Source organism: Mesoplodon densirostris, chromosome 7 (genome assembly GCF_025265405.1).
Source record: "Mesoplodon densirostris isolate mMesDen1 chromosome 7, mMesDen1 primary haplotype, whole genome shotgun sequence".
In the NCBI taxonomy this organism is placed as follows: domain Eukaryota; kingdom Metazoa; phylum Chordata; class Mammalia; order Artiodactyla; family Ziphiidae; genus Mesoplodon; species Mesoplodon densirostris.
The window spans coordinates 35,545,034-35,617,122 of NC_082667.1; the positions used below are offsets into that span (position 1 = coordinate 35,545,034).

General features: G+C 37.6%; 1 protein-coding gene and 1 pseudogene across 1 annotated transcript; both read right to left on the minus strand.

Annotated features, from left to right (window-relative positions):
• Window positions 1-15,798: 15,798 nt before the first annotated feature.
• On the minus strand, window positions 15,799-52,768 carry SLC17A6 (solute carrier family 17 member 6). The gene is made up of 12 exons (XM_060104312.1): window positions 52,683-52,768; window positions 49,742-49,994; window positions 48,033-48,151; window positions 30,401-30,515; window positions 29,218-29,305; window positions 28,601-28,687; window positions 25,327-25,469; window positions 21,452-21,601; window positions 18,199-18,331; window positions 17,668-17,778; window positions 16,857-16,984; window positions 15,799-16,134 (listed from the first exon to the last, which is right to left on the minus strand). Exons 1-12 carry the CDS (start codon window positions 52,766-52,768, stop codon window positions 15,799-15,801), a joined length of 1,749 nt encoding a protein of 582 aa, XP_059960295.1.
• An 11,960-nt stretch (window positions 52,769-64,728) lies between these two features.
• Window positions 64,729-65,713, minus strand: LOC132493926 (small ribosomal subunit protein uS2-like; annotated as a pseudogene).
• Between the last annotated feature and the right edge of the window lie 6,376 nt (window positions 65,714-72,089).

The window sequence follows — 72,089 nt, forward strand, 5'->3', positions numbered from 1 at the left end:
CTTCCTCTTTTAATAAAGAGGCCCAACTGATAATAAATATAGAGACATGAGGAGTAGTTAAGTTCAAGGAGTTACGACTCCAAGAAAAGGAAACAAAGTGACATCTAGTAAATAACAGAACACATTAAAAAATGAAAAAAAACATACTTTTTTGCAAGAGAAGAACATTTGTTAACATCACTGACAATTTCCATGTTGCAAAATCTAAGCATTAATTTCTGTCCTCCTTTAAATTACTCTCAGCAGCATTTGACACTGTGGTAACCCCTTCCTTTTTGAATTACTCTTCTCTTCTGAATTATGCATCAACTAGAAGGCCTTGGATTGCAAGTTACTAAAGCTATAAAATCTGACTCAAAAAATAAAAGGGGGGCTTCCCTGGTGGCGTAGTGGTTGAGAGTCCGCCTGCCGATGCAGGGGACACGGGTTCGTGCCCCGGTCTGGAAAGATCCCACATGCCGCGGAGCGGCTGGGCTCGTGAGCCATGGCTGCTGAGCCTGCGCGTCCGGAGCCTGTGCTTCGCAACGGGAGAGGCCACAACAATGAGAGGCCCACATACCGCAAAAAAATAAAAAAAAATTAAAAAAAAATAAAAGGGATTTATTGGCTTATACAAGTATAAAACATTCAGAGATAGCATAGGATAGATTCAGGTAGAGTTTGGTCCAGGCTCTGACTCCATTTATACACAGTTCTTTCACCTCTACCTTTCTCCAAGAGTCAGCTTCATCCCCAGGTGTGCTTTTTATGGTTATAGATACTTCCAGACACATCTAGGATTAAGAGCTTCCTCATTTACAATCAGGAAGAAAAGTCAGCTTTTCTTTAACTATGAAAAAATTAAGATATCTGTTTCATATTGACTAGAACAGACTAGAATGGAATCCTGTAGTCAAGATAATGTCATGCACTACTTGACTTAAACCAGGGCAACAAACCCAATTAGGTACTGAGTCAAGGGGGATGAGATTATCCCAACATATTTACTTGGGACACATTTTATGGAGTGGAGTCAATCCCCCACAAATTTCGTGGCTGCCACACCATGAAGAAGGGATGAAATTGATGATCATTAGTCAAGGTTAGTCAAATACAACTTTGGTAAGATAGTCTCTTCTTGTTCCACACGTTTCCTTCTTATTGGCCATTACTGGCTCCCCTCCCCTATCCAAGCTGTAAATATTGCACAATCCAGAGCTTGGTCCTGGACCTCCTTCTCTTTTTTATACTGTTTCCCTGGCTGATCTCACTTTCTCCCATAACTTTATTATCTATTGGTTAGTGACTCTCAGATTTATATCTCTCACCCTGACTTCACCTTGAGCTTTAGACTCATTTATTCAACTTTTTATACAACATCTACACTTGAATGTTGAATAGGTATCTCATATTTAGGATGTCCAATATAGAATTATTCATCTCCCTACTCTAAACTTTCTTTTATCTACCATATTAACCTGAGTTAACTAATAATACCACCAACTATCCAAAGGCCAGAAATTCTAGAGGTCATTACTGACTCCTCTTTTTCCCTCACTTCAACATCTTATCCACCAGGACATCTGTCAGCTTTCCCTTCAGCATATCTTGCAACTCTAACAGCTTCTTTTCTTTTCTATGGCTACCTTCCTAGTCCAAGCCCCAGTGTCTGTCAACTAGACACTAAAGTAACCTAACTGTTCTCTTGCTTTCATTCATGCTTCCCCTACAAGTTATCCTCCACAAGGGAACCTCAGATCTTATTCTGAAATTTAAGTCAAATCATGTCACTACTCACTTAAAACTTTATAGTGAGTTTCCCATAGCACAAGAAAATACATACAAGTATTGTTTCCCCATCTACTTCTCCAGCTACATTTCATCCCATGACCCACATTTCACTGGGCCCCAAAAGCATTGGTCAAACTCATTCCCATGATGGAAAGGGCACTTGCCCTTTCTTCTGCCTGAAGTACTCTTCCTCCAGATATTTGCATGACTGGCTGTTTCTTACTTCCAGGGCCAAGATCAAATATCATTCCCCATAGTGAACATGGCTGGCACTTACCCATTGCTATGCCAGTGCACCCATTCTCAACTGTTGGGTATATTGCTTGTTAACAGCTCACAGCTGACACCTTTTACAAAGAACTGCCCTCAGTCCCCTAGCCTAAGAGGTTGTGCTCCCCTCACCAAGGGGCAGACTGAAGTCAATGACTGACTGACGCCAGCCCTCTTGATTCAAGATGGTACCAGTTGTGGTGCAGTTCATGTTCTAGAGCTCCTGGTGGGACCAGGATTATGGGACCCACAGCTGAAACCACATCCCTGATTTGCTTTCTTTTCCTACTCTCTTTTTTCCCTAGTTCCCCTTCTCCTCAGAGTATACTTTCAACAAATCACTCAGGAATCCCCATCGCAGGTTTTACTTCTAAAAACCTTAAGATTCCTCCTCAGAGGCTTTCTTGACAGCTGGATCTAAAGTAGAACTCCACCTTCCCACTATTCTTCTCTATCTCACTACCTTGTTTAATTTTTGCCCTAATACATACCATTCTGAAATTATCTTTTTAATTTATTTACCTAGAAAAATCTGTCTCCTAGACATGTAATAATCTCCATGACATACATACATATCTTTGGAACAATACCTGCCTATCGATGTGTGGCCACGTAGTCTATATTTGTTGGATAAATGGAATTCAGGCTTTAGACTTAGATAAGGAGGTAAATGCTTTCTCTCTCTGGACTTTGATCTCTGATCAAAACCTCTGATGTGGGTAGATGTTTTTGAGCATAGTTACAGGTAAAGGAAAAATGTGGTCTCTGCCACAGGAAGATAGGCTAAGAGGAAGGTAGGGAAGTATCCCTAGATATTGCTAGCAAATCAGGCCTGTAATGAGTGTGGGGTAACCTAAGAGATGACTGAGGAATTTCCAAGCCTCCAAAATTGTTAGCCCAGAAATCTCCAAGTGGAAACCTGCGGACCAAATTGTCCTGGAGAAATTTTGTAAGGTAACATAGATTGTTAAGTTGCCGATATGTTTGTCAACATTAAAAAAAAAATTGTGAGATGTCACATGGATTTTCAGTCTCTTGGAAAAAAAAGTGGCATTGTTCCTACATGGCCACAGTCTACTGGAACTGAGGAGCTGCTGCCCCCTTTCGGCTGGGCATGAGTTTTTCCTACCATCATATCCACACTAGCCTTCTTTCTTTTGCATAATATGCTTGGTACCTACTGAGTTTCTAATCCCGGTAGTGACCAGTTGAAAATCTCTCTATTGAAAACCTCGTCTATAATCCTGGATCCTTTCTTTAATAATTCTTTGTAAAATCTTCAGTTTGTCTTGATGTGTGCTGTGAATGACTATAGGGAAGATTGGAGTGGTAAAAAGGAGCTTGTAGAACCATCTCATAGCTTGGTGCAAGGCATAGCCCGCACAAAGGAGCCCGGCTGAGGGAGCCATCGAGGGCTGAAACCCAGCTAGAATCCTGTGTGCCAGGCAATATACCCTGACATCAGTCCACCTGAACTGGAAGGAACAATGTCCCTTTCAAATCTTATCTGCCCTTTTGTAATTCATTAGTCATAGGCCATATGTAGAAGATATGTCTGTGGGAGAACCATACCCCCTCAGGTCAGCATGGTGGTAGCAGGAAGAGTCCCTGATGAAACTTCCAGCAGTAGCACTGTCAGTGACCAGTGGGTGAATCAGTTCCCTGGTACCAAATACAACAGAGGTCCCGTCAGCCACTCAGATGCTTATGGCAGCCCAAGGGAAGCTCCCCCAAAAGAAAGTTGGACATTGAGACAGGAGAGAACTTCAAGTTTAACTGTTATGTGACCTCATTAGACCCCAGAAGCAGAATGACCTAGAATACTTTTAGGTTTTACTTGATTTTCAGGCAACTATTCAGTTTCATATACTCTGCATATCTCACATTGAGATATACACAATTGTTGATTCTTAAATAAACACTTACACCAAATAAATGCTCTACCTCCTGCAGTGACTGCTGTTGCCATTATATTGAATAGCTTTGCTGAATATTCTGAGTGACATTAAGCATAGTGTAAGACATGAACTGCCAAATGGAAGTAATCAGCCTCTTGAGTGATTTGAGATACCAGTCACACAGCCAAGTACACTTGTTTCATGCCCTTGTCTTCAGTGTTCATTTTATTTCTTGCCCTTTGATCTAGGACTTCTACCATCTGATCCTTGAGGGGATCGACAACATGTCTTGTCAGACGGACTCCTTGTCAGCAGAATGGCCGTGCAGTGTCTCTGTTATGTTTTTCTTGCTGTCCAGAATGCGTGTTCACTCTCCCATTTCTGGACATGTTAGTGGTAATATCAGATGGTCACATTCCTACATGTCTTAGAGAAAATGCTGGGAAACCAATGACCACAATAAGCCAAGTGTAGCAATATTTTGCAAGAGTCTTATTACCCCTAGTAAAGAGGAGTAATGGAGAGAGAGTATAAAAAATAGCTGCTTTGTTATCACTAACTGAACAAGCTCCGAAAAATGGAGAGCCTGGTAGGCTCTCTTAAGACCAGATGGAGGTTGTTATAGGTTGAATTCATATGTGGAATTCCTGACCTCCAGTACCTCAGAATGTGACCTTATTTGGAAATAGAGCCATTGCTGAGGTAACTAGTTGAGTTAAGATGAGGTCATACTGGGCTAGGGTGGGTCCCCTATCCAATGTGACCGGTACCTTTAGAAAACGAATTCCACATGAAGAGACAGACTTGCACACAGGAAGAAGAATGCCATGTGAAGATTGGAGTTATGCTGCCAATAAGCCAAGGAAACACCCAAAACTAGGAGAGAGGCCTGGAACAGCCATCATTCCATAGTGCCTTCAGGAAGAACATGGTCCTGTTGATTTCAGGAACACCTTGATTTCAGACCTCTGATCTCCAGAACAGTGAGACAATAAACTTCTGTTGTTTTGAGTCATCCAGTTTGTGGTACTTCATTACAACAGCCTGAAGAAACTTGTACAGAGGTATTCTGAGCTTCCCTCCTCTCAATTCTGTATTTATTAGGTGGGAGGCATAGTTTTTGGTAACATGGGAATATATGAAAAGAAAATAAGACATGATTCCTACTTTCAGTGAGTTCTCTGGGGCACACTAATTTAGGCACAAATAATGAGACAATGATAAATAAGGGCTACATGGAAATAAAAGTAACTTGCTGTCAGTGAGCAGAGGAAAGCATGACGTACCAGACCGATTCCCTTCCTTCTCAGTGCTCCCTTTCTCCTCATGCCACACAGGGGTCCTATGCAGTCACATGGCTTCTCTTGCCTACCCCTACCCGAGGTCTCCCTACCAAACCTACCCTTCCTAGAGAGCAGCTCTTCCCAACTACCACCCCTCTTGGGAGTTATTTCACTTGGGTCTCTCATCTAAGAATGAGTACTGTGGTGTATATGAATTAGCACTAGTCCTGGGTTTTAACCCCACGTTGGACAAATCAAATACTCTCTCTGAGTCTTAAGTTTTTTTTTTTTTGGAAAAAAAAACGGGGAATAATGATCCTTCTCCATTCTACCTCAGAGCATTGGAGTGAAGATCAAATATGAGAGAATGTCTAGAGGAACTTTGAAAACATATAACAGACCATAAAATATTCATAGTTATTAGTGGTCTAATATATTGGCATCCAGTTTATATTTCACTTTTACTGGGAGCCTCTGGGAGAGTATTACCTTCAACTAAATGGAAGAACTTGAAAACCCTGTATTTGTTTGACACCTTATAAAGAAAGATTTACAAAACATGTAAATCAAATCACCCCACTCAATTTTTACCATAGTTGGGTGAAATATGCATTGTTATTCTCATTTGCAAATGAGGATACTGAGCTCAAAGAAATGAAGTGGTTTGTTTATATATGATTAGAGGTGTTAAGTGGAGGCAAGTCCAATGCTCGTATCATTGCACTTAGCAACACCTAGTGAGGGGGATATTTTGGATCACCCAGCCCTTTCTATGTTGTTTTTTTTTTAAATAAATCCCAATACAGGCAACCATAATGTCCATCATTACTGATGAAAAAGTGTGATTTTGACCTTGAAAGCCCTCGTGATACATCAAGTTTTCATTTAGATTTCTAGACACATCATGAATAATTATGCTCTGTCAAGGAAAAAGGAATAAATACAACGTGGGGGGGGAAGCACAAAAAATGATGGGGATATGGCCAAAGTTTAATGTGAATCTACTATTAAGGCTATTGTTCCCTTGGTTGAATGCATCAATTTCCTTGAGAAAAGAGATTAACCTGGGGGTACTTCTGGAATAAATATGCCCCTTGACATGAGAGAGAAAACAAAGTCAAAATTGAGATACTTTTTCTTCTTCTTGTGTATAAACCTTGAGTTTTATACAGAATTTTGAAAAAGAAGAAAGTATTATCTCATAAATATTGTGCATGGTTCTATCTGTCTAGCATTGTAGAAGCCAGGGACAAGTGGATCATGCTGCCTTGGAATCATTATTCAAGGTGCGGAAAGCATGAATTGTATATTTGTTAATATATTTGCATTATCCACATCTTGCTCTGGGGTTTGAGTTGTCAGTGGGTAGATATGGAAATAAATATGCCAAGCTTTTGTCTTGATATCTGTAAATACACCATGGTCCCCAGGGTGTGCCACCCCCCACCCACCACCCCACCATGTCTTCCTTGACACTCTTGTCCAGAACCTGCTTCCAGTCTCTTCCCACTCCTGTGCAACATTCTACCAGACAGATCTTATCACTCAGGCCCCACTTAAAATTCCTTCAACTATAAGACAACATCTGGACACCTTAGCCTGGCATCTATGGCACTGCACAACTAGCTTAACCGTCCTATCTATCCTCATATCTTCTCCTAAGCACACATGATAGTCCAACCACACTCACTCCTCCAGACACACTATGGTAGATGCACCTGCATGATCTGCTACTGATGGAGCCTCTGCCTCTATGCCTGTTGTCCACTTATAAGGTAGACAAATAACTATTCCACTTTCAAATTCTAGTTCTATGTCTTCTTTCTTTCTCTGTCTTCCTTTCTAGAAAGAAGAATTAATTTAATGAGGATAATATCCTTCTGCCTATGTGTATAATTTTCTGTGCATATCAAATATGACCATACATTTTTCCCTTCATTAAGTATTAGCTGAGTTCTTAATCTATGTTAGACCTTGGATATAGTATAGAGAACAAAAGATATACTCCATAGCGTTTATGGTTTAGTGGGAGATATATATGCTAAAGTTATAAACAAACAAATGTCTAAGTGCAAATTGTGATAAATCATATTTAAGAGTATCCTGAAAACTTTAAGTGGTATACTTATGTAAGGAATAATTGTGAAACCTGTTGATATGCAGGATTCGCTGCTCAAATGATAGATTCTATATACATGAAGTTATCTTTCATTTGCTCTGAAGACATTCTATACCTATTTCTATGTATATCATTCTTCTCCTCTAAATGAAGCATTTCTCAGAGCAGAGACCATGTTTAATTCCTTCTTGTATCCTCATAGCGCAATATATGCTTGCACATAGCTTAATAGATGTTGAATGAGGTAATGAATAGGCAAACATTGTAGCTCTTGAAAAAAATGTTTTAGCATGCTAGATTTAAGCATTAGCTGATTAACATTTCTATGTATTAGTTAAATCCCATATATACTCATTAACATTTGGGGAATGCTAACACTAAATACTAAAATACTTGCCAAGATCTTTCCACATTGGGGTCTTTGCACATAGTGCTCTGCCAGGCTAACTCCTTCTCACCTCTGAGGTCTCACATTGTATGTCACATCTCTGAAGAAATTTTCCTCAACACATTGACTAGATCAAGTCCCCTATGAAATCCTCAGAGCACCTATACTTCTATTTTATAGTACCTATCACAATTGTAATAGAATTTTTTGTTCATTATTTTTACCATCTGTCACCCCACTGTATTAAGGGTTCTATGAAGGCAGGACTCATTTAGTCATTTTCCCCACTGTATTCCTAGGACCAGCCATATAATACATTATCAATCAATATGTATTGCTTGAAAAACTAACTTAATGAAAGAGTGGTTTTTATCTCAAGAGCACTGTTGTGAATCCCAAGATATAAGTCCAAGTTACCCCCTGTCACTAACTAGTTGTATAGACTTAAGCCTGTCTTTTTTTCATTTTTCTACCTACAGCTTCCCCATCTATTGAAAGAAGGGGTTTGAGCATGTATTTCCATCCTTTCCAGTGCCAGGGCTCCATAACACATTCCATTAAACCAGTAAAAGGTGAGTGTGACCTGTTATGGAAACCTTGACTCATGTTTGTCATACAAGTATTTCAACTCACTACAGGGTATTTAGTTAATAAATGGTTTCATGAAATTCTCAAATCTCAAGTCAGAATGAAAGCATCATCTCAGTAAGAAACCCACTAGGATGAAGGGAGCCTCCAGTAGTGTCCATCCTGTTAGCTATTGAGATGGGTGGCTAATTTTTTTAAAAAGTCAATAGGAATATAAGCAGAAAATATTTAGTCTTCTATTCAGCAGAATTCTGAGAACAATTATACTTCATCAAGTTAACTTGAGGAAATCAGCTATTTGTCAGCAAGAATAATGTCAGAAAATTTCAGAGCTTCAGAGCTGGGAGGATGTTCAAAAACCACTCAGGATAACCAATCCCTTTATTCTCCAGATGAGAAAGCCTAAGACCAGGGAGCCAACATGACTTGTCTTGGATTATATAAAGGGGCAGTGGCAGGTCTAGGGCATGAACCCCAATAATTTTGTTTTATCTGTGATCCCACTGCAACTGGAATTGAAAGGGTTAATGTGCCTTTAGACTAATGGCAATATTCTAATTTCCACCCTGAATTCATAGTGATAGACATGTCCCTCACCCGCCAACACTCCTTTTTTTAATCTTTGAGAAGCAGTCCAATAGACTATGATGAGATCTGTCAAGAACCATGGCTTTCATCTGTGACATTTATTCTCATGCACACTTTTGTTGGCTTTGTACAGAAGATGTTCATTTGGATTCATAAATCTGTTCATGAACACATATATTTCTACCTTTACCTTGACTTTATAAAATAAAAAAATTCTCCCAAAACTGTTGCATTAAGTTCTGTGGCTTCAGCAAACTGTCAAATGCTCTTGAAGATCATGACAATATGTCCATTGGCAGCCCAGAGATTTAAAAAAAAAAAAAAAACTGGAGAGAGATAAGACTTGTGTTCTCTGGGAAATATATCTTATTGGGTTTGCTTGTTTTTACACTTTAAAATATAGAAAAGTACCATGAAAAATATAATAAAAAGCCATATGTGAATTCCGAGAATAAACGAATATTGATATTTTCTCATATTTGCTTCAGATCTTCTTTGAAATTAAAAGATGACAATTCTGAAATTTATTTTATGCTTTTCCCAGGTCCATTCTCTTCCTTCCTCTCCAGATGCAACTGCTATGAATACTTTTGTGTGTATCCTTCCAATCTATGTTTTTATCCTTTCATTATGCAGTATATACTTTCTCAAATTTGTATAAGTATATATTATATTTTACATAAGTTGCATCCAACAGTGTTTAATGTTCTGCACTTGTGTCACATAACTGATAACATACAAATACAAAAAACTAATTTAGAGAACAAATCTGAGTAATTTAGTTATGGTAAAAATAAAAATTTCTCTAAAGATAGTTTCCAAAATGGTCCATTTTGATGAATCTGACAAAGTTATACTGGAAGAGTTAATGTCTAGTGTTTACTTAGTATAATGTGGAAGGGGAAAGGGAAAGGACATTTGTTAAACACTACATGCAGCTTGCTGTGCTAACAAGCTCTTTGTTATTTGATTTAGTTGCAAAACCAGCTACTAATGAGGTGTTAGATTGTCATTTTACAAATTAAAAAATTGAGCGTCAGTGGAGTTAAGTAACTTCCCAAAGTCACACGACTATTTAGAGGCAGTGTATGGTAGTGATGAAGAGTACAGGGTCTGGAACCAGATGGCTTGTGTTCACTTTCTAAATTTACTCCATTAGTTGTATGACCTCGGATAAGTTACTTAACTTCTCTGTGCCAAAGTTCCCTCATTTATAAATGCGGTTGATAGCAATATCTACCATCAAGTGTTATTGTGAACATTATGTGAATTAATACAAATAAAACGCTGAGAATAGTATCTGGCATTTCATAAGCTATAAATAATTCCTATTATCATAATTTTTATACTTGATCCTTCATTCACATCCTCCTTCAAAATAAAATCAAAAGTAAATAACACCTAAACAAACCAACAAACTGTAAAAGATGAAAACTAAATGAAAATGAGAAAGGGAGATAAAAGCAGCAGTTGAGCCAAAAAGAGTGTCTCTAAGCTCCTTGAGAAGCAGACAAAGGAGCCATGGTGGATCCCAGGTCCTTTCCTATCTAATCGTTGACAGTGCTCTAATGCATCAGGAAAAGCATTCCTCAAACTCTTAGATCTTTATCTAATGCATATTAAGTAAAGTAATAAAACATGTTCTCAAATGTGATTTAACAAAACTGGAGGGGTTTCTTCATTTTGTTTGCTCTTGGTGAAAGCCAAGGGTTTCATTTCATAAAAGCTACTGAATTTGGACGAGACAGGGTAAGAGTCCAGATTATGCAGCTTTCAGGTGCCTGCTGCATTCAGGGGAAAGCTTGGAGAAGCTTGAGCATTTGAAGGGACTGTATAGCATAGACCGATAACCTTCACAAACAAAGTGCTTTTGACAGCTGCTGAATGAAAATTGAGGTTTGAGGTCTTGCATGAGATGAAGATGGAGAGAAAAGAAAAACCCACTAATTACATCACTAGAGTAGAATTAAATGTCAATAGCCCCTATTTGAGGTTAAAACTTAGGGAGGCAGCATGTAGATAAAGGGGAAAAAAATGAAAAGAGAAAATATATAGGTCCTTAAAAAACCAGGGGAGGAGCACAAACAGAAAGAAATTTAGAAAAGAAAAAAATGTACTTAGAAGTTCAGTCCATCCCTCTCCCCTCCTGCAGAGAGTCAGGCACTGGAGATGGTTGATACTGATCCCCACCCCAGCCCAACCCCACAGCCTAGGCTCCTTGCAGCACAGGCATCTCTGAGGCTGAGAAAAGTTTCCTCACCTGAAACTTTTTAAAAAATGCTGTAGGGAGCACATTGAATGCAATCCACTTTAGGTCTTTGGGGGATTAAGAAAAATCCTTTCTCAGGAAAGTTAGCAAGTTTCTGGTGTCTAGGCAGGAGCTTCGTCTCTCCGTCACATCTGTGTGGCCTGACTGGGCAGCTGGGGGTGTCGCCAACATCTCAAGAAGGGGACTGGACTTTAGGGTCCAAGAGAACAGGGGCAGTTTTCTCCCCCCTGTATCCCCCCCTGATTGCACAGTGTAGTTGTTTAGTAGATATTTATTGAGTGAATACTAGTAAATGAATCCCAGAAAAGCCAATTGACAGTAGTACTCTCTGTAGACAAACACAGGAACGATAAACTACAAAGAGTAACTTAAATATCCATCATGGTTATAGAAGTTAAAAGTATATGTATATGTGACGTCAGGTTTCCCCAAAATACCATGCAAGCAGAAAGATAAAGGGAAAAGGGTGCAAAAATGAAATGTTCATAACTAAGGTATTGCATAAATAGATTAAATATAGCCTATGTTATGTAATATAATATTAGACTATAGAGCTCCAGTAATCAAATAGGAAAATATGCATGCCACACTGTTAAATGAAAAAAGTAGTTGGCAACAGTAGATCAAGTATGACTTCAAATTTATAAATCACAATGTATATGAGAGTTTTCTGTGTATTTTTCATAGAAAATAACCTAAAAATGTAAACAGTGTTTTTTTTTTTTTTTTTTGCGGTACATGGGCCTCTCACTGTTGTGGCCTCTCCCGCTGTGCAGCGAGCACAGGCTGCGGACGCGCAGGCTCAGCGGCCATGGCTCACGGACCCAGCCGCTCCGCGGCATGTGGGATCTTCCCGGACCGGGGCACGAACCCGTGTCGCCTGCATCAGCAGGCGGACTCTCAACCACTGCACCACCAGGGAAGCCCCTGGATAGTAAGATTTTTGATTACCCTTATTTTCACTGTTCTTAGTACTGTTCTTTCCTTAATGAAGATACCCTCCCCCATCCTACATTTATAATCAGAAGATTAATAAAGTGATTTAAAAGTAAAAAATAAATTACTCTCTTGCAGTAGCCAGATAGCCTGTATTCTTGTTCTAATCCTGCCTGTGTAATCTTTAGGAAGTGAACTATACTGCTTAGACCGTTCCCTTACTTGGAGAATAGAAATACTAATATTGATATGGGGCCTTTCAATTTTACAAGGCAGATGTGTGGATGGAATGAAGGAATGCATGGGAAAGCATTTTGTAAATTGTGAAATACTAGATGCATACAACAGTATAGATGGGAATGGGCATTGGGATGAGTGGGGAAATGAAAGGGAAAGTGACTTTGCATGATTGAGATCAGAGTAAATGAGTGTGGCCAGTGGTAAAATTTAGAGACATCATTAGAACTGTTTTCTTATAGGAACTATAAACTTTTATATTATGGAACTGGAAAAATTACAGTGTATTAGGTTAAGATATTTTCATTCCTGCCCTCAAGTTATGCAGAGATGGCTTGTGGGCCTCCTTAAAAATTAGGCTAGGCCTCTGGCTGTTGTTTCTTTATGCAGAGGATTATGTGAAGAGAAAATATATTCCCTCACCTCCCACTCTGAGGTTATGTGAGTGGTGGATATGGGGTAGTGGTTGAACCAATAAATATTCTTATTTAATTCCTTAAGTAAAAACCAGTTTAAAAAAATCAAAGTAAAAGCAAAAGCACAGCTAATTATAACAACTTCTTTCCAAATCCATAATATCCTCTGTGTCCTCTTGATCGAGTCAGTTTCCCTTATTGACCTTCAGTGTTCTCATTTGTTAAATAAGGAGTGTCAGCTAAATCATCCTATAAGTCCCGTTAAGTAATAAGTACTATGAATCTCAGTTACCAATGTTATATAATGATGGTCTTCCCTTTCTATGTATCTGTAAAATTGGAACTCAGGGCAAATGATCATCTTTCCAGTGACATAGACATTCCATTGGCTTCCCTGAGAAATCTTGCTCACTATTTGCTGGTTTGGCTGACACGTTATACTAAAATATCATGACTCAATTTTACCTTGGGAAAGTTATTGAAACTTTGTGAGCTTCAATTCCTTCATTTGTAATCTGGGAACAAAAAGAGTACCTACTTTGGAGGGTCCTTGTGGTGTTCCATAAGATACTCCACACAAAATGGTTAGGGCAGTTCCCTCACAAGGTATATGTACAGTCAAAATTAGGTAGTGTCGGGGCTTCCCTGGTGGCGCAGTGGTTGAGAATCTGCCTGCCAATGCAGGGGACATGGGCTCGAGCTCTGGTCTGGGAAGATCCCACACGCCGCAGAGCAACTAGGCCTGTGAGCCACAATTACTGAGCCTGCGCGTCTGGAGGCTGTGCTCTGCAACAAGAGAGGCCGCGATGGTGAGAGGTCCGCGCACCGCAATGAAGAGTGGCCTCCACTTGCCGCAACTAGAGAAAGCCCTCGCACAGGAACGAAGACCCAACACAACCATAAGTAAATAAATAAATAAATGGGTAGTATCATTGACCTGACAAGTGTTGAGTTTTTTCCCAATTTTCTTAAAGCTTAGCACAAGTTGTGAGAAGACAGGCATTGAAAGATAGAGTTTGACTCAGAGACCTCCTATTTCTTGATGTAAAACTCTCTTTGTGGAACCACATCCCACACAATCTAAAGAATGCCATGTTCTTCCATTAAACCTCAAGTGGCTGAAAAGGCTGATGTTCTTGAGCCTGCATTTGATTTTGTTGGGACGTACACAAGCTAAACTATTACAAAGCCAAGCTACAACAACATAAAATAAACCCAAATTAATGTACTGTTTTTTTGCAAAAGGATAAATAGAGCATTTTATTAACACTTTTTTTTTGCAGCAACAAAATTATAGTCCACATCTTTTCATTCAACACAACAGAAGCGATGATCACATTACATCACTTTGAGACGCAAAGCAAAAGATATTTTTATTATCTTAAGGTCAAGAATGGTTTGCATTTTTAAAACAAACTTTATGTTTTATATTTGCATTAGCAGGGCCTCCAGTCACCAGCACAATACAATGAACAGATCAAATATCCAGAATAGACAATTAAACACACCAATAGTATTTTAAGTTGAATTGGGAAATGCATCATTGTCATTTTAGAACATTATAAAGAGGTCTGATATTAACTTTTTAAAGGAAAAAAATCATTCCAACCACCCAAACAGCTACCACAAGCAAAATGAAGATAATATACAGACAGGAAATTTTATTCATTGCACTTATTGCTCAGTACACAAATGTTGCAATTCCTGTTGAGTTATATTAAGAAATGACAAGCAATATGCCTCTGCCCCATCTAAAATTCCATGACTCTATGAAAGTAGAAATTACAGTCCCCTAACCCAACATTAGGTGTATGCTATTTTTGTTTTTTTGTGAAGATTGTTTATTATATATCTGTGTATGGATATGTATAAGATATACAGATATATAGATAGATATAATTTTAATATAATTTATTGTCCTATATATTTAAGACAAATATTTTAATGGGAATTTAAGTAATAAAATTGTCTACTTTATAATATCTCTATTAAGTTTATCTTTTCATATTATATATAGCTCTGTGGCACAAGTTTTATATATATTTAATTACTAAGGAAGAAGGATATCTATATCATTTCTATTTCTTTTGTTATTAATATTGCATTTTAAGGGCTATATCTCCATAGTAAATGTCTTATCAGATTCTTTATGGTGTATGCATCTTTTTTTTTCTAATGCAAGTTACAACCAGTACAAAGTTGTAATAAAAAATACATTGGAGTTTATTTATTTTTAATATTTTTTGCAAAAAAGTTAAGTGATATGCTACATGAAAAGTCAGATTTTATTGAAGTGTGAAGTGTTTTATACTGTTAAGTAAATGAATGGAAGAACATGAAGCATACCCCTCACTTTACAAGTTCCTTTTCACAGATATAAATGTTTGTGCCAAAGCATTTCATATAAAACACTGGAAGATATTCCTCTTGAGAATCAACAAAATATTCTACATTATGTAATAACAATAATTATTTAGTACACCTTGCTAGTTGCTAGCCCACAACATTCTTCTCTGCATGACAAATATCTCAACTCCATGATTTAACTCAGTAAATGTTGCCAACATCTAATGCAGCCAACATGACAACTTCACTTTTTTTAGCAGGATTTCTGCATGATATCTTGCCATACAGTGTAACAAATACATAAGTGCATTTTGCATGATCAAGTAGCTTTGGCTTCCTAACCTCTGTAGGATGGGATATGTCAACTGTTTTAGTTGTGCTTTATTAAATGGTGATGAGTTTTAGCTCATATGAATCCAATGAGTAACTACTTGCTTCTACAGTTTTGACCAGTCAACCTTTAAATCACAAATGCAAGAATGGATAACTTGAATGGAAATGATGGAGTTTCACAACTTCTATAGATTGCACTTGGTGGTAACTTCATGAGTTTGTTTTGATTTCATTTTTAGAGCAAGACTTGCCTGGCTGATATGTTTACATGTTTACACCACGTTTTTAAAAAAATTTTTGTGCAATCACAATTAATTTAATCACAAACACTAAAAATAAATCCAGCAATTAGCTTTGTTATGAATAATCACCTCGGTCCTTATAAGTGTATGAGTCTTGTACGTCTTCTTGTACAAATTCCTCTTTCTTTTCCCAACCATTAGGCCAACCTCCATTGGCTTGTGTTGTGGCACCGTAAGACTTGGTGGTACCATAATTTATATAATTTTGAGTAATGTCCCCTGTTTCTTCATCAAGCTCATCTTCGTGGATAAATCCACATTTTTCTTCACTTGTTTCCTCAGGGTCTGCCCAGGGTTGCTTCTCTCCTGAGGCGAATATTGCATAAAATATAACTCCACCATAGTGGACTAGGGCAGCGATCAGGAAGACATACTGCCACTCTTCACGTGACTGCAGTGACAAAAAGTGGCACTGTGAGAACAAACTCCCCATGTTTGAAAAGCCTAACATCTCTGAATGTTCCACCATCAAGCTTTTCATAAAATGCTATCTTCAGGGGAAACACCTGTTCTGATCACACAAAGCAAATAATGTGATAGAAATGTTCTATAATACTATGACTTTCATTCAAAAATTAAAAAATAAATTTTAATCTAAAGTTCTGAAATAGAACTCCAAATATATCTAAGGTCTGCTAATTTTTAAAATATTCATAACCTATCTTTTAATTTCCATTGAGTTACTTATTTTTTCTCCTACTTCTTTTATTTCCTTTTGGTAAACCATAATCTAGAAGCTCTACCTATAAAGACAAATAGCTGATAACAATATTCTTCCATCAATTACTGCAGAGAAGTCTGAATTGATGTTTACAAATAAAGCTCAGAAGACTTCCACTTGTTTATACTAATGAGCTAGGTTGTTGTTGTTTTGCCTCACCAGGGATATCAGAAATATTAAAAGGTGTTGAAAAGCATAACACTTATTGGTTGAGGAAGAGGGTTCCCTCAGAGCTCTTAGAGAGAAATTCTCTTCTGAACCTCAGTTATCTCCCCTACTCAGAGGTGTGGTGACTGGATCACAAAGAGAATGCCAAAGAGAATATTTTAATGCTTTGCCCCAACCATGAGAGAGATATTCTACAAATGAACATCGCTTTTGCTATATCTTACCTTATTTTTTGTCATTGCACCAACAATAATAGGGCAAACCATTCCTGACAGTGTGCCAACACCATTTGAAATGCCCATTAAGATACTGGCATATCTTGGAGCAATATCCAAGTGGTTAACATTGAAGCCTGAAATACACACAGAAGATGTGACTCAGAGAATCCCAAACTTCTAAGAAGTGGGTGACTATAGAATATCCTCTACCACATTCACCACCTTCCTTAAAAGATACCAGGTTCATAGCATGTGCTTAATAACTACTTTTTGATAATTTAGCTCAGGGATATAATGAGAATGAAAGGAGGTATGATTTGTTATCCAATACTTAATATGTGATAGTCACTCCACAGAGAGGAGGAGATATTCACTTAAAAAAAAGAGTAAGGGGGCTTCCCTGGTGGTGCAGTGGTTGAGAGTCCGCCTGCTGATGCAGGGGACAGGGGTTCATGCCCCAGTCCGGGAAGATCCCACATGCCGCAGAGCGGCTGGGCCCGTTAGCCATGGCTGCTGAGCCTGTGCATCCGGAGCCTGTGCTCCTCAACGGGAGAGGCCACAACAGTGAGAGGTCCGCGTACCGCAAAAAAAAAAAAAAAAAAAAAAAAAAAAGGGTAAGCAGGGGAAAAATGAGGAGTCGTAACATATCCAAATAACAATTTCTAAATGTTTTATTATTTTTATTTTCTAGTGGAAATATGTTGAGTAAACCTTCTCAACATTCAAAATGTTAAAGGGGAAAGTAGAATGTATAGACTTTTTATCACTAACAAAAGTCAAAGTGTTACAAGTACATATTTTTTTTAAAGTATCTTACCAGAGATAGCAAATCCACTGAATCCCACTGCAAGTACCAAGAACGAGATTGCTACCCCTCTAGTATGAGAATAACCAACAACCAGAAGCAGCGTTGCTTCCATGCCAAAACCTTCAGAAACAGACACATGAAAATATTTCAGAAATTTATGTAAATTCTTCTGATGAGTCAAAACTGTTAAAAATGATCACACATCAGTACTTGACCTAGCAAACCACTTCAGGGAGTCTATATTAAAAAATAATAATAACAGGAATAATTTATGCACAGAGGTTACTGAAGCCTTCTTTGTGTTTTAATAAAAACATCAAAAACAACTGTAAGTTTCAATGGTGGGAAAGGTAAAGTTAGTCATGCAATTATTTAAAACTAGGAGTTATGAAAATTTGAAGATGGGAGAATGATTATGAATGAACAGTGAGGGTGCAAATTTAACAGCATATTTGATATGCATGGAAAAAGTTGACTCACTCATGTCAGTTGGAACTTCGTGAAATAAAAACATGTTCTTAACATCACTTAAGTACTTACCACCACAATTCATGATCTTTCTTACTGTAGTAGTTGAAAGAATTTGCTTGCTTCTTAGAAAATCTGCAATCTGCCCTCCAATAGGCACAATAATTGTCATTACTAAGTGTGGCACAGCAGATAGCATGCCAACCTGATGAAAAACAGAAAGGGGAGAAATATACGTGACAATAAGTAATATGGGCAATTTAATAGTCTCATAAGCTCTTTGTGGACAAGGAAGAAAAGAAATACTGTCTCTAAATGACCACTTACCTAGTCCCAGAATAAGCAAAAACTTCCACAGAATAAATGAGAAAAGCTAAGCAAATTTACTTTGATCCCTTTTTATCTTCTAGAAGATAATACTTTTTTTCTGAGTCAGTAAATTTTGAGTTTATGAGTAAACTATCCTGAATTTTATCACAGAGTAATTCACATTTATATATCCATTTTATAGTCTTAAATATGTTTGCAAAAAATCATCATTATCAAGAGAGTGGGAGAGAAAGAAACAGAGTCAGAGAGAAGAGAAATACATTAAACAAACCTTGAAGAGCCTATTTTAAAATTCATTTTAATTTATAATAAGGCTAAAACCCTAATTCCATTTTAAATATACATCTCTTATGAGTTTTATATTTCATTTCTAAAGATTAAGAGCCCAGAAAAATGCAGATCAATTCTCAATTTTAGGCATTTCCTTGTCAAATACCAATACTTGGTCACATTGTCATAGAGCGGTATATAGTTTCTGTACTAATTTCATACTAAATGGCCCAATCTAAAGCCTAACCTGCCAGCATCAATTCAACACACATGTTTTGATCAATAATTATGTGTAAGACATTGTCCTCTGGACATCATGGGGGCAGAAATTATGAACAAAATACATGTTAATTATATATTATCACATATATGGACTTAGTAAATTTTGTATATATAAAGATACAAGGAAGATTTTTACTAAGTATACTTTGAATTGCAATTCCTGGAAAATGGTAAGTATTAGACAAATGTTTATTATTTGTATAAACATGCCCTTCCAAACTAGATTACTGAAGGTTTGAGAAAAGATTACATTTTATAATGCTGTATACTGTGGTATCATGACCATGGACTTGGTATGGTTAGTGATTAATTGAGGTAGTAAAAGACTCTAAAATACCTTAAATATCCAAGTGCTTTAATTCTATCTTTCACTCCAGATGGAAAAATTTTAATATTATTATTCTCAGTGCATTGACAAAGAAACTCTGACTTAGGAGTGTTATGACATTCTCAAGGGGTTGAGAAGTTTTATATATGAGTATAGGCTGAGACTCTGTGTGTGTGTGTATGAAAAAGCCATTGCACTTGTGGTTTTGTCTACAGGATACTCAATTTAACTAAGGTTGGTTAGAACCATTCACCATGCAAATATTTTAGTTCACTTAAATTTTGTTGCACTTCTGAAAGATGGTCTTAATACCATTATTTATAGGTAAGAAAACTGAGGATGACAATTATTCAAGAGCAGGCCCAAGACTATGTTATGTATCAGCAGTCTCTTGCAGAGCTTGGATTTGGGACCAAGTCAGCCTGGCTCCAAAGCCCATGCTTTATTTCCTCAATCACCTCCTTTTCACATTTTTCAAGTTAAGTCAGTATTTTTTTTTAACCAGTATAATTAAAATCTTCAGGCCAATCTGTGTGTGTAGAATTTATCCAAAATTTTAGTTAAAAATATAGTAAGTGAATCAGAACAACATATCTGATTATATTTAGTTTTTGCAAGAGATCATTGCTTTTACTCAGGCATTTTCAATTAATTGGAGCTACAAGGCCAGAATGACCACACAGTTTCATTAACATCAGTTGGCTCCTTCACTCTCCCCCACGAGACCTGACTTTATTAATAGCCTCTCAGTGTCATATTTGTCCTAGATTGTGAAAATGGACTCACACCTCCAGCAGCCTTTGTTGAGAGGTATAACACCTCTCAGAGCTCCCAAAGGCTACCCTGCAATATTTGATCAGCTCCAGAGAGAGGAGCCCTGTCTAAAGCAGTCATTCTTCTCAAGAATGGAGGAAACAGTTTCCTTAGAAACAGGGATTACAAAAGAGCTCTTAGAATAGAGACTCCTAAATTCAGGTTTTCTTCAGTTCCAGGCCTTAGATAGTCTTTCAAGTAGAGACATAATATGAATAGCGAGCCCAGCTGGACTTACGTAATGACATGAAGAGAAATAGCGAGTCCATGGCCTGTATAGACAAATGGATTCAGCAAAGGGCTTGGCACAAGGATGGCATTGAACAAATACTTGTGAAATGCTTAAATAAATTACGGTTTACCTGAATTTGAATGGCATAGTAAAGGGAATTGAAACATAAATCAAAAGATATGGGCTTACACTTGATTCTGTCACTTATTGTTAGCTTGGCCTTAAGCAATTTAAATACCTTCCCTAGTCTCTGTTTCTCCGTCATTTCCATAGCAATGACGAAAGTTATCCAGCTGGTAGACCAAACAAGGTTGTTCATGAGTATGAAAGGACTTTGTAAATTTCATATAAAGTAGTATTTTTATGTTCATTTTATCCTTCTAAAAATCTCAAAGTGATTATATTTTCATAGCGACAAATAAATGTCTGTAGCATTGAGAATGCTGTGCTATAATTGGAAATGTATTATTTTTGTCTACACCACCAAGCTGTGAACTCTTGAGGAAAGGAACCACGTTTTTATTTCTGAATCTAACACATAAATCTTCACATATCATGTTCCACAAATGCTTGCTAAATGATTAAACTGGATAAATAACATACAAGAATGTTTTCAGATATTTTTGCTATCCTCAAATCTTTTAGCCAGACAGATTTCTGAGAGCATTGAAGAAGAGTTAGATTGATAATGATATAAATAAAATTCTATTTTAATAAAATAATTTTTGTTCACTGTTGTATTGTCTTTGACCTGAAACTTAAAGGGAATTATGTTTATTTACAGGGAAAAGGCTATATTGCTGCCCACCTCAACCAGGATGTAAGCTCTATGAGGGCAGAGACTAGGTCTGTTTTGTCTGTTCCCAGCAACAAAGAGCCGTTTCTATCAGGCACTTGATTGTAGAAGGCACTCAAACACCTTACTTAGTCTTTGTTTATTAGAAGTTATTTGTTGAACAAATAAATGAATAACTCATGAAATTTAGAAGGTAAAATCTTGGCAAAGGAACTTAATAGTCACTTAAGTACAAAAATAATGCTTTAGTTAAAGAAGGATAATTTTTACATACCTTGCTGATTTCAAATCCAAAGACTTCCTCAAAATATGCTGGTTGACTAATAAGCAATAAATAAAAAGTCCAGCTTCTGCAGAAGTTTGCAACAATTATTGCATAGACTGGCATAGATGTAAAAAATTTCCTCCATGGAGTCCTGAATTTCTGAAATCCCAAAAAGAGAGCCATTCTGACCATTATAAATATTTTCTAACTTAAATGGGAATAATAGATACTTCACATTTTTAGGATATGTATGTTGGGGCATGAGTAGGAGGTAGGCAGGTGGTAGTGAATCATTAATTGCAACAGTCCAGTCAACCTTAGCTGCATGAATAATTGTTGAAAGAAGAAAAAAAAGGATATCAGTATCTCCTTCTGATTAAATTGATTTAGTTTTAGAAATATACAAGATTCTATATTTATAGAAAAGTAATTCCAAAAACTTAGATCCTAGTTTCCAAGATCTTTGTTTTGTTTTGGCAGTGATAGATCAGGTCTCAGCTAAAACTCACTGCCGAATCAGTGACCTTGTTGGTATCTGACATATTTTATTTAAAATGTTGAACATTCAATGTATCAATAGTTAGGAGGAGAAAAATAAGAAGAATTAAGAGTGCAATAGTCTAGACCCTATCAAAAGTCAATGATAACATTACCTAACTACAAATTCTCTTGACAGCCAGTGCATATCAGTATAAACTCTGTGACACTGGAGTGCAAGATTCGGTAAAATTCACATGGTATACACCTGGGTTAAAGCATGTGGCCACCCAGCACACCATGGGTACATCATAACTAGTTATTTATGATATTCAAGACATTCAAAATTAACTTAAATATGATTGGCTTTGCTTATGACACTCAAAAAATTACACCTAGTATACTTAAAGATCCTGTGTATGCCCAAATATAAAACAAGTATCTACCCCAAGACTAATATTTTTAGACCTTAACATATCTCTCATAGTTCCAAACACTTTCTCAATTCTTTATTTTGAACACTGAAATACTGTTTGGTGAAGAAACAATAGCCTACTATAACTGTGTTTAATGCTAGCTTTGGATTATTAACCTGACCAAATCAGTAAAAGAGGTGGCATTCATATTTTACACAGATTTAGTAATTATTCCTGGTTATAGAACCTCATAATTGCTAGTATTAATTGTGAATCTAATGAAACTTCTTACAGATCACTTTAAAGAAATAGAGTAGGAAGATATATTGTGGTGATCACAAGGAACAAATCAAAACACAAAAACCTGTCCTAATAATAAACAGTGAGCATTGTGGCTTTAGATAAAAGTTCTAGTGACACCATCATAGATGGATTCAAAAAGTGCAGAGTTAAAAGAATTTTTTCTGATGTGTTCCAGAAAAGTGGTGCCAGATGAATCTACTTATTTCAAAGATGGCCAAATGCAGGAATGTCTATTATAGCATTATAGTTGAATAAGTAATAACTTCAGAACATTATAAGAAGAAAGTATTTTTTTCCTGCTGAGAAGGTGTTTTTAATTCATACCAGGATCATCTCTATTAAGTACTTTTTCTTCAGGCTGCAAAACATTTCAACAAATATAAGAGAAAAATGTCTAATCATATATCTTTAAAAATTGTTGGTAGCTGTAGGAGAGCTTATGGTATTCTGATAACATTCTATTTACTGAACTGGCTGTTTGCTTCACAGTTGTGTTTAGTTTATAAAAAATCAGCAAGCTAGTTGCTTATGATTTGTGCACTTTTCTGTATGTATTTATATTTAATTATTTTGTAAAGAAAAAATAGAGATTTAAAAGACATTAGAGTCAACTGCAATATGTGATCCTTAATTGGATCCAGACTCAAAACAAATGGCTACAAAAGACATGAATATTGACTAGGTATTAGGATTTGAATCGGGTATCAGAAACTTGAAAATGATCTAGTTATTAGATAATGTTAGAGAATTATTTTCAGTTGTGTTAGGTATGATGATAGTACTTAGACTGTGAAGGAGAATATTCTTATTTTTCTAGAGATGCATGTATTTTTGGGTAAAGAGTTATGATGCCTCATTTACTTTAAAATCGTTCAGCAAAAAGAAAAGTGAAATAAATAAGGCAAGATGTTAAAAACTTGTTTCTATACAGTGGATATATGGATGTTCCTGTTACTTATTCTTTCAATTATTATTGAACTTGATCACAATAAAAAGCTCAAAATAACTAAAGTACAAGTCCTATCCCCACTTGATCTCATTTTTAAATTTACTTCAGGAAAGTAAAAAACATCAGTAAGAAGCAAAATATTGTGTCTAGAAACACAGTAAGGTCTAGAAAATGGGGAGTTTGAGCTTATCTATACTGTTTTATCCATCTACCAATTATTCTTTTTGGGTAATTTCCAGAAATTGGTTTTCAATTAGACTAAATTTCTTATTGTTTTAAAAAATTTATGCCTGACCTGGACACACAACCTCTCGAGAACTGGTAAATAAAAGAAGTATATTTGATCACTGAAGATATGGGCCAATCAGACTATTTTTGACTAGAAATTGAAGCGAAGTACTGAACTCACCATAGATTAGTCTATGTTTAGATTCCATTCAGAGCAACTGGAGCTGGTGGGCACCAGAGCTTACTGCCAACATCCATACCACCCCGCACATCACCACTTGCTTCTTGAGTAGCTACCATTAGAAAGAAATGACCAGTCTCTTTACAGAAGGAAACAGGAAGGGCACGTTCTAATGCCACTCTATTTAGCTAATGGAGCAATTATAATGTAAGATTTTTTTTTAAGTACTGGTTTAACTTCTGAATGATATCCAATATGGCATTTTTCTTATTCATTATAGGCCAAGATACCCTCAGCAACAATGGGTGACAGACCTTTTTTTTTTACCTAGGATGAGATGTCAAAGACAGGCCTTCCCTAATAAATGAAGTACAGAATCAGAGCTGAAACAAAATACAGTTGAAATTGGAGAGAAGATTTTAAAAGAAAGAGAAGCATAATGCATGAGGGGCACTAGTTCCTCAGCCAATGTAACTTCCTCAGCCAGAGTAACTTCCAGCACTTAGCATAAAGAAATTGAGTTACTGATTAGGTGTTGAATTACTGAACCTGTCTAAATACATTACTTTTGCTTAACAGTTTTCTTTTCTTTTTTTTTTTGTAACATCAGATGGCTATTCATGAATTACTATTTATGATGTATTAATATGTGTGCTAAAATATTTACTTATTGATATACAACTGCATTTCTCTCTACATCAGCAAATCCTCCCCAAGAAACTAAATCATAATCAGAAAAAGGCTTCACAACATTATCTTTATAATACTTGATCCTCATATAGTAGTCCTAAAAAATTGGTAACATTTTATCAATAAAAATGTTATATTATATTAAGAATACTTTTCAGGTTAGCTACCTATGGTTGGCATGCTAATGCTTACTAATGTTAGTGTTTACTAAATCACATAGAAATACACATGTATAGAACTTAGATTTAGAATATTCAATGAACAAAACTAGCCCTTTTCATGACTGTGTTAGGTGATTTGATATTTCCTATAATCTAAATTTAACAAATATTCGTTGAATTTGTTTCAATTATGAGCTATGTTGAACTGTTTTTAAAAACTTGCTGAGGTTTAAAGTCATAGCTATAATTCAGTTGAAATTTGAAGATGCATAAGAAAAGATAAAGAAAAGAAAAGAAATCATAGATGGAGGAAGTAGCAATCATTTCTAAGTCAGGGAATATGCATGGAGTAAAGAAAACAATCATGATTGATACAAAATTAGTTTTGTTGAATAGGGACTCATAAAATAATCTTGTTGGTCAAAGGGAGGTGAGATGGAGAACAAGAATAGGAATATACACCATAATAAAGTTCTTACTTCCATTGCACCTAAAAGATTTGCACTCTCTCCAATGCTTTCTTCTATGTACCTACGTTCTTCATCTGTAATAGTAGGATGCTTTGCAGGACTCTCATAAGACACCAAAAGCCAAAACATGTACCAGATCATTCCAAAGCTTCCTGAAAGCAAAATTTCAAAAGGAAAAGCCATCATAAATACTTCCATTTAACAGTCATTTACTGGAATAAAACTACAATAATCTTGTGATATTCCATAGAATATGAATTCAAGCTTATGTTTCTCCAAATGAATCTAGCCATCTCTGCTTGTCTTTTGCCACCAGACTTCAAGCATCCTGAAGATTGGCCCTGTAGTTTTATTCCTTTGTCACTATTAAATAATGTGGATACACAGGAAATTCACAATAAACAATTATTGAATGGTGTAGTTTGGAGCATGTTCATACATCCAACAAAGATTTACTGAGAAGCTATTCTTCCAGGCACTCTGCTGAGTGAGAGAAATATGATAAACAAGATAAAAGTCCTGTCCTCAAAAAATTTCTCTAGGAGTGAATCCTTTTATTTTTGTCTGTTTTTAATATGTGCCAGTGGTCTGCATTTCCAGGGAAAAGCAATGCTTGTTTCCCTCTCCTGTTAGCACTTCCAGATCTAGTAAACAGACTATTAAATAAAATCTAGAAGAATATTTTAGCCTGAATAACTATTATACATGAAAAATGGGCTTCTGTAATTAATGTGATAACATTCTGCAGTGTATGTGACTGTATACCACAGCACATACTATCGCCTATTGATCATTGTTTGGGCAGATGAAACTTATGAATTCCGATATAATAAATATACTACTGCAAGTTCTTTTTCATCCCTTTATATAGCACTCTCACCATTAAAATATGCCCTTATTGTGCAATATAAATCTGAAGCATTAATAATAGAATATTTTCACATAATTTATTCTGGTTTCCCAGCAACTGACCATTTCATTTCTGCCTCATGCTGTTCTATTTTCCCCCTGGGTAACAATATAAATGTCCCTGATCTCTATAATACTGTTTTGGGTTTTTTTTTACTATTCAATCTCCAAGTGTTCCTGAATACCATAACTTCTGATGTGTTGTGCCCTTTTAATTACTGAACATGACAGCAAACACTATTTGGAATCAGATGGTGTATGAAAATTTGGTTTAGTGTAGCAGTTATGGAGTATGGTTCTTCCCAGATGAGATTCCTGGCTGTGTCATTCATTAGCTACATCTTCTAATCAGTAACTAAATCCCTGAAAATCTCCGCTATGAAATAATTCCTTTTTTTTAATAAGATTGTTGCAAACAGAAGTTAAAGGAGGTAATACATAAGGCAGCTAGCACAGAGGATGGCACAAAATAAGCACTCAATAAATGAGAACTCTTGTAATTTAGTAATAATTATCATTTCCACTAACTGAATACATCTAAAATGCCAGACACTCAGCTAATTGCTATATATGCATTATCTTTTTTTAACTTAAGCTGCCATATGGGTCTTATCTCATTAATTTTTAAAATATGAATATTGAATGTGTAGCTCAAAGACCAAATTTTTGTTACACACAACAAGTAAACAAGTACTATTATATGACATTTTCAGATTAATATTTAAACTTTGTAGCATTCAATGATAAATACTGAGATATAACTTGAAATAATGAGGTTGGTTTTCATGAGTCCTTTGTGGAAATTAATATTCTTACTTTAAAGTCACAGCACATCTTCAATTAAGTAATGGACTAAGGCACAAATCAGATAATTTAATGGATGGCAATACCAACTTGTAATATATACCCTATAAGTAAGTGCTTTAAACCTCTTTGAATTATGGGCTTTTAAAAAAGTCAAACAAAATGTATGGATTAAAGTCTGATAAAAAGATTTCCCTAGGGCTTCCCTGGTGGCGCAGTGGTTGAGAGTCCGCTTGCCGATGCAGGGGACGCGGGTTCGTGCCCCGGTCCGGGAGGATCCCACATGCCGCGAAGCGGCTGGGCCCGTGAGCCATGGCTGCTGAGCCTGCGTGTCCGGAGCCTGTGCTCCGCAATGGGAGAGGCCACAGCAGTGAGAGGCCCGCGTACCGCAAAAAAAAAAAAAAAAAAAAAAAAAAAAAAAAAAAAAAAAAGATTTCCCTAGAACACAAAAATATGTACAAGTACATGTATGGCTTACCATTTAGGGCATTCATGAATCCAAAATCCAACCATGGCTTTTTTTTTTTAACATCTTTATTGGAGTATAATTGCTTTACAATGTTGTGTTAGTTTCTGCTGTATAACAAAGTGAATCAGCTATATGTGTACATATATCCCCATACCCACTCCCTCTTGAGTCTCCCTCCCACCCTTCCTATCCCACCCCTCTAGGTGATCACAAAGCACCGAGCTGATGTCCCTGTGCTATGCAGTTGTTTCCCAAAGTGAGAGAGTAGCACTGACACATATACATTACCAAATGTAAAATAAATAGCTAGTGGGAACCAACCATGGCTTTTGAACCAGGATAAGAGACCCTACCATAAAGTACATTTAATAACATTCTGCAAATACAAGAAGATTCTCCTGCCCATGTTCAAAAATGGTATTAATCAGTGACAACATCAGTTGGAATCCAGATCTCTTATATTTCTTCTTTCTTTTTTATTAAAAAAGCTTCTCTTAGAGAGAGACTAGAGAGATACTTTCAAGTAGTAAGCTTCCAGATTCTGGTTAGAAAGTGAACAGAAAGGGAGTTTGGACTTTGGGTTTCGTGTCTTTTTTTTTTCCACTTAATCTTCTTTAATTCTGGGGAAATGTGGGCTAAAATGTGCTGCCGCTGCAGCTGACTGCTAATATTTCATCACAAAATTGAATTTTTGCATTAGCACTAATATCACCTTTCAGCTTTCTACCCCTATTGAGTCTTGAGGAAGAAGGATTAGGGAAATGACCAAAAAAGCAGTAGCAAAAAAAGAGAAGTGGGTGTATCCCAGCTTCTTCCTCTTAATCAGCTTTGAATCAAGAGCTAATTTAATTATTTCATAATCAAGGACAACACATACCTTACAAAGTTTCCATCAGCAATGTTGTTGCTTTTAAAAACAAAAAATAACAGTGTAGAGAAAATCACAGAGATAAAACATTTTCCTTCATCTTCTCAGAATAAAAGGAAAGGAATCTTAATGAAAAAATAATAATTAGCAAACACAGTATAGTCACAGATCTATCTTACTGTTTTAGTTTACACACATTTCTTTTAACTCTATTGTATAGAAATGCAACATACCATAGACATAGAATACTGAAGACCAGCCAGTATACTGTACAAGAATGCCAGCTAAAGGCATTGCAATCACAGCTCCAGCATAAGAACCTAAAGTAGAAGAGAAAATGGGAGGAAGGTAAGTGAAATCAATAAAATTATTGACTTCATTTCATGTTCCTTGGTTGGATCACACAAACACACCCTTGCACACTTGGGTGCGTGTGCACTCACACCTATGCACATCCAAACACATACATATGTCTATGTACTTAGCCTTAGGAGTAAAAGACTACGCAAGTGAATATTACCTACATACCCAAGTCAGATAAATAAAAACAATACAATACTATAATTTAAAAAAAAAATTTAAAAGACTATAATAAAAATTATTCATGAATATATTTGAAAACCAGATGAAATGAACAAACTACTATAAAATACAAAATGTAAGAAGGAATAGAGGATTTGAGGAGACCAATAATAATTACAGAAATTGAAATGGTGGGTCAAAAACCTTTCCTCACGTATACAGACACACCACAAATGGTTTTACAGGTGAGCTTTACCAACTTCCAACTCTTATCAAAGTTGTTCCTAAGCTTTTACCTGCCATAACTATATCTGCACATAATACTCACCACAAAAAGAGGTGGTTGCCAGTCTACTCCTCTCTAGAGGAGGGGCCCATTTGCTCCATATCCCATGACATGCTGGGTAGGTGACGCCCTATGATGGGAGAAGATATCCATCACCATTTAGGATGCAGGATCATTGGAAAATAAGTACCTTCACTTCTCTGATGCAATGCTGTTTCCTTAGAATGGGTGCAAGGTCTTAGGGAAAGCTGCCACTAATGGGCCTTTCTTTGCTCATTCCATGAAATTCCATTTTAAAAACTTTCAACCCAGACCAGGTAAGACATGGCCTCTTTTTTAGTCACCTGTTCAAATTCTTCCCACCCTTCAAGACTTCCTGCTACCTCAAGTTTCTTCTGATTAAGGCCAAAGAAAAGATCCTTTATTACTCAGTTCATCTGCAATTCTGAACAGTTTGAGTAATTTGAGAGACATTTTTGAGAGGCATTAAACTCAGTTATTCCTAAGTATAAGGAATCCCTACAGAGGATGGTGATGCTTAGATCCTTGAAGGTCATACTTCCTGAAATTAGTGTCTAGAACTTAAAACCTTTAAAATATTCTTTTTCTGTTATCTTGATCCTATCATTTCTTCTTTCTTTATGGAGAGACAGGAAATTGTTTTCAGTGCCTTAACACTTTATCTGGATTGTCTACTCCCACCATACTCCATGGAAAGAGAAGGGGCAACAGGTATGCCATTCTCAAGTTTTTAAATGATGTTCTTTCAAAGGCTACAGGCTGATGGAGCAAAAGTCAATCATTAGAGTTAGATGCCAAAAGTATACATTCAATGAAATGTTTTAGTGAAAACTCAGATCGTGATTTAAAGCCAACAGGGACTTGTTATAAAACTCTCCAAAGGTATTAATCCAAGGTTATCACCAGCAGAGGATGGACTCAAAATTTTTATCACAGCACATTAACAAAAGTGCCTGTTTTTTTTTTTAAGTCAAATAGTCACTAGACATTTCTTTAGCACCACTAAATTCTAGAGAAGTGGGGGTAGGCAGTCACAGTTGTAGTTTATCATTTAAAGACAACTGATTTCTAATTTTCCAATTTTTTTAGCACTCTGTAGATACAACCTAATAAAATATATTTATTTGTAGATCAAAACAAAGATAATCTTCTGATTCTTACTAGCATGCCAACCTTAAAGTGATGTCATCCTGTAGTTGCATACCTCAACAAGTCCCTGCAGTATCCTAACAAAGATGACACACCCATAATGCACTCTGGCTGCTGATGGGATTAGCATATTCAGGGTAGAGGTAAGAAGTATGGCAGCTCCAAAAACCCTGAAAAATAAAAGGAGTTAATAAATCTACATTTCTCAGATCAAGTTAATTGCAAGCAATTTTAAGGTAGACTGTTATTTTCTAAAAGAATAAGAATGTTCTGGGGCTTCCCTGGTGGTGCAGTGGTTGAGAGTCTGCCTGCTAATGCAGGGGACACGGGTTCGAGCACTGGTCTGGGAAGATCCCACATGCCACGGAGCAACTGGGCCCGTGAGCCACAACTGCTGAACCTGCGCATCTGGAGCCTGTGCTCCGCAGCAAGAGAGGCCGAAATGGTGAGAGGCCTGCGCACCGTGATGAGGAGTGGCCCCCACTCGCCGCAACTAGAGAAAGCCCTCGCACAGAAACGAAGACCCAACACAGCCATAAATAAATAAATAAATAAATTTATAAAAATAAAAAAATAAAAAAAATAAAAGAATAAGAATATTCTGAACTTGATTGGTTAGCCACTGCAAATAGATACTTGGACTACCTTGAATTGCTACGTCATTTGAAGCACAAGAAATAAAAGAAGGACCCAATAAATCTGGTTATACTTAATTTTATTCACTTTCTTCACAGATCTAATTACAAATTGCAAATAGATACTTAATCATTGTATATGTTTTTGGTCTATCTATCAGTCTACAATGTAAGGCACTTAAGGGCAAGAGCTTGTTTTTCAGATACACTTTTGTATCTCTAATGCATAGCACAGTGCCTGATACGTAGTATATGCTCACTGAAGAGTTGTTGAAGAAATAATAAATGCCTAAATGGAATTGTAACTCATGTGATACCATGAAGTATGGTAAATATGATTCCATTCATAAAATTTTATGAAACAAATCTCATGATCAGCTCCCTCAGGACAGGTTTATAATAGAAATCATGATCAATTAATATATCTATCTCAGGTTTGTCTGTCTTTTTGTGTAGATGGGTAGGTGGTGGGATTCTGTCTGAGGCTCACCTGTCCTTGCATAGATCTAAACAACAATTCAAAATTGCTAACACTTTTATCCATCTGAAAGTAAAAATTCCATTCCATCGTCTACCAAAAAATCTCCCATAATGCTAATACTAAGCAAGAAAAACATCCCCTCAACTGGGTAAATTTAGAAATATTTTCTGGCAAAGAAATTTGGGGACACGTTTTATCTAATGAGCTAACCTGTGTGTACTGTGCAAGTGTTTTCAAGTCAAACTTTGAGCCTTGGATTCAGTCAAGATTTGTTGCCTCATAGAAACTCTTATTTTTCCAAGGCCACATTGAAATGTAACTGTTAAAGATGTAAGTTTCTGAAAGGGGTCTTGATCATTATTAATCTGCTCCTGAAATTTGAGAAATGGCTTTATGAAGGGCTGAAGTGGATCAGCTCTTTTTCTATGAATCACAGACTGGGCCAAATACATTTATTTACTTGATGTAGCCTAATATCCACCTGTCCTCAATGGCTTCTCCTCAGAGGTAACTAGTCACTCAGGAGGTGAATATTCTGTTCCATTCTTCCTCTGTGCTGTTTGTTGAATAGGTATCTTTGAGTCTGAGTCAAAGAATAACTTATTTCCTAAACGTTTAGCACAAAATAGAAACTTTCTATTCCTAGAAATGATTATTCCTATTAAAATGCCACACATGCAGTGATATTAAACTTCTGCCAAATATGGATTTATTTTTCAGAAAATAAATGCAAAAATCCCATAACCTGTCTTTATAAAATAAAAATCCAAAATTGTTATTTAAATTGATTTAAAATGTATTTTCATGCTTGATTACTTTCAAGTTGAAGGAATTTTCACCTCTTTTAAGACTGAAATCCACATGTTCTTGTGTGCAAACCCCAGAACACTTTGGAAGTTTCCTTTAGGGTTGAGAGGAACTAGATAGAAGGAAATGTATGTGGCAAGTTTCCGGGACCTAGTGGTAAATGGTACCTGATCCCAAAGCCTAATGAGGAAAACATATTTTTCCCCTGTTCTGGGAGTCTGAATGTTGAACATGTGCAACAGAGAGGATGAAGGCAGAAAGTGCAAATGACACAGGAGTTTTGGGCATATGGGTAGGCTGTCTTGATACTGAAAAACTAGTGTTGAGAGTATCTTTCTGTAGATCCATCCCATTTTGCTTATTATGCTTGATAATAATGAGACTGGGGCTGCTTAAGACATCAAGGATAAAGAGAACCAGAGCTACAGGGTGCTAAAGGATTTTCAAAATTGTCTATATGAGTTATGCATCCACCCCATTCAGCCCTTTGGAAGAATTCCTTCAAACTGTCATCTATGAACCAGATGCATTAGAATTCCCTGGAGTGTTATTTAAAATGCAGATTTCTCACTCCAGACTTTCCAAACCAGAATGTGCTAGGAGTGAAGCCTGGAAATCTGTTCTAATAAGTAGTCCAGGTGATCATTTTGCATGCTAAGTTTTACAAAAAAAATAAAAACAACAACAAAAAAGAACATTGTACTTTTTTTCTTTAAGCATGTCTTATAAATCTTTGTTTTGCTCACATCTTTCACCCTATTGCTTGTTAATTTGAATTAGCTTTCAAGCAGGTATGGCTGTATTACCTTTTTTTTTTTTTTTTTTTTTTTTTTTTTTTGCGGTACGCAGGCCTCTCACTGCTCTGGCCTCTCTCGCTGCGGAGCACAGGCTCTGGATGCGCAGGCCCAGCGGCCATGGCTCACGGGCCCAGCCGCTCCACAGCATGTAGGATCTTCCTGGACCGGGGCACGAACCCGCGTCCCCTGCATCAGCAGGCAGACTCTCAACCACTGCACCACCAGGGAAGCCCTAAGAACATAGTACCTTTTAAAATTCAGGTTTATCTAACATGTGTATTCTTTTATAATACTGTACTTATTTTGAAAGAATGATGCATGATGTTTATTTTCTATGAATATAGCTTTTAATCATCAGTTTCTTTCTCCCTATTTGAAAGAGTTTAAAATACTGCTATCTCTAGATAAACTAGAGAGAGATGAATTTTATCCATTCTTTTTTTTTTTTTTTTTTTTTTTTTTTTTTTTCGGTATGCGGGCCCCTCACTGTTGTGGCCTCCCCCGCTGCGGAGCACAGGCTCCGGACGCGCAGGCTCCGGACGCGCAGGCTCAGCGGCCATGGCTCACGGGCCCAGCCGCTCCGCGGCATATGGGATCCTCCCAGACCGGGGCGCGAACCCGTATCCCCTGCATCGGCAGGCGGACTCTCAACCACTTGCGCCACCAGGGAGGCCCTATCCATTCTTTAGCTCAAGGTTTCTCAACCTCCACACGTTGATATTTTAGGATGGTTAATTCTTTGTCATGGGATGTAGTCCTGTGCATTGTATCATGTTAAGAGCACCCCTGACCTTTATGCACTATATGCCAGTAGCACATGCCTCCAAGTTGTGACAACCAAAAATGTCTCCAGCAATTATAAAATATCCCCTGGGGGATAAAATCACTTGCTAGTAGAGCTGAATCAATTATTAACTATTTGTTACTCAACTCACACTATAGTCAGATCTAAATTTAATAAGTGCTTATTTTACTTGCTAGACATGATGCTAACACTTCACATGCCATAAAACCCACAACCATCTAACAACCTAATGACATGGGCATTATTAATATACCCATCTTATAGATGAAGAAACTAAACCTGAGATAAGTGAAATCACTTGCCCAAGTTGTTAACCAGCTCTAGGTAGAGGAGCCTTGTTTCAAATCTAGTTTGTCTGATTCCAAAGTCAGTGGGTTTTGCCACTGGGATTTATATCTATTTATGCCCATAATATGTAGTCCATAATGTGTTTCAGTATTCTAACCGTAAATTTAAATAATCATCTTCACAAAGCTACTTGAAATCACACTATTATTCCTGAGATAAAATGTCAACAGATCACTTTAGATGTTTATTTTCCACTCTTACCCTGAATATAGTGTTTCCAATTATGTAATCTGTGACATTTCTAAATGCTTCTTACTTTTAACTTTCTTAATCTGTTTAACAATCCATTTTTATTATTAGTGGCCATTGCATCATAAAAATGGATTGACTGGGCTTCCCTGGTGGCGCAGTGGTTGAGAATCTGCCTGTCAGTGCAGGGGATACGGGTTCGAGCCCTGGTCTGGGAAGATCCCACATGCCGTGGAGCAACTAGGCCTATGAGCCACAACTACTGAGCCTGCGCGTCTGGAGCCTGTGCTCCACAACGAGAGGCCACGATAGTGAGAGGCCCGCACACAACGATGAAGAGTGACCCCTGCTCGCCATAACTAGAGAAAGCGCTCGTACAGAAACGAAGACCCAACACAGCCATAAATAAATAAATAAATAAATAAATAAAATTTAAAAAATGGATTGACTTTTTTCTAACTATTTAAGAATACAATCCATCGAACTTTTCAGAACTTAGTCTTCTTTTCTCATTTCATGAAAATGATATCCAAATCCACAGCCAAGTTATTAAAATTATGGTTATCAAAATTCTTGGCCAATATGGGAAGACTTTACACTTTTTCTTGATGTACTACATACAGCCAAAACTGAAGCAGCCACTTCATTCAACACTCATTTATGCATTCACACTCCAAACCTCTGTGAGACTATATTTAAGGTACTGTGTTGAGGAGAAGGGAGCACTTACTATACTTTCTCCACCTACATTAATTCACTTAATCCTCACAACAACTCTCTGAGTTACACTTTCTTTTCATTTTATAAATCAGAGAATAGAGACAGACTGTGCAAGAAAAAAGCAAGCAATAGAGCTGATATTTGAATCCAGAACTCTCAGATACGGAAATCTGTAAATCTGCGCTCTTTCATCTACATGATGCAACTAGGCAGCTAGAAAAAGGCAAGGATGTCCTTGGTGTAATAGAAGAGAAAAAGAAAGACAAGTAGCCAAGAGACAACATATGCCAAAGGGCAAAACAAGAGTACAAATGGAAAGCAAAGGAGAGAAAAGTCCATTCCAGCTGGGGTGACCAGGAAAGAAGTCCATCAGGAGGAAACTTTAAAGTTGGGCTTTGGAAGATTAATCTAAAAAAGAATGAAGAAATTCCAAAGAGGAAATGGATCAGCAAAGTTTTGAAACATAGAAGAGATTACATTACATATCAAAAACTAGGGCAGTATTGAAAATGGCTGGACACAGTAGTACACGTGAGTAGAAGTAAGAACATCAGGAGTGAGATGATGAACAGGGAAGTCGTGAAGAGGGTTTGAGGAAATGTAGATAGGATAAGGAAGGCAAGAGAAGAGACCATAAGTCCATGACATCTTGGAGATGATGGAGTTTAGGGTTATCATAGAGGGAAATCAATTATGCCCCTAAAGTCAAGTAAATATGAAGCTTACTGAAATTGAGAAGAGAGGAAACTATGAAGTCAGGGAGACAGAAGGTGACCAGCATGCATGTAAGTTCAAGTAAGATGAAGGCTTCCAGGGGAGTAAAGGGGCCAAGGTCAGTAAAGTTGGTAAAGAAAAAAAAGATGACATAAATAGTATACAGAAATTTTTGTAAAACGTTAGCTTTATTGCTTAATAACTATGTGACTGGAAAGTTACTTAATCTCTCTAGGCTTCTGATTCCTTGTCTATAAAAAGGGCAGTGTTGTGTAATGGTCTAGAGCATGGTTACTAGGCCAGACATCTGGGATTCAAAGCCCATTTCTGTTACTTATTAGTTGAGTGATCTTGAACAGTTTATTTTACTATCTATGCTTCATTCCTCATTTACAAAACATGGATATTTACAGAACCTATGAGTTATGACAAATTAAGCACCCAGAAGAATGTCTGGCATATCCTAAGCATTTAAGAGGTATTAATTGTTCAATGATTATATTAATCTATTATATTTCATAGGATTGCTGTGAGGCTAAATGAAATAATATACCTAAAAGGCTTAGTCTGGTGCCTGGCACATAAAAATAAATCCATAAATGTGAGTCAGTCAAGTAGAAATGATCATAGCCAATGGTGTTATGCTAGTGTGTGCCAGACACTATTCTAAATTCTCATTTTAAACTAAAAACTATATTAGAGGGCCACCACTACTATTCTTATTTCACAGATAAAATAACCAAGTCCCAGTGAGTTAAATAAGTTGCTAAGGTCACATAGACATTAAGTGGAGAACTATGACTTATAATGACTCAGTCTGGTTGTAGATCCTAGGTATTTAACCACTAAGCTCTATTGTACTTTAATAGGGGCAGAACTAATACTAGCACTAATAGTGCCAGCAGCAACAGATAAAATAACAAAAACTATGAAAGACCAAAACATTATTGAAAAATGGATTGTCAAAGCAGTGGGGAGTGAGAGCAGAATTCTACTCTGTCTTTCCTATGGTTTGTTTGTTTGTTTATTTATTTATTATTGTTGTCTTACAACATTATATTAGTTTCAGGTGTACAACATAGTGATTCAATATTTTTATAGATTAAACTCCATACAAAGTTATTATAAAATAATGCCTATAGTCTCTGTGCTGTACTTACATCCTTGTAACTTATTTAATTTATACCGAGTAGTTGGCTTTGAAGTAAGTAGTTAAATGGAGAGGCTTATTTCAGGAGGGTTGTCTTTTTATGAACAAAATCTAAGCTTCACAAAAGAAGTGGAAGAAATAGTAAAACTGAGTATGGAAAAGAAGTTCTAGGATATAACATAGTTCAGCACTATGATTTCCAGAGTTCCTCATGTATCATCAGCACCTTAGGAAGCTTGTTCAAACACGGAGTGCTGGGTGCCAGAGCTTCTGATTCCCTAGGTTTGCACGGTGCCTAAGAATCTGCATTTCTAACAAGTTCCCTGGTGATGCTGATGTCGCTCTTCCTGATATTAGAATCATTGATTTAGCAGTACTATGCTAGATATTCCCTCAGCCATCACAGAAGAGACAGATCTGGGGCAAGGGACAGGCCCAGAGAGAACAGAGCTTGTCACAGCTGAAGTAAGAGCCTTACCTTTTATTATAGAGTGGAGCAGCATGGGTGGAATGGAAACACCCGCTGAAAAGGACAATGTCCTTTATAAAATACAAATCATAATTAGATCATTTGATCAAGACCCAAAGTGAAGTTCTTTGACCTGGTTTTGATTGTCTTCATTAACCAAATTGACCGAGCAGCTGCCATATTTTTCTTGGGGACATATAAACAGCATGACATAACATTAGTTAAGAATACACGTTCTATGGTTACACTGTATGAATTCAATTTTCAACTCTAATTTCTTACTATGTCTGACTTTGTGCAAGTTGTTAATACTTGAATTATCTAAACCTTACCTTCTCCATTTGTAAAATGGAGATAATATGTCTTCATAATTCAAGGGATTATCATGAAGATTAAATAAATCAATTATGAAAGGAGACAGTATCTGGTTAACAGCAAGTAGTTTATAATATCAGTTATCATGATATAGAAATGCCCTAACATTCAACAGAGTTTTCAGAGAAGTTTTATTCTCTGTCTTTTTCTTCCAGAGTGTTTTTGCCCTAATTAATAATGCTATTTCTGTGACCATGGATTCAAGGTCATTCTGTATTATCCTGAAATTCTAGAAGCTTAAAGTGCATGAATTCTAGCTACCATTCTGAGGGCATATAGAGTTATTAAAATGCGTCAGCCTCTCAATCTGTGCCTCAATAGTCTACCTAAAATACCTGACAGGAAAAAAACAAACAAAAATTGACAGCCTTCTTCAGATCAATTTTACTTGTCTTGGAATCCCCACAGACTTGCCCCCCAATACCTACCCACCATACACGCATGCATGCCTTTCTTTTCCAGCTAATTGCCTCTCTCAGATATTCCTGAAGCACTGTAGATCATTTTTATAAGACTTAACCCAAGATATCATGTGTTCCTCCATCCCCCACATTATTTGTGTCTCTTGGCGGACACAGTCTAGGTCTTTCATTTCTTCAAATTCCTTGATGGTAGCAGAATACTTTGCATGTGGCATGCTCTTAAGAAATGATCACCAGTTACTTTTTTATAAAGATTTTAAATCGAGAGAAATGAAATCTTCCCTTCCTGAGATATACGTATGTGATAACAGGTCTTTTTTTCTTTGAGCTTTCTTTATCCCAATAGCCTTAAAATCAATTGGCCATTTATTTGTTCTTGAGTTTTTAATGGGGACAAACTGTTGTTCTGGGTATCCTAACAATTCTAGGAAGCTGAGTTACTCTCATAGAATAACTGTAGGATGGTAGCTATGGACTATAGAATTTAGAGTACTCCTGTGGATAAATCCTCACTTGAAATAGTTGCTGAGTTCAAGTACATGACCCATCTTCCAGACAACATTGTGGAATCTCCTGAAACCAACTGCCACTACACTTTCTGTTCAGCACAACATCCTCATTAGATTTTGAAACCACTGTCTTTGAAGCTCTGATTTCAAAATTAAACTAGGTGGTAATGCTTCAGAGGTGATATATTGTCCTCTTAAAGAATCTCTCCATTTATCAATATTTAACATAGTTGTGTAGGTTGTATTATGCTTGATAGTCATCATTTTTGTTTGGCTTGATGTTACAAAAACAAACAAATATAAGCATTGAATATATTTTTGATATCTCAACAAAATGAAATAGATTACATACTAAGAAACATTTAATATTCATGTGAGTTTTATTTTCCCTAGCACCAGTCTCTGACACGCAATTGCATTTCACGGCAATATTGCCCTGAAAATACTACCCAGCATTACCTGTTTTTCAAGTTTATCAAAAGACTTGTCTAAAAATCAAAACCGTGCAAATAAATAAATATTTTAAATTATTCCACAGCTGTGCTGCTCTTTCCTATGGACCTAGTCCAGCACTAAGTAATATAGTAATATTTTAAAAGAGGTTATAAAATAGATTTTTAAAAGAACATCCACACAAATCTATTCAATAGGAAAAATATATTTAGTAAAGAAGCACATCATTTGAAATCAGACATACTGGGGTTCATATGCCAGATCTCCCTCTTACCAGGTAGTGATCTTTGGGAAAATAACTCTGCTATTCTGTGTTCAGTTCTCTCATCAGTAAAACAAGTATAATAATGTCTGCCTTATAGAGTTGCTCTAAGGAACAATGATGATATGTATAAAAAGTTTAGTGATACATATATTTATTATTCTATTTAATTCTAATTGCATCTACCTCCTGAAATGGAAAACTAAGGCAATTATGAAGACAATTTATGTTTCATATCCTCTCTCTTCCCACCCCAAATACAAATGTACTGTTTAGGGTGAGGTAGAAATTTTATACCTGAATGATCTACTTCACATTGATTGAAAAGCTCTTCTGATATTCACTCACCCCTTTCCACTTCACATAATTAGAGTGTCTCTTCTGTGTTTCCATGCAATGAGGCTGGCTTTCTATTTTCCCCCATTTTAATCTAAAAGCTAGATTTCTGGACTCTTTTTAACTATGGATTAGGAGAAGGCTGTCCTCTACTCCATTATATAAATTAAACAGTCATGCTATTGCTTGACTTCCGGAGGCTCAAAGAGAAAATTTGTGCTGTTTTTCAGATTCATTTTTACAACATTTTTGTCTTTTGAAATTCCATTGTGGATTTTTTTCAGGTGCATTTTTCAATGCCTCGCCATAGGTTAAATGTTAAACTTTAAAACATATCAAATAATAATGTAGTTTATCTGAGAATGTTTTAATGAATTGGTGATTATAGAATAGACATTTAAGACTCTATTCAATATAATTAACCAATTACACATTTGTAAAATTAATCGAATTTCTGATTTATAGCCTGGGTTTTCCATTTGTTTTGTTTTTTGCTTTATAATCCATTTCAGTTAAGAAACTCATATAAGGTCTGATCACTGCTTCTTCCAAATAAAGGTGAATAATGTGAAGAAAAATAAAGAAATATTATATTTTACATTAGAAAACTTTTTAGAAATAAATTCCCCCAAATAAATATTTTTCCATTTTTAAATAAATTTTTTATTTTCTGGCTTGTAAATCTAGGTTATCTATAATACCAGGCAGTATTTATATCAGTATATGTAATATCAGGCAGTATATTTATATCAGTGTATTTATATTTATGTTAGTACCATATGTAAAAATAAACCATCACTGAAAATTCTAGCAAATTACACTAATTTTTTAGCAATAAATGAAACTAATATATTGCCTTTGCTGAACAAGTAGTCAAACTCTCTAATTAGTAATTAGATAAATATTGCTGAACTTGAAGTTCCAAATAATAAGATGAATCTCAACTAAAATGATATTTTATTCTGTTTAAAGCCCTTCTCCTTATAATTGGCAGCTAAAGTGCCACTTTAAAAACCCACTCCTGGTGTGAACATAAGTAAGTAACTGGGTTGAGAAAGAAAAGCAAAGAAATGTGCAAACTAAATATGAAAAATCTTAACTTTTCTGTGCCTGAAGAACAGGATTAGAAACTGATGGGTGCTCTAAATGTCTCAAAGAACATCATTACAATTTCTGTGAAATGAAATAAGAGCCATTTGCTTATTAAGATTGATTTTCAAAACGATAAACCACTTGAAAGCTACTTAAAATTGTTGTTTTCCTCATGATTTCTCTTGCAGCAAATGACATACTAAGATGAATTCAATTTGCTTATTTTCAAGTTAAAACCTCATTTTACTTGTTTCTCTTCTGCTTGTTATACACACACACGTACACTCCAGTGTTCTTAAAGTGATTATATGTAAGATAACATAATCATTTCACACTGTAAGACAAAAAAGGGAAAAGTGTATGTGTGTGTGTGTGTGTGTGTGTGTGTGTGTGTGAGAGAGAGAGAGAGAGAGAGAGAGAGAGAGAGAAGACAGAGGGAGAGGAGGTTCTATATTACCAAACAGATTACCAGAATTGAGAGGCATATAGTATCCCTGAACAGAAATGTTTGGAAAAGCAAATGCAGTTGCTGAGAACCGGCATCACGCCCTGCCTGATGATTAACATTCATTGTGACCCAGAGTGAGTTAGCTGTGAAATTCCCAGTCATCTTCTTTTTCTATGACCCATAGCCACAAACAACCTCACATATCAAGCCCACCCAAAAAGGATTTGCCCGGAAGATGTGACAGGAACACTGGTGGCTTGTCATTTCTACAGATGATATCTATTTTCCCAGAATCAATCCATCAGTTTCCATTTGGGTACGGGCTTGTCACTTAACAGGGATCTAGTGTTCCTCACCCCAGGTGTGGCACTAATCCTCTTCTAGAGGGTCTGCAGGAATAGACTGATTCAGGCTGTTTAATGGATTTAATCTAATCAAATCAGGACTCCGGTGCCTCCCTTTGTCACATCTGATGCCCCCATTCCCAAATTAAAAAAGGAATACACAAGCACAAGCCAGCCCTCTGCGTCCCTTGGTACCTCATTATGTTGTAAAAATGACTTCATCACTCATGACAGGGAAATTAGACAGCCCCAACAGTGGCATATGGCAGAGGGAGAATCACTCTACCAGCTGCCCACCTGACTCTCTCCTCCCTCAAAATCACGTCCCTCCCCCCAGGGGCTGCTTCTGCACTGCAGTAGTAGGCTGTGGCAGCCACAGGGGAAGCCAGACCTAGTAAGGGTGGGAGGAGAGGAGAATGGAAGGAGAGAGAAGTGTGTGTCAGCAAACCACGTGCAAGCCCTTAGGGACCCCTCCTCCCAGATACATCTATTCATCTCCTGGAAAGGGTATTTTCTTTTGTCAGAAGAAAAGGCCTCTTCTGCATTGCCCCAGATACCTAACCTATAGAGCCCACAATGGGAAGATGGCTAGATGTTTGATAGGCAGCTGGATGAGTGAAATAGAGATAGTCACTTCTGGCCCTAAAAGACTGGAGGATTTTAAACCAATTCCATCATAGCAGGATGGTGGTCTCTTGCAGCAGGCTTTATGCTCATAATCTGAATTATTTTCTCACCAAAAGGAATTTGCAAATATTTCTCACTGGAAGTGTTAAGAAACCCCTGCTTGCAATCCATGTTACAATGGATAAGTAAGTGTAGAGGAAAAAAGATTATAGAAGAGAGAGAGAGTGAGAGGGAGGGAGGGAGGGGGAGAGAGAGAGAGAGAGAGAGAGGGAGAGGGAGAGGGAGACGGTGTTTGGTGATGAGACTTAAGAATCTATTTCCAATGCTTATTACAATACATAAAGCACATCTTCATTATTTTATTTCTGTGAAAGAAAAATGACAGAATAACACCAGTAAAATTATTTCTTTCTGGACTTAAAATATGAAAATGTGTTTAAAATATATTTGTTCATCTTCCTAAAGATTATTCTCACATTTTCATAATCAGGCAAGCCGGATATTTACCTAAAGTATATCAAATTCCACTTACATAAATGCAAATGCACATTAGTAAACAGTTCTATAATCCACGTATTAAAATTTGTTCATTTTTAAGTATAAATCTTCTCTTTTTTATATCAGTAGTACAAATTGAGCTGTATCAATCAAAATTGCAAGGAAGAATCTAGAAATTCAAACTCCCAAAGGGCTGCATCAGGAGAAAAAGTTCCAAATACCATGTTTTTTCCTCCAGAAAAATCACACTATTGGTCTAAGTCATTATCAAGTTTGGATTTGCCTTTTGCAGGGAAAAGAACAGAAGCACTCATGTTATGGCCAAATCATTTGGGAGCCAGTACACACACAAAAATACAGTATGTTTCTCCTGCCACAAAAATCTAAGAATCCCTTGGGCCTACTAAAGCCTTCTCTCTCTAATTCGTGGATTTCTCTCCTGGATTTGGGACATGATAGATTGCAGGCACTCATTCAGAGAGTAGAGGGCTCAGCTTGCTATTGAAAGTGAACTTTGTGATAAAGCACATAATATGAGGCAGGGATGATAAATTTCAACGTAGAGAGAGCCTGTGGTCATGTATTACTGGACACCTGAGTTTTAGTCACAATCTCTTTGTGACTTTGAGCAAGTCACTGCCGCTTCCCTGATTCTCTATTTCCTTTCCTGATGGATAAAGTGAGAGGATTGGATTAGATGAGCCCTGTCCAGGTCTAATATGGGTTCTTTCTGTTATAGGGAGTTCACTATATGCTTCAGAAGATACATGTGATGCTCAATCTCTTATCTGAATAAAGAACTGTTTTCTCTTTAACAAAAGTCAAGTTAGAAACTCAAGAAATACTTGAAAAGGTAAAATGTTGTACTTGGAACTGAACCCTCTTTGAATAAAGGATAGGGGTGGGGGAAATAATCTTTAATTTTCATCAGAGAAGCCTAACCTCAAACTTAAATGGATTTCTCTAAGCACATTTATAATGCCTGGTCAGAATTCAAAGATTGCATGCACTGAAATACGAGCACTCTCTACACTCTTGGCTATAAGTAATTTTTTAAGACAGCCCTTTACAAGCCTTCAAATGAGACTTATGACATTTTCAGTGAACAATAATTTTAATTGTGAATAGTGTGTATGGGAAAATAATTTTAAAGGCAGAAATCTGACATGTGAAAAGAGGTATTTTTGTCACAATAGAAATAATCTTTTAGTATTACTAATACAGCAAATTTAAACACAAGTGATATTGAGTGATCATAAGAGGTTTTTTCTTTCAATTTTTTCTGAATTAGGGTGTGATTGAAAATAAATGATAATAGCCAACAATTATGAGTGCCAAGCATATCTAAGAACTTTACACATATTCTCTTATTTAGCTGTCATGACACTCATATCAGGTAGATAGTTTCATTAGCTCCCTTTTACAGAAATGCAAACTGAGGCTCAGAGATGTTAAATAATGTTTTATGTCAATCAGTTATTAAGTAATACATTCAGGGGTCTGAACCTATGCCATTTGGCTTTAGATCCTGTATCTTAATCACTATGTAATATTGCCTTTTTTAAAAGGTGCAAAACACTTTGTTGTGATGTTTATTTCATTTATTCCACAAGTATCTATCATGGGTCAGGGTCTCTTTGAGGTGCTAGGGATAGAGCAGTGTAAATAACAAGGACAAAACTGCTTGTACTCATGGAGCTTACATTTTATTGTAGGAAGGCAGTTATTTCTTAGTTATAGATCAGAAAGAAAAATAGTGGTATGATAGCTGGCAATAGTGCTACATAAAACATTAAAGCAGAGTTGGGAAATCAGGAGGACAGGAGCAGAACAGGGAAATTTTTAAAATAGGGCCTAAATAATATTGCCACCTAGACAGAGGCAAGAATAGTCTTTTGAATACAATATCATCCATTAAAAATATAGTGTTGACCAAACTTCCTTTGGTAAATCTGAACCTCTTTGGTTATGCCTTTGTAAAAATTTTGTTGTTTCTCCCACTAAATACTTGACCAGGTTCCTCATCACTATCTAAATGCAAGATAAAGATAGCTTTTTTAGCAATTTCACATTCATAAATTTTTGAGTTACTGTAAGCCCTATGCTCTTTATTGTTTAAAGACAAAATTAATTTGCCTCCAATACCTTCTTATCACTGTATTAAATATGTTCTCATCTTAAATATTACAGATTTTGTGAGGAATCTTCCTTTGATTCCCCACTCTAAAGCTCTCCATGGATTTGACTAAATTCTCTGACCCAGGATGTACAATAGCCCTTTAAGGAAAGGCAAAAGAAAAAAATGATGCAAGAGGTCTCCCTGAGACCCAGTTTCCTTTCTCCACTGCTCTCCCACCTTCTCTTCTCATTGAGCAGGAAAGCAAGCATACTTAGAATAGGACACGAAAAAGGACCAAGAATCTGTATTCTGACCAAGAGTAGGGCTGCTTTTGCTTAATCCATGAAATGGAGAAGCCAAATCATCACCATTTGTTTTTCATTGAGAAATCTGCCAGGAGGTGTAACCAGAAGCCCTTCTCTCTGGAGGAACTGTCTCCACACACTTCAGTTCCTCTGCTCTAGTTCCACCTACAATGCTGAAGGCAAACACTTTCCAAAATGAGCTTCTTTTACACCTAGAGGGAAAGGACTCTGTCCCCAGTATCCCACCCAAGGGAAATCTTGTTCTATTATTAAATGATCTGTAGAGAAGGGAGAATGGGTATACAATGCCTGTAGATGGAAAACTGGTCTTGCTGTGTTGTTTTTACTGTTTTTGAAAAAGGAAATATACATCTTTCAAGCAAATTCTAAAAATCTTTAAAATTTTATGTTAAAAAGTCTTCCAAAATTCTATGTAGCATGTATAGGACTAATTGGACATTCACCAACTTGTCAATAAAGGTGTCTGGGTGATTAAGTTATCTATGATTTTTTATTATTCTTTCTTTTTAATATATTTTTATTTGATATGTAACACTTTTATAATCAGAAAAGGGAATGTTATACATTTTAAACTTGTTTTCACAGGAGGCTGTATATTTCTCACTGTATGTTTTGTAATATTATTTTCAAAATAAAGCAAGTATGTAAAAATCTTAAAATGTGATAAGGAAGTGAATCTATACTCTTCTAGCTGTTCACAAGATTTTACAATAAATTTTGACTTTATTTTCTCAGCCTTGGAGAATACAAAGCATTGTGTATGGAAATATTGTTTATCTCCCCTAAATATCCACTTAAAGGTAAGGTGATTTTGGATTCAAATAATAATTCTAAAATTCAGAAAATTTTTCCCTTGAGGAAAATCTACCAAATAAATTAAAACCTGAGTCAACATCAGTCTTTTCTTTACTAAACATGACACAAATGCTAGCAATGAGCTTGAATTTTTTTTTTTTAACTAAGAAAACCTATTTACTGACTTCCCAGTGTTAGAAAGAGGGAACGCTGGAGCATCCCTGGTGTTTTTTCCTGGCAGGAAAATGCTAGCATTTTAAGATTTGGCAAGCTGAAGGTTTTGACTCTGAAAAAAAAACTTAAAGGCACAGCCATTGTATTTTTATTTCACATTTTATTGAGTTTCCTTTTTTCTTTTTTGGTGACTTGTTGGATGTTTTCCCACTGAAGTGAAAATATTTTACATATGTATGTTTGGAGTATCTTTCTGGGAAGTTTGTTTTGCTTTAGAAAATATTTTTAGGAAAAAAAGAGATTCAAGACACTGCATTTTGGATATAAAAGTCAAAACTCTAACATGTTCATTACCAGTAATATTTAAGGGAATATTCCTTTATATTTTTCTGCCTTATATCAATTTTTAAAATTTATCCCATCCATAAAATTGGGTTTTCTACACAGTTAATAATTTTCAGTTTAAACTGATTCATTTTTTAAAAGAATATTTTTTCTCCTGTTGGGTCTGAGTATTAATCATAATCATGTCAAGGTAAAGACGATATTCAAAAGGCACTATTCCTAATCTATTGTGCTCTCCTCTGGACATTTTGAAGGCCAGTCCAAAAATCCTCACCCTAGGGGCATTAAGCCTAAAATAAATTTCCAAGAATCTCTCCCTAGGCCTTGGAGATGACTGAGAAATCTTGCGCAGGAAAACACCTCTGGTGAATGGATTGTATGTGACAAAAGCCAGGGAAGGGGCCTTGGAGATTTCACTGAGGGATAGGGAGAGACCAGTTTAGGAAAGCAGAGAGGAGATCAAGACTAGAGAGGTGCCCAGTTCTAGATTACTTCCCATGAAAACTTGACCTTTTGCGGGGAGGGAGAGGGGTGAAGTCATAGGTACAGGGTCTGAAAGAAGGCCCAAAGTCTTTATTTGGGGTCTCTATGTAGCAATATCTGAAAGGGCGGAGTGCATCTGTTCTTTCTCAGCTTAACACTTAGATTCAAGAAGCATTTAGTTTTATTTATCAAAATACACACAATGAAGCAAATGAAGCTGACTCTCACAGTCGGCGTGCCAGGCTGTGCTCCTTGACACCCCCATCCCATCAGTCCTTTCGCCTCGTATTTCGGGGTAGCTCTGCAGGTGGTGCTGGGGGCACTGCTGAGGGCTGGCGCTAGGACCTCGGCTGCAGCCATCACCGCGGCCAGGCTGGAGGCCTCTGGCAGCAGCTGAGCGCCTTCCCCACCCCCGCCCCTACTCAGCAGAGCTCATTAACAGGTGGAGTCGCACCCTGGGCGCCTGAAATCCCGCCTGGCTCCATAGAAACAAATCCTGCAGACCCAGAGCACCATCTGGGCGGGCTGTTTTTTGCGCCCTACGGGGAGGTCAGCATCACACGGAGCACGGGCACCCGAAGGACGTGCACACCAGAGCGCAGTGACGCCCCCCATCCCTTTGCGAGCCCGGCGGCACCGTCTCTGCTCCCCGGCTCCCCGCCTGGCCTCGGCTCCTACCAGGCACGGAGGCACGTCGACCATTTCTCGAGAAGTAGGTTACGCCAGGGCAGGGAGGCGGCGGCGACAAAGTGCGCCCGCCCCGGAAAACCCAAATCCTTTGGGGTGCCTTAATCTGGAAGGAGGCACAGTGTTCCAGCCCCGTGAGTGGGTTCCAGGGTCCTAGGAGACCTCGCCCAGGAGTTCCCCAACCCCGCGGGGCCGTCGCCCCTGCCCGCGGCCTCTGCTGGCCCTCGGAGGGTATAAGTCCCACCTCCCCGAGCCCCCGCCGGGCCCGATGCTTTACCTGTTGGCGGCCAGCCGAGAAGCGATGTAGCCGCCCGGAATCTGGGTGATGATGTAGCCCCAAAAGAAAGAACCGTGGATCATCCCCACGGTTTCCGGGTCCCAGTTGAATTTGGCTTTCTAGGGGAATAGGAAAACAAAACAAAACAAAAAAACAGGTGGAGGGAGAGAGTAGAGTCAGTGTTTCGGCTGAAAATTCACGTTCAGTAATTCTCGATCGAACTGCCCTCACCGCCCGGGGTACTCTCAGCATTCTGAGCATGGGGGTGGCTTAATTTTCGTTTCCTAACAAAATTGAATCTGTATCTTCTTACGGAGAAGAAATGCCTCTTTTAACTGAAAAACCGTGCTCGTTTGAAATGGATTGTGATTAAAAGCGAAGTTGGGCGCCCTGGCTCTTTGCTCCCCGACGACTGCCTGGAAGGTCGGATCGCCTCTGCGAGCGAGGAGTCCTCAGGGCTTGAGTTTGGGAAATGAGGACTCCCCACGAAGGGATTCTGTTCGCTGGCTGGGGAAAGAGACACCTGACGCGGATCCACTTAGCCGACGCCGACCACGCAGTAGTGGAATCGCTTGGAGAATGGAACCCAGCTAGAGAAATTCTGGGGAAGGGAGGTGGGGAGCTTGGGATGGAAGGTGCTGAAGTCGGAGGACCTAGTAGGAAGGATGGTCCCAGCACAGTGGGGGTAGGCATAGGCCAGAAAGATTTGGAAAAGCCCGGGGAAACTGGGGGACTCAGTGGAGGGGAAGGGGTTGCTCAGGGGTGGTCAGAAGAGCGGGAGAGGGTGTGTCTGAAGGTCGGGGCCTAACTCCGCCCTCACCAGCCTGGTCCGCTGCATAAGGTGAACCTAACAGTAAACTGGGGAGAGCTCTGCGCAGGAAAGATGAAAGAGCCCTTATCCGGCCTGGGGAACTGGGGACCCATATTTTTCCCCTCTCTGAATAAAATTTTGAAACCAAACGCACTTTGTAGTGTCTCCCGGAATACCCAGGGCCCATCAGCGCTCACAGCTTCCCATCCACAGCCCGTCCCAAATTTTTCATCCCAACCCCCAACCCTTGCTCTGCTTGGCTTACGTTAGCACAGATCTCTAAACAGGAAGTCAGGACCCACGGGTTTCTGTGACCTTGACGTTGACCCTCCTCTCCCTAAGCGTCACCCAACGCACATCCTAAGATTACGTACGGGACTGGCTTCCCCGTGACCCCGAGACTGCCCTGCGCTGCTTCGGCTCCTCTCCGTCAGGTGGGACGCTCCTAAAGACCCCTCGGCTAAAACTGCCGATATGTGTGCACAGTTGTTTGATTTGTTTTTCGGTTTCGTTTCATTTTGGTTATGGAGAATGTTGGTGAGAATTGGAAGCCGGGGGAAATTAGAACTAATCTGCTGCTCTATTCTTCCGAGTAAAAGAAAATTGTTTGATTTAGATTTAGCAGACTGTATTAAGGACCAATTCCTTGTATAAAGTCACTCTCCTCAAAACCTAGTGAGCCAGATGCTTTATTTTACACTTTGCAGGGGAGAAGAGGAAGGCCCAGAGAACAGAAGCGACTTGCTCCAGCGTGAAAAGGGCTTGATTATACTGTCGCGTTCCAATCTAGAAGGGCAGTGCTCGAGGGGCCGGACAAGCCTTCCTCATTCAATGGGGTTAGTGGGGCTCAAAACAGGTGAAGTGGCTTTGCGAAACCACAGGGCCAGCTGTTGCCCACCTCCTTGATGACCTTGCCCCCGCGGTGGATGGTGCTGTTGTTGACCATGTCCACGATAGCCACGCCCAGGTTGCAGCGGATGCCGAAGGAGATGCAGAAGCCCAGGCCGCTCATGATGGCGATGATATAGCGACGTGGCAGACCGAAGCACCTGCAGTCGCACAGCGGCGCCTTCTTCTCAGGCACCTCCAGGGGCTTCCCATCCTCCGTCAGCTCGATGGTCTCCCCGGTCTCCTGCTTCTTCTCTAGCACCCTGCGCGGCACACCGTGGGGAGGCAAGGACGCCGCGGGTTAGGGACCCCCGACGCCAGCCCGTTACCAGTTCCCAGGACCGGTCAGGACTCGGGGGATGGGCCCTGACCTGCTTCCCCTCCCTCAGGGGTTAGCGTGCTGGGGCGCCACCAGGCTTCAGGACCTCCCGGGCTCTCCAGCCTTCTTCCAGGCTCCCTCCCCGCGGCAACATCTCTTCAACTTTAATATCTTCTGTCCTATGGCAACCAGTGCCCATTCCCTCGGGATCCACCCCACAGCGCCTTGATTCACGTACACCGCCTGAGCCTAACTTTCTTGCGGGGTCTGCAGTTTGTAAGGGTGACCCGAAAGGCGCCTTCTCAGCGCCTGTGTAGACACCTCCCGCGCGCTGTGCTCTGCCCAGGCAACAGCCGCTTTCATCCAGCCACCCAGCCTCCTGAGGGCTGCTCCGTGGTGGGCGGGCCCAGGCGCAGTTCCGCACCCACGCTACCCCTTCCTTCCCAGCCAAGTTGAAGCTTTCCGGGTTAAGGACACCGGGATCCCCCCCACTCCCCGCCAGCTAAGCCCGGGAACCCCCTGGCACCAAGGCCTGTCCCGTCCGGTGCCCTGGCGGAGAAGGTCTGTGAACACTCTTTCAGTGTCACGCACTCTCCTTCTCCTTCCTCCAGCCCCTAGGATGCCAGTTCAACATTTACTCTCCTGTTACACAGCTTACTCTTTTATCCCTTGTTACTTGAGTTTGAAACAAAGGCCTCCACAACATATGGCCGACACCTAAGATTCCTACTGCCAGAACATGAATAATTAATTATTCACAATTTTGTGTCACTACTATCTCAGTTACAAACACCGAAAAAATGTCGTGGACCCATCTCCAAAGACGTAAAATGAGACTCCCAGATTATACCAACGCGCCCCCAAATCAACTCTGGTAAGATGTTCCACATCAAGGTAGAAGATCTCACATTTATGTTTCATTTTGTGTTTTTTAACTTGCATAGTATTTCCTAAGATTTCACCCCACTTATTCAGTTGCTTTTAGGCTTTCGTCCTTGGGGGGAGGGGAAAGGGGAAAGAAGAGTGATAGAATGGTTTTACTAAAAGCTGATAGTGTTGTTTTGGTCCACAATATATCAGCGAAATTTCTGTTAAAAAGAAGAGGAATGTGGAGGGTAACACACCGTGGACCCTTGAGATGGATATTTAAACAAAGAACCGCTCTGTTTACGATTTGCAGATGTTTTCCAATCCACCATATATCTTTTTCCTATGTGTGCCCTTTAAATGATTATATCCACACACAATTGTTTTCATACCCACAGGTAAAGCGAATGAAAATTTTAGATCAATTTCAAGAATGAATAGCTTGGGAGATGGCTGTCAAGCAATTTGAGGTTACCAGAAAAAAATGTCAAACTTCCAAATTCTACAGAATACCAACTGGGGAAACATGATAAATGTATTTGTGGCTATGTTAATACTTATTCCTAAAGCCCAATTCCAATGTTAGCGTACACGGCAATTTATTCTAAGAGAGAAAAATTCAACTAATGTGAATTTTTTTCACATTGGCTTCATATGGTCATATATGCAAAGTTAAACTCTGCACCTGAACTCCCCACCTGATGGCAGTTGAGCTGGGAAAGAACAGTTCTTTCCAGGGCAGCTGCGGGACTGCAGGGCCTTTGCAGTATCTACTGCCGCATAGGTGCATGATGGTGCCTACAAGAAGCCCACCAGAACCAGAGAGATTTGGAAAATTGGGAGGTGCCTTGGTCATTTTCTTTACATATCCTATACATTTCCAAAGGCTTCAATTTCCCAAATGCAAAAATTAGAATCATTTATCCTTTTGTTTCTGCCCTTTCTTCTTGATTTTCACATTATTAAGAAAATGTGTATTCATTTAATATTCTTGAAAAAATTTAAAGTTGTAAAATTTATAGAATAATTAGTATAGTGACTACAGGGAGGATTAAAATTTTTAATCATTTCTAGTACTTCCAAAGTCATTTTGCTGGTTATTATTATGGCTTTTCTTAAAAGCACTGTGACATTTCCCATGCAAGAAATAGACTTCTAGAAGAGGTCAAATAATTAAAAATGCATATACATTGTTTCAGATTTAAAGAGAGGAACTGTTTCAGCTATCAATTATTGATATATTTTGATTCTTCTTCCTTCAGTACAGAAGGAAGATTCCACTGGGGGATTCTCTACTCAAGTGGTTTTAAAGCTGAGACCCAGCTTTCTTTACACCACTACTCTTTGGAATTTTATTGATTAATTTTTTAGGCGGTTGTGTTTTTTATTCATTTTTCTACATTAAAGGAATTTAATTTTTGGTGTTACTATAAGCAACAAAAGAAAGGCTCTTTGAACAGGTGTAGGTCATTTCTTAATTGTAAAGAGGATAAATCCTCGGTAGGCAAGGATAAGAATCTGCAGGTACCAAAACAAAAATCACACACACACACACACACACACACACAAGACAGGTTAATTTAGTGCAACATTCCTGAATTAATAAGTAGGTTTCCAGAGCAGCCCCGCTTCAGCAATGAGCAACAAAAAAGATTTTCTGAACATATTATAATCTCTCTAAGCAATCAGGATTTAAGGAAATAGCTCTGCAGATTTTTTTTTTTCATGCAGAGTCCCAGGCAAACATAGGTTTGCTTTTCCTTACCTGTAGATCTGGCCGAGGGATTTTCCAGCAAAATTCTTTAGTCCCTCTTTTCCTGGGGTCAAAATCCTTTGTTTTACCGATTCCATTCTTGCAAAGCGTGGTGTCGGCTCTTGTCAGATTTAAATAGAAATCGCTAGGAAAGGGGAGAGTTGCGCATACTGTCTTAATCGCTTACGGTAGTTGTAGGTTTTTCTTCTCAGCAGAACGGTATCGATGTGCCTCTTGCAAGAGTGCGAGTGAGAGATGGGAGGGAGAGTGAGAACGAGAATACAACAGAATTGCTGCATGCAACCCACGGGTTTCCTAATAGGAGAGTTGGTAGACACAATCAGAAAGTCTCATTGGAAGGGGAGGATCCGGTGGCAAAGGGCGCACGCAGTGCCATGGTATTTGGGCGGGTGCAGATGAGTCCTTGTCCTGGAAGTCAGTCCACTGGAAAACAATGTAAATTCCCGGTTTTGAAAGCCTTGTTGCTGTCAAATCTTCTGCCTTTTAAATGTGGGCGGAAATACCACAGAACCCTTGTGTAAGGACAAAGTCAAAAGAATAGTACTTTTAAAAAATGGTGCCTTTGCGGTAAGGAGCAGAGCAATTCCAAAACTCGTGGGAGCATCTTAGGTCTCAAGTGAGCGATACTGCTATAGTTTTTCCTCCTTGCCCACGATCTCCTCCCATCACGCCGGCGCAAACTCCGCTCTGCGGTAGAGTCGAATTAAGATGGAGAAAGCTTGCTGCTCTGAGGACGTGAGTAAATAACAGATACACTGTTCTAATTTGGGCAGCGTCAGGGAAGATTTTGTTTTCAGCACCACTGACAGAGCCCGTCTGGGCGCTTCTCGGGAAAATGGTTCAGCACCACGGACAGAGTAAGTTTCAGGAAAAGGGGAGGTTTCTTTTGGCTGGCCAGGTTGCCAACTTTCTAGGGGAGCTGGGAGGATGGCCCTGACCAAGGACTATACTGGGCATCTTCAGGAATGGATGCTATGGAAACCAAGTGAGAAGATGTCATCATCGCCAGGGTTTGCAGGGAGCATGGTGCATTTAGCTCTGCAAAAGAGAAAGACTTTATTAAAAATTGACAAGTTACTTCTAGTTTCCTATGTTTTGTCCAGCACGCTGATGCCATCTCTGACAGTGCTGCAGGGAAGGAAGATTACAGCACATTTTACTTATGTTTGTGTTATTTGGGGCACCGGGGCTCCCTTGAATATAAAATATACGTATACAAAGTGCATAATTATATTGTTCATGTGTTTTGTTTTAACCCAATAGGTAAGAAAAAAAGGAAGGAAGAAAGGAAGAAAGAGAAGGAGGAAGCAAGAAAGAGGGATAGAGGGAAGGAGGGAGGCGGGGGAGGGAATAGAGAAATAATAAAAAAAGAATAGTTTTCCTGTGTTCTTGGTTAAATAAAAGACAAGCAGTTTAATATATATTCCTTGGAATTGTATGCTTCTTCACTTAACTAATTTTCAGCACACTACTGAAACACCAATATACTGATGAAATTTGTGGCTATACCTTGTGCTTGTTAACAAATTATCACTGATGATATTTTCAAGATTTATTTAAAATTACTTATAATCTTTTAAAATGTAATTTTTATTTTGTATCATCTTCTCCTAAAGCAGAACTACAGAGAGAAATTTATATAAGATATTTGCTTTTACATATATAAGAATAGCATCAATGAATCTATTTCATTAAGCAAAGCAAGAAAACAATGCCAGCTTAATGTTAATTATTAATGCATTTGACATGAATCATGAACCTCTTAGATGAAATCCAGTCAAATAGTTACAAAACAGATTGTCCTTGAAACACATTCGCAAAGTCAAAATCCTTGGATTTCCTTTAAGCCAACAGGGGGAGTAGATTTTTCTTAGGGATTCTGTTACCATATCTCAGAAGTATGGATCTAAATACAGAATCATGTAAGAATATTACCCAAATAGACCAAATAATACAATGAATATGCATACACTGAATGGATAGCTGAAAAAAATTTCAAAAGTAGCTAAAACTACCATTATTAAATTTAATATTTATCAAATTATATTTTACTATGAATTATAATAAAGAAAAGGATACTGGAAGCATCTTTCTCTTATTTTATTGTGCATTAAAATATATATTTCCTATTACAATACTGAACAAGATTTTTCTAAAACTCTGGAATGCCTCAAAATAGTATCTACCCCCAAAGGTGATCAACTGTAAAAAGGGAAAAAAGAAAGCTCATTAAAATACCTTTCTCCAAACAAAAGATTCAAGCTAGTCAGGACTTGACTCATCAAGTGTTTTTCAAAATATCTAAGTTTTTCAAATCTTTAGTGACCAAATTCATTAAATTATATTTAATTCATTTAGGGATATCCATTATTTTGAAATTCCAGAAAGTTATATAAAAAATAGAAGTCAAACAATTATCTGTGAAGCTACGATGGTGACATAAAAATGATTTTTCCAAGCATTCCTGCCTAAGTTTCACCCAAAATGACTAGAGATCTAAACCACTGGCAAACTTGATTGCTAAGTCATATGTGTGTGTGTGTGTGTGTGTGTGTGTATATATATATATATATATATACATATATATATATATTCATATATACACATATATATGAATGATACAAATCCAACAGAAAAGCATTGTTTGTAGAGTAAAATAATTACATTCACCTCATTGAAATCAATGTCATTTGGCTCTCTCTTCCATTCTCTTGATAAATGTGTGTGCTTAAATCAGAATTACTGCTAATATTAATTTATTCATACTAAAAATATTTATTTAGTGCTAAAAATTTCACTAGGTTCTGAGGCTGTTCCCTGAAAGATCTCACAAGCTGCATGGGAAATAGACACATAAATACAATGACAGATACTTCTGGGTGAAATTGGACAAGTTAAGTAACCCAGCTTGGGAGTATAAAGTGTACAGAAAAGATTTCAGGAGGTGATATTTCCTTGTCTGTCTTAAGACTTGAAGAGAAACTTAGTCCTGTAAAAATGGTGACAGCCCAGGAAATTGGGTGGGGAATGATGGTGGCACTTGGGGAGATCCCAGCCAGAGGAGACATCTTGAGCAAAGTCATAAACAAGGGGAAAATGTTGTCTGTGAAAAATTACAAGAATTGTTGCTAGGCTACAATTTAGGCTATTCTTAACAGCTACACCCAATATAAGAGACATACATTTAGATATTACTTACTTATCCAACATATTTTCTTCATGCATGGTCCCCAAATCCAAACACTGAGCATGTACTTTTGTGACCTTACTTTCACCAGATTTATCCTTATGCAAGGAAATATTAGTAGTTGTACATATGGCATTAATTTAGGGACATTGTAAAAGTCTTCCATTCTCTGGACACCTTCCCTTACTGTTAATATTTTCCATCCAATTTTAGCCTTAAATTACATTATTAGGCAATTCTTTCTCTGGTAGAATTGTCCCCTTTATCCAAGCACTCTTAGCAATAAAAGGAGAAGGTTTCATTGACTATAACTAACGTGTGTATTGTTATAATTTATGAATGACTTTCATTTACATTATCTCATTTATTCTTTGGAATGATTCTTCAAAATAACTAATTTCATTCCCAGTTTTTTTTTTTATTCCCAGTTCATTGAGGAGGGAAATGAGATTTAATGAATTGCCTGAAGTCATGCAACCAGTGATGAAGAAGCAGCATGGGTTAGAGTAGTTTTTCACCATTTAAGATTTTGTTAAAATACAGATTCTGATTCAATAGCTCTACAGTGGAGCCCAAGATTCAACAATTCTAACAGGTTCAGGGCTGCACCCGTGGATCACGATTTGAATATCAATGGTGTAGAGTATGAAATGTGAAATCAGCTGACCTGCGTTTGGGTTCTGGTTCTGCTGCTTAGCATCCCTGCAACTTTGAATCAATTACTTAACTTTAATAAACTTTAGTTTCCTTATTTGTACAAATGAAGTCTTGTAATAAGTGATCTCTATCATCCCTTCCACTTATAAAAGTCTATGACTTTTTCATTAATTTATTCATTGATGTAGAACAATATTTTCTTCATTTCTTCCAACCTAAGATTTTTTTTATTGTATTTGAACTAAACAGCTAATAATGAACTGAAAAAAATGCCAATGATATAGAGAAATATGTTCCTTTCTGAAAGTTCTATTTTCTTACATATTTAAAGAAGTAAATTTATTGTTTGTGTTTTACTGAGTATTTTTAAGTTTTATAAGCAATTGTTTAAATAATTGTCATCATAGTATTCTTTGAAATTTACATACGTTATTACCCAATAGCAATGTTACGTTTGCATTTGTTTATATCTTTGTGGTAGGAAATACTTTTGAGAGATCATTTAAATGTCTTGCAAATGTTGCCCTCTGGTGGAAGGATATGTTATTATTTTAGAAGCAATTGTCTTTATGTAATTAAAACTGTTTCTCTTTCTTTCTTCCTTCCGTCCTTTCTTCCTTCCGTCCTTCCCCCTTCTTTCCCTCCTTCCTTCTTTCTCTCCTTCTTCTCTCCTTCTCCTCCTCCTTTTTCTTCCTCTTCCTCCTCTTCTTCTTTTCTTCTCTTCCTCTCCCTCCTCCTTCTCCTTCTTTTTTGGCACTTGTTAAATTAAAATCTACACCTAAAAATATGAAGCATCCTCTGTGGGCAATATGTTTGCAATTACCTGACCAAATACTAAATGCCCTTAGAAATAACTTGGTTGCCTGGGAGTCCCTCAGTTAATGAAAGAGTCATTATAAAGAAACTTCACTCTGTTAAGATTTAGAAATGACATGGTAATCATGGGGTAAAAGTGGGTTAATGTTTTCAGTCCCAATAGAATAAATTGTGATAATTTTATAAGTATTTTGAAATAGTTATATAAGTTTGATAAGTTTCCTTTCTCAACACCAAGTATGTATATATATATATATATATATATATATATATATATATATATATATATATACTTAAAGACATTATAATTAGGGCTATTTATAAGTCACTGGTAAGGTGTTTTTAAGGCAAATTTATTTCAAAAAATATTTATCAGCAAATATTCACTCAACAGATATTTACACTCACTGTGGGTTAGGTTCTCTCTAAGGTGTAGTAAACCAGTTGATTCAGCACAGTTTTATAGCTTTTCATAACAGTTGTACAGCGTGCACATTCCTAAAGAGAAAACTGCTTTGGAAAGGTTTTTTATAGTATGGCTTTATTTGACTTTGAATACTTAAATCAATGTTCATTCTAATTACACCCTTCTTTCAGGCTGAGGCTATACAAATAAGCTCTAGGATTCATCTGTAACTTTTTTCTTACCAAGGGTTTTTAAGTGGACAGATTTTAGTTCAGCTTTATTTGACTTTGCAGTGTTAGCTTCAGAGACATTTCCAAGAAATTATGATTATACAATTTCTTGAGAAACAGAGATAGAAGAAATAATTTAGTTTGTCTTACCCACATCTGTGTACATAACTCAGTACTTTGCACTGCTATATTTAATGGCCTAATATAAATTATCTTTTGATTTACCTGTGATCTGTCTGATTTAAAATTTGGAAGTAGGGAGTTCTAAATAAACTGTAATCTTAAGTATATATATTTAACTACCAAAATACATGTGTATACTCATATATGTAATGTGTCCTTTTTGTGTGCATCTTACTCTTTATAATTTACCATTAGAAAGATGTATACATTTTATTCCGTTTCTTTCTTTGTGTACCCAAGGGGAAAAATTTCTCATTCACTTACACAACATTGTGCCTTAGAAAAACCCAAGTGTTAAAGTGAATGAAGACCAACTATTGCTCTTCTAATGCCAGAAAAGTATTCCTAGTTTTGAATCCCACACTATATACATACAGCAATGAGATAAATTACAAAAGGACTTTGAAAGTATTAGCCTCTTTAAACTCTCAAAAAAATATTTTCTTAAAGTAAAAGCTGTGATTGTATAAGAGAATATTGGGAAAAAATTAATAGAAAAAAGATGCAACTTGTAAAGAGAATTAAAGAAATACATATTTCAACATGAAGGAGTCTAAAACAGAGATGACCCTGAATTAAGGTATTTTACAGACTAATAAATAGATTAAATGGCAAGTTCTTTGGGTTTGATGAAATATTACCTAATTGAAATATCTCTCTCTCTCTCTCTCTCCCTCTCTCTCTCTCTGAGTTCTATAGGGATGCTATTTTGCTTTCATCATCCTGGGTTACTGATTCCCTTGGGTACCATTATGCTTATCATTCCAGATTATGGAATATGGTATTCCTTGGAAGAAAGCATATAACATTATTGAAATCACCCACTTGGCTGCAAACACCTAGAGATTGTCTGTTTAACTTCTTCACACTGTTTTCTAAGTCATGCTGTGAGAGGCAGAAGGTAAAAATATTTCATTTCTAGAATTTTTAAACTTACCCTTTCCAGAGTAAATATCTGAATACATAGTTTGATAATAGGATAGAATATTTAAAATACAGAATATTTAACTGCTATAAGCATACTCTAATCATAATTTTGGAGAAAGAACAACAAAAATGTAATGAAATGCAAAGGCAGCTATAAATGTTTTCTAACTGCTGTCCTCTAGTGATCAAGCAGAAAATTTTCTTTGACCTAAAAAGGCTAACCTACAGCTGGTTAATTTTAATTATTTGAAAGTCAGCAGGAAAACATGCTTGAAATAATATTTATATTATACGTATGGCTTTTTCCCTAATACAAAGAATAAAAGGGCACTGATAAATCAGGATTGAATAACTGTGCAATTTACACAATTTTTTTGTGCCTGTTGGTGGGATTATAATAACAGTAAATACACCATTATACCATGGTGAGAACCACAGTGGGTAGGTTTTTTTGTGTAAAATGGAGAGGCTGTGGTCATTCACTGAGACTCTGGATACAGAGTGCCAATACCTTTGGTCATTCATTGTGGAGAAGCAGAGTCAGAGCTCTTATCAAACCATACCTGAAACCTGCCCTCTAACTAGACTGATCTTCCAAATTTTTGAGTCAATGAACCCCATTTAATTAATACTTAAGCCAATTGGAGTTGGAGTTTCCATTACTTACGACTCAGAGTATTTTGATTTATCACCTTAAAAGTATTTTATGAATGGATAAATGGATGAATGGAAAAAGGATGGATAGACAAATCCAAGGTTTAGAATATAAATTAAAAGTATTGGAAAGGGGGAAGGGTCATGTAAGAATAATTATAGAACAAAATATTAGAAAGGCAGAACAGGGTAAGACAAAAGATAGCCTTAAATTTCAAGTTAATTCAATTAAATGTTTATTAACATTGCTAGGTCATACTTACGTGCTTTTACTGGATACCAGGGAAGAAGAAATAAATAAGACACGTATCTTGTTCTTAGAGACCTCAGATTTTAATTAAGAAATTTAGATTTTTTTCTTATGGATAATTGGGAAAAAAATTAATCATGAGCAAAGAAATGATTTTATCAAGCACAGTATGTTCTTAGAAGTTTATCAGGCAGCAGTATGATAAACTGTGTGGAGAGAAGATGAAGGCAAAAGGGTCTCAATTCAGAAACTAACTACTGTAACAGTCTATGTGTGAGCCAATAAAATATTTTTAAAAAATAGTCTCCTTTCCCCTATGATCATCAGACTTTTAACTCATTCAGGAATTGGGGAAAAATTATCCACAGACACGTAGATAGTACAAAACAGCCATCATTAATTAGCACACTTGTTTAGATCAGTTTGAAAATTATGGACTCAAATGACATTGGGAGATTGCTTCTGTGAGATAACCTAATTTCTAATAAGTATATTTTATTTCTGCCTAGCCCACTCTCCTGTTTCATCACTGGCATGACCCCAGACATTAAAAGAGAAAAATTAGCACATTTATTTAGTGAGTGGAGAAAAGGAAAACGTCAATGGCAAATGGCATCAATCAACAACCCTAAGTCTTCTACCCTTGGGCCCTTCACCATCTAAAAATTCCTCCTTGGGACAGATGCAGCTAACAATGGATCTGAGGTGACTGACTCCTTTTAGACTGAGATGACTCAGGAGCAAATGAACCCCCCATTCTTTAGCCACTTGTATTTTCCTTCCAGGGATAGTCCTCAAGGTTGAAATGAGTCTTGAAACAATATCAGGACATGTAAATTGTGTGCAAATCAACCCCGATACTTGCATGGAGCTCAGCTTTCTTATAGTGCTTCCTATCCCAGAGGCTATAAGATCAGAAGAGGGGGGCTTCTCTGGTGGCGCAGTGGTTGAGAGTCCACCTGCTGATGCAGGGGACACGGGTTCGTGCTCCGGTCGGGAGGATCCCGCATGCTGCGGAGCGGCTAAGCCCGTGATCCATGGCCGCTGAGCCTGTGCTCCACAACGGGAGAGGCCACAACAGTGAGAGGCCCACGTACGGCCAAAAAAAAAAAAAAATAATAAATCAGAAGAGGGTAGATGGGGAGAGGAGAATAATTTTCAAGAGTTCATGACTTCATATTCTAGGGACGCAAAATGTTGGTAATAACAGAAATTAAAGCACTTTTCTACCATAGCAAGTAAGACAATACAAACATATCTCTAATGCATTATACATTTTACATTTAGTTTAACTTTTATTTTATCAAAGTGATATATGAAACTAGATTTAGAAGTCAAACTTTTTTTTTTAACAGCAGCAGTCCTTTGACTCATTTAACCTACTGACAATTCTTGCTACTAAGAGGTACCACTTTTGTGGAGATTAAATGAGTGTGTGTGTGTGTGTGTGTGTATGTGCATGTTTGTGTTAAAGGATAAGGGAGTTCCTGGCATAGAATAAGTAAGTACTATATGTATCAGCTATTATAATCATTACACTGCTGTTGGCTGCTGTTCAATTTTTGACATCTATTGACATCCTCTTTTGAAAGATGAGGAATTAATTTTAATTCTGCTTTACACTTCTCTTTCTCTCTCTCTCTCTCTCTCTCTCTCTCTCTCTCTCACACACACACACACACACACACACACTTGCTATCCCCCATTCTCTCACTAATTTTATTTAAATAAAAATGTAATGTTAATATACCAATCAAAATAGTAATGACAAGCAACTCTCACAGGATCACACAGTTTAGTGGCAGAGTTAGAATTCCACCTCAAGCCATCCACTTCTCCCTACTCACAGCCAAACCATAGGGCTACCTTGCTTTCATTTCCTTTCTTATATACCATTTTCTTTTCCCTAGAGTTCATAACTGTATCCTGCTATGTGTTGATGTTGTTTTATTAAGTTTCTATATTCCTGTCATTAATCCATCTCAAAACATACCAAGAGACCTAATTTATCTTGATATAATCAAACTCATCAGGTAATCTATTAGTTTCTTTTTTTCCCCTGGATACATTTTTCCTGGAGCTTTCTGCCCTTCAGTCTACACTAGATTCTTTCTAGTTCTGTCATATAGACGCCAACCTGGAGTCCTCAGTCACCATCATTCTGGGGGGCTTTCCATCTCTCTCCTGTGTCACCTTCTTGCTTTCTGGATCCTATATCCTTCCTGGATTATATACTCCCACAGTTTCCTGAACCAGGAGCCTGTTTATGTATATAAACAGGGGCCTGCTATTTATTTATTTATAACAAGTCTTGTTATTTGAAACCCTGCAAATGTGAAAACTGATTTTTTTCTACCTTCACACTTGATTGATAGTTTTGCTTCTATGAATTCTAAGTATTGATACAATATTTTTTGATGGCATTATCTCATTGTTTTCCATCTTCTAATGTTGCTATTGGGAAGACTAATACTATTCTGATTCCTGAAGCATTGTGTATATATATATATATTTTTTTTAAATCCTTCTCTGGAACCATTATGGTACCCTATCTCTAGTGTTCTGAAAATTTAATAAGGGACTTTTTTGTTGTCTTTGTGCTTGTCACTAAGAGGCAGAGCCTTGTATGTCCTTCAAATCAAGAAACATTCTTATTTAATCTTCCTGATAATTTCCCTTTCTCCTGTCTACAGGAGTTCTCCAAGCTTTTTCCTGAAGAAGATTAAACATCTGGTAACCAGCATTCTAGGAGCTGAACTGAGAAAGGAGCTGGGGATAGAGTCTTACTATTCAGTATGAAAACTTTCATTTTTCCTCCTGACTTCAGTAAGGCACCTCATCTCACCCCAGACCTCAGCTACACCTCTGTCCTTGAGGTCTGGGACTATATGATCACCCTGCAGAGATACATTTCAATATTCTTCCATGATAGGTGAGGTCCATTTGCTTGTCTGCTGGTCTGTGTAGGCTGGGGTGGGTCTAACTCCTCTTCATATACAATTGTGGCAAATCATCATTTTTCAAGCCTCAGTCAACCATCCTGTTTTCAGAGTTACCTGGTCATTTCAATTCCCAAGCTTTTCCACAGTTCATACATGAATTAGATGAGTTCCTTTTGGCTTCCACTGAAAGGCATTTAGAAATCACCCTTCCCCACTCTCTAGGTCACTTTTCATTTGTCTATCAGGTTTCCATTGTCTAAAAGCTGGGTAACATCTTCTAAATATTGTTGCCTGGTGTCCCATTCTCTTTTTTCTTGGGAGTTTATAGCTTTTTAAAAAAATTTTCACCATAATTTTAGTGAAACGTTTGGAGAAAATGAACACAAACTATATGTTCAATTATCCAAATTTAACTGGAAATCTGTGTCCATTTTATATTTAAAACAAAACTCAGCTGAAAACTTATGTCCACACAAAAACCTGCACTTGAATGTTTTTAGCAGCTTTATTCATAATTACCAAAACTTAGAAGTAATCAAGATGTCCTTCAGTAGGTGAATGAATAAACTGTGGAATATTATTTACATACAATGGAATATTATTTAGTGCTAAAAAAACATGAGCTATCAAGCCATGAAAAGACATGGAGGAATATTAAATGAATATTACTAAGTGAAAGAAGTCAGTCTGAAAAGGCTACATACTGTGTGATTCCAATTATGTGAAATTATATGACATTCTGGAAAAGGCAAAATTATGAGACAGTAAAAACAGCAATGGTTGCCATGGGTTATGGGGTAGGGGTGGGTTTGTGGGGGAGGGATGAATAACTGAAGCACAGAGGATTTTTAGGACAGTGAAAATATATCATGCTGTTGGATACATATAAATATACATTTGTCCAAACCTATAGAATATATAAGACCAAGAATGAACCCTAAAGTAAACCACAGACTTTGGGTGATTATGATGTGCCAATATAGGTTCATCAATTGTAACAAATGTACCACTCTGGAGGGGGATGTGGATGATGGAGGAGGCTGTGCATGTGTGGAGCCAGGGGGTACATGGGAAATCTATATAATTCTCCTCAATTTTGCTGTGAACCTTAAACTTCTCTTACAAAAAGCCTTAATTTTTTAAAAAAAGAAATCCCTACCTTTACTGTGTAAACCTCGAAAGAGGGCCCATGTTTCTCTTTTTTAGGCATAGATAAAACACAACATTCATCACAGAAAAAATTCTAATGTCTGAGCCTACACCAGTTTTAAATTTCCTCATTGAGGTCAGAGTTAGATGATCTCACGTAGAATGTTAAAGTATCTCCTCTCTAATGAAGCCTACTTCTCCATCTCCATCTTAATGGTTCTCATTCTTGCTCTATACACACCAAGAACACAGGCCAAGTGTGAGGGCCTTTTCACTGGCTCACTATCATACTATCCTTTAAAACTTATTCTTTGTTCTAGATCTTAATACTACCTAAAAATATCTTTTCTCCTGCTTATCTGTTTTAGTTTCCTGTTGCTGTGGTAACAAATGAACACAAGCTTAGTGGCTTAAAACAACACAAATATATTTTCTTTGAGTTCTGTAGGTTAGAAGTTGGACACAGTTCTCATGAAGCTAAAATCAAGATGCCAGCAGGACTGCATTCTTCTAGATGCTCTAGGGGAGAATCTGGTCCTAGTTTTTCGTTGTTGTATGTTTATTTTAAAGAAACTGATGTTTATTTTCAGTCAATCGTATTCCATTTTTCTGTGGAGGAGCCCGTGGAAGAACAGCTTAAGACCACTTAGTGGTCATTCCTCCTACCAATTCAGTGTCCTGACCAGTGGGAGCTGCAGACCAATCCTCAGTGGCAGGCTGAGCCCTGCAGTCTTCCCTAGGGAACTGGTGAATAGGCACAGAGGGCACCTGTGCCTTCAGATGCAGGGCCTGTAACCTCAGATGGAGTGGCAGTAAATTCAGGGGCTGGAGTGTTATAAACACACTTATAAACAGAGTGTTTCTTTTTTAGTGTACTACACATTCCAACAAATTGGAGCACTCTTGCTAACAAAAGCCCCATTCTCTGTTTTTCTGCCTTTATGTTCACTGTTACTCTCACCCTGAAATTCCTCCTGGGTCACATCCTTTCCAGCAGCAGCCTACACTTCTTTTCAATCTCTTCAGGATTCTGTACAAGTAGAGATAAGGCATGACCTCTCATGGGTGCTCACGTGGTACCACACATGCAAAGAGTTTCCTGGGCCAGTGTCCACCACGTCCAACCCACTGTTGTTGCAGAGGATGGCATGTCCACATAGTGCAAAGGAGAATCTGTTACACAGAGCCATGGCAGACAGGTTAGCATAAGACAGCCCTATAAGAGGCTAGTGGTCAGCCCTGGGGTCAATAACCACCAGAAGACTTGGTTCCTGGAAGGCTCCTTGGATCTGATTAGTGAAGGTTCCAGAAGCAAAGTGGCCAGCAATAAAAATGGCTCTGGTAGCAGCAGCAAACTTCAGCCCAGCCCTGTGGCTAGTGTTCCTGGAGGATACGACACTGGTATCAGCCAGATTTTCAATGACAACAATGATACAAGCCATCAGAAAAAGCTTCTCCCAGGTCCTCTTCAGATTTATGATGTAGATGTCATCCCCTATTTCCTTTGTAGATGTATATTTATTTGGAAGTCAACACTGGTGCCACCTAAGTACATTCCTGATGCAAGAAATTTGAGGACATCCTCCTCCTTCATTTGCAGGATAGCAAGGGCTCCAGACATTGTGAGAGTTTTCCCTTAAGTTATGATGTAAAACCAGGACATTTTCATATGAATCCCTGCTTGCGTAGCACAGAAAGGCTCAACAGGTTTTGTTTTGTTTTGTTTTAACATCTTTATTGGACTATAATTGCTTTACAATGATGTGTTAGTTCCTGCTGTATAACAAAGTGAATCAGCTATACATAAACATATATCCCCATATCTCCTCACTCTTGCGTCTCCCTCCCACCCTCCTTATCCCACCCCTCTAGGTGGACACAGAGCACCGAGCAGGTGGAGTTTGGACTACAATTTGTTTTCCGAGGAATGTGAATGACTTTTACCCCTCTCTCTTATGACATTTGGCTCCTAAATGGATCTTTGGTTACCAGTCTGTGCCAGTCTCCAGTCTGTTTTTCACACTCCAGTGGGATTCATCTCCCTGAAGCAACAATCGGATCATTCTACTTGCTTTAGCACAATCTTTCTGAACTTCAATCTCTTCAAAGAATAATTTCCCAGTTCCTCCTGACAGTTGCTCAAGGGTCAACAACTGGTCTGAATCTACCATTCCAAATCAGTTCCCCATGTTTCTTTTTTAGTGTACTACACATTTCAACAAATTGGAGCACTCTATCACTAACAAAAGCCCCATTCTCTGTTTTTCTACCTTTATGCTCACTGTTACTCTCACCCATAACATCCTTTTTCCTTGCCTTTCGTTCAACAATGCCCAACATTATTCATCATTCAAGATCCATATCAAACGTATTCTCTTTAATTGAATTCCTTCCTTTATCATCTCACTGGAAATTGAGATCCAGCCCTGACATTGGCAGAAATGTACAACCTTGAAGAAGGTAATTAAACTTCATCATGCTTCAGTTTCTGTATCTGTTAAATGTAATAAGTTATATCTACCTTTTGCATATGACATTAATGTGTGTAAGCCATCACTCACAGTGCCTGTCATATAAGTATTTAATACATGAGAGTGATTATTATTATTAATCTACACTTTTATATGACACCTATCAGTTTCTGCCTTGCAGTCTTTGAAGATGGATCCCATATTTGCATCATGTGCATTTTTCATAACTCTTGTCAAAATATCTGACAAACAGTATAAACAATGAATAAGGTTAAATAACTAAATAAATCCTCCTAAACTTTATTACTAGGCTCCCCTGTGGCAAAGTGTACTGTATTATTTCCCTAGGGCTGCCATAACAGGTTACCACATACTGGGTGGCTTAAAGTAACAGAAACTGGCTCTTTCATAGTGGAGGAGGCTAGCAGTCCAAACTCAAGGTGTCAGCAGGATTGGTTCCTTATGTGAGGGGGAAATTGTCCCATATCTCTCTTAATTTCTAGTGTTTGGTGGCAATTTTTATAGTTCCTTAGTGTGTAGATGTGTCCCTCAAATCTCTGCCTGTATCTTTACATTGCTTTCTTCTCTGTGTCTCCGTGTCCTCTCTTATTACAAAAAAAAATCAGTCATTGGATTTAGGGCTCACCCCAAATCCAGAATGATTTCATTTCAAGGCCCAAATAAGGTCACCTTCCAAAGTTTGGGTAGACGAGTTTTGTGGAAACACTGTTCAACACACGACAAGTATGTACAAAGCTCCTTCCCATTTACAACAAATTGTAATCAAGAACATAAATTCTAGCCTGACTGCTTAAGTCCAGGCCCTGTCCCACCGTTACTGGATTGTGGCTTTGGTTACATTACTTAACTATACCCAGTTTCAGTTTCTGCATAAGTGAAATAAGGATAAATAATAATATCTACCTTAAAGAGTTTCTATGTAGATTAAAAGAGATAAGCCTTATAAAGGACTTAGTATAGCCCGGTTGTTATTAATCAGTCAATAAGTCTTGGTTTCTTCTTTTATTTATCTATTTATTTTTATTGGGTAGGTCTGTCCACCCGGAAAGCTCACTAGTCCTCCCACTTTTTACTTGACTAACTCCTTCTAAATATTTGTGTCTCGGCTTAAGTGTCATTTCTTCAGGGAGGCATTCTCTGATATCTCAATAGAATCTAATAGTCCTCAATCCCTTTTCTCATTCCTCATCACAATTGTGTAATGGCTGGTTAATGATTATGATCAAAGAGTAATTGAATACACCTTAGCTAATTAACCTTTAGTATCTGACTCCCCGTGGAGAACTCTCTTTAGATTGATACGACTCAGATTTCCTGGTATTGAATCCTGGCTCCTTCCCTCTTCCTCCTTGGGTGAATTCCTTAATCTGCTCAAGTCTCAGTTTCCTCATATGAAATGGCTGTAGTAACATTACTTACATCAAGCAATTGTACAAATCAAATGAGATCCTGTATGTAAAACATACAGCTCACAGTGCCTGGTACATCCAAGTGCTTAAAAATGGTTATTTAGTATTAATATTTTTTTCAGTTTCTGGCATCTAGTTGAGGAAGTGAATGAATTAATACTGAATGAATGAGCCAGGTTATTGTCCAAATCTAAGAATACAACCTGTGCAGCAGACTAGTGTGGCAATTTAATATGCTCCTATGACCTTGTCCTCATTAGAGATTTTCTCTAACCAAAGGAGCTAGAAAGCCCAAGGGAAGAGGTGCCTAACACCTCTGACCCAAATAATTTCCTCTATTATAACTTTTACAATCCCATTAAAACCAGAATTTAAAACATAAAAGGTCCATAGAATCCAATTTGTTTCTAGCCCTAGGGTGGTCTTTTAGAGATGGACAAAGACTTCTGGGAGGGCAGTGAAAAAGATCAGCTAAGGCAAGTCTGGGTCCTTAACAGGTGAAGTGTGTCTGGAGGCAACAGTGCTTTAGTGTGAGGAGGGATAGAAAGTCTTCAGGACTTTGCAGCTTTTAATGTGCTTCTCTACAGTCTAGGGGAAAAAAACAATGTTATATGGACATTAAGAAAAGCAGCTTCAATATTTAAAAGAAAATTACTCACTACCCTAAGAGTAAATTGGTGTTCTGGAATAAATATGCCCATTGGAAAGCAAGCAATATTTATTTCTGCATTGTTTACACAGCAGAAGAGACAATTTAGTGGCATAGCTTTGCAACCAGAATGAACTGGTTTGAAACTCTGGTGCAAGTGTCACTTTCTTTTGAAAATGAGTCATGAACCACACATGTTTTAAATTTACTTTGGGGTGGGGGGAGCTGGCAGTCTGATTGCTGAAGTCATTTATATTTCCTTAAATAGAGGACACTGAAACAGTGACTTTTTTTTTTTTTGGTTGAGACACATAATTTTAGAAATTAAAGATTATTTAGTTCAAAGATCTTAATTCACAAATGATAAAACTGAGGAGCAGAGAGATTAGGTGACTTGACTAGGGTCACACAGCAATTTGGTATTTTGGATTCAGAATTCAAAACAAAATCCTGATTCAAAACTAGATTCAAACTGATACCTGATGCCACAGGTTATCAGATCTCTTTCCTCCATGCTTGGCTCACCTACTAGAGGCAGCTGTTCCATTGAAGGATAAGATGCAGCATCATGCAAGTCCTGGACTAGAAGGGCATTGAAGATTTATTTCCTCTGCTCACTGAATTTCAAGTCCACAGTTCTATTATCCTCCACAGGAAAGAGTGCAACCTTGGATTTTGTTTATATGGTGACCCAGGAAAGATGGATTCTCTCTATCTTTTAGTAACAAACTGTGCTTAATAACTGGGAAGGATATGTGAATATAGATAAAAATGGTTTCATTTATAAACATACACTATATATTTTTAAATTATTTTTTATTTTTAAAGGAGGCCCCTGACTTCCTTTGCTCCATCTCCCTTCTTGATCCTCCCTCAAAAGAGACTTGATTCCCCAGATGAAATGTAAAACATCAGTTAGTCCACACGTACTAATGGGCCAAGTGACTAGGTTAAAGCATCAAGCACCTCTCTTTGTTGTCCCTTTTATACCTCTTTCATTAATGCAACTGAGGGAGGATATTAAGGTTTGGCCTTCTTGTCTCTTCTGTTTTTCTTTCTTCATGTGCTTGTACAAAAGTTGGTACAATTCCAATAACTAGATTGAGAGGAATGGATAATTTCTCACTTAGTTCACAAGCTCCAGCTGCACGTTCCATCTCAGAGGTCTGCAGGGGTGTACTCATCATAAAACTTATAAGAATAATAAAACACAATAAAACTTATCATAAAGGAGTCTTTTGGTTCCTCTTTGGAATCCTTACATATAAAATCCCCTTAGTGAACACACAGAGGAGGAAAATCATGATTGTTAAGGCAAAATTAGGCATTTTTGGATCATTCCATATATTTCCATCAAAATTCAACTCATTCATCTGCTCAAAAAATATTTAATAAACATATGCTATGTATCTGACTATTTCAGACTCTGGGGATAAAGGGATGAACAAGACAATTTTCCATCCTAACGGAGTTTTGATTTTAGTTAGAAAGATAAAAACACATCGATATGCCATCCTACTTTCTAAAAGCATTACATATCATTGACTGTTTATCAAGCTTCAGACATTGTTTGAAATGTTTCATAAATTGTATTTCATTTCATCCTTATTGCAACCCTGTGAGGTAGGTATGTGATGTGATATGATACAATATAATATTTCATAGCAGAATAATGCAATATATTGCAGATAGAAAAGTAAAAATACCCAAGGTCCCATCGTTCTGAAGTGTTTGAGGTAGAATCTAAACTCAGATTCACCTGAACAAAGATACTTATTCGCACCTATGTTTTTCATCCCTTTATTTACCAGTATTATTAATCAATCATAGTGTTTTGGGTGTTATGCTAATGACTAGAAATATAAAAAGGAATAAGACTGTCTTTACCATCAAGAAACATCCAGCTGGTAGAGGAAAGAGACATAAAAATAAACTCCTGCAATGATGAGTTATGGGAACTGAGGCAGAGGACTGTAGAAGAGGCAGTGGGAAACCGAGGAGGGAAAGATCTGTCCCATCTAGACACTGATGTAAGCTTCAGAAGGAGATGGTGTTTGAGCTGCATCCATCACTGTGTAGAATTCCCTTTCCCTTCTTGGTGCCATTGCATGGAATGAGGCGGCTATGTTTTTACAGTGGTAGAAACAAGGTGCAGAGAGGCAAATCTCCAATGTTCTAGGTCAAACTTTGCTGCTAATTCACAGAGTGTGAGACATGATATTCCCTTTTTTCATATATGTAGTGGAGTTAGTGATACCTTACCCACCCCTGTAATGGAGTTGCTTGTAAGTTTTAAATAGGATAAGAAGTGAGTGATGACTTTGTAAAAGATAATGCATGATTAAAAATGTGAAGGAGCATGTTTGTTAAGATTAATAATGATGGTCAAACCATTTCCTCACTTTTTAACCTTCTATTTTGTAGGCAAACCATTTAAAGTCCATAATCTGTACACACTTGGTTTCAGCCCTTCGTACTCAGCTTACTTCTGGGTCTACGCCACCCCTCTTCCACTTTTTGTCATCAGTATATGGAGACTGACTTTACTCCTATAGGATCTTTTTATTCTGTTTCTGTGTGCTGTGTTGTTTATATTTCTTCATTACTTCTTTCTTTCTTTTATTTTACTTTGAGCAAACTATGGATGTATTTGTTTGATTCTCCCTTTTTAAATCTAACAACAGCTTTAAAAAATGTTCTTTCTCATTCTAAAATTTCGAACAGTAAGACAAGAAAAAAAATGTCAATTTCATCTAAAATCCTACCACTCACATATAACTTTTCTTTACATTTTAGAAAATGTGTCTGCATTTTGGTAATTCTCAAGCTTTAATGTGCAACAGAATTTCAGAGGAAGCTTGGTAATAATGCAGACTCCCTCAGGCTTTAGCTCCCAGGGATTTTGACTTAGTCTATCCAGGGCGGGTCAAGGATTCTAAATTTAGAATGTCAGATTTTTAAAAATCTGAGGCAATTCTGATGCTGATGATCTACAGACCATATCCTGAAGAAAAATACAAAAAACAACAGCAAGAAAATTACTGCTGCAGACAGCACTTGCTGTCCATATAGGAAAAGGTATACACATTCACATGTATCCTTGTGGCAGACCTGGCTGGTTGACTCCTCCAGGGCCATTTCCGACTCATGTCTCTGTTCTCTATTGTGATCTTCCCCTAGAGAGCATTCCCTACAGTCTCCCCTGCAGCTACAGTTGGCCATGTGACCCAGTTTTGGCCAATGAGGGCTTCTGGGAAATTTTATCTGTTTTTTTATAGAACAGAAAGGCACAAGGAGCAAACTGATTGCCACTGCCCCCTCACCTTTTATTTATTTATTTATTTTTGTGGTACGCGGGCCTCTCACTGTTGTGGCCTCTCCCGTTGTGGAGCACAGGCTCCGGACGCACAGGCCCAGCGGCCATGGCTCACGGGCCTAGCCACTCCG

What these genes read in the sequence shown, in the direction of transcription:
- SLC17A6 (XM_060104312.1), bottom strand. Translation starts at nt 52,768, where the DNA reads ATGGAATCGGTAAAACAAAGGATTTTGACCCCAGGAAAAGAGGGACTA. An exon ending in TCTCGGCTGGCCGCCAACAG is followed by an intron (nt 30,516 to 48,032) that starts GTAAAGCATCGG and finishes TTTATTTTTCAG; the next exon opens with GGTTTTTGGAGCTGCCATAC. An exon ending in CAGTGGATTTGCTATCTCTG is followed by an intron (nt 16,985 to 17,667) that starts GTAAGATACTTT and finishes TGTGTATTTCAG; the next exon opens with GCTTCAATGTTAACCACTTG.